The sequence below is a fragment of the Mixophyes fleayi genome, chromosome 6, assembly GCF_038048845.1.
Source record: "Mixophyes fleayi isolate aMixFle1 chromosome 6, aMixFle1.hap1, whole genome shotgun sequence".
NCBI lineage: Eukaryota > Metazoa > Chordata > Amphibia > Anura > Limnodynastidae > Mixophyes > Mixophyes fleayi.
This window is the reverse complement of record NC_134407.1, coordinates 13,825,634-13,881,173: the sequence shown is the minus strand read 5'-3', so window position 1 is coordinate 13,881,173 and position 55,540 is coordinate 13,825,634. Positions and strand designations below refer to the sequence as shown.

The following is a 55,540-nucleotide window of genomic DNA, read 5'->3' as shown; positions in this document are numbered from 1 at the left end:
ACATGTAATCTAATTACAATCACATAAAAATACAACACGTTATTAAGATTTTTGAGAATTTGATTTGAAATTTCAATTTGCATCGGTACACTTGATATTTGTTTCTACAGATACCAACTTGGGCTGTACAGCAATAGGAAGTATAACTTTAGATAATCTGTCAGAAGATCTTAACAAATTAAAAATTTCATAAATTCAATAAAAAAATGTTTTAAAAGTCTGTTTGTTTAACAATAATCGCTTCTTTTACAGAAATTTGGTACAGCCAAGATATGTAAACATTTCTATGGGGTTTTGGGAAAATCATACCAATAATGTCAGTGCCGACCTCAGTGGTCTAATAGATTGCACCAGCACTTTGTGTAAGAAAGTTGAAGGATAGGTTAAAAAAAAGAGACGCTGGCTCATTCTGCACTGGGATCAATGAACCGTCATTGATAATGTCTGAGACTTTCTATAAGAAGGTAATGACAGACTTAGTTTTATGAATGAAACAGGAAATATCTCAAGTTAATGATTTCCATGTAGAACTTATTTTTTTTTTATAGGGTAAAAATAGGACTGCAATATTGAGTCTGGGGGGATTTTCACAATTGAAACAGATTGGCGGTTGCCTACTCTGGATTAATTTCAAATATAAGTGCAGGATCGCAGGAGATCCAAAAAAGGTTAAACTTGATGGACTGGTGTCTTTTTTCAACCTCATCAACTATGTTACTATGAATCAGTGAGACCCAAGCTGTTTTCTGTAATTGTGATAGCAATTTGAAGGGATCTGTTCCTGCATCCACCTGCTCCAATGCTTCAATTAGAGAATATTAATACTCTTTGGATAGAATTACGGCTCCCATGAGCCAGTTTGTAGCTCTTATATAATTTCCATAAACTGTCCTTTTAGCACAGTCTACTGAGGTATAATCAGTAGGTACATAATGGCACTATGTTGACTTACAAATTCTTACATTGTTGTTATTCTAGAAATAGAACAATCTGGTCTCATTGTATACGTAGCCTGAAACTATCCTGCTATCTGTATAGAAATCAATTTTGTCAAAATTGATATCGTATATCTCAAGAGTTTGTCTTGGCATAGTGTCTTCAGGCAGTAGTACCAGCTTTATCCTGCCCATAACAAACCCAATATGTAACTGATATCTGATGTCCACACATTTGAGGTAGAAGCTTTTGCTCAGACTGAGGCAGCAGGGGGTTATAAAGTTGTACACAATATGAAAGGAAGACCCCACATTGTGAATATAGAAGAGAAACGCGTTAAGCGGAAGTTTGCATCAAAGTATTACAGTACAGCTAAAGTTTCTCCGAACTTTAAATCGCCTAAACGACACAAGAATTTACATCTGGAGACAGGGTATTATGTAGAACATGGACAACTCTATAACTTGACCGTTGAAAATGATCTCCATCTGAATGAACTGCAAGTGGTGAGATATATTCAGACCTTTGATGTAGATTTGAGGCTGAGACCTAAGTTTTATTGCTTCATTCCAGACTGCGCAATATATGCTGTTTCTATACATAAGCCCTGGATAGGAGTTTCAGTTCCAATTTAATGTAATGACACAGGTTTGAAGCTGTGACATAATGGTCAGATCCATAGACTGGATCACCTACTTCAGGCCTGTCCAACCTGCGGCCCTCCAGATGTTGTGAAACTACAAGTCCCAGCATGCCCTTCCAGCTATCAACAGGTTGTCTACTGGCAAAGCATGCTGGGGTTTGTAGTTTCACAACACCTGGAGGGCCGCAGGTTGGACAGGCCTGACCTACTTCATTATAGACTGTGCTATATCTGGTATTGTTCTACATATGCCCTAGATCAGGGGTAGGCAACCTGCGGCTCTCCAGGTGTTGTGAAACTACAAGTCCCTGCATGCTTTGCCAGTAGATAACCAGCAGATAGGTGGCAAGGCATGCTGGGACTTGTAGTTTCCCAAACACCTGGAGAGCCGCAGGTTGCCTACCCCTGCCCTAGATGGAACTATCAGTTTCTATTTAAACTATTAGGTGTATCAGCTATTGATGGATTTATGTGTGGATTTATATTAGGTGTAACTGTCATGAACATAGAGAACTTACAGTTATAAGGGTTAACCCATAACATAATTGTGGGGAATACGGCCTAAATCATAACTGCAGTGTAAATATGGTAGATCAAATGAATACATTGAGAAATTGAGCTACTAAAGTGTAAAATGTGAAGTCAGAAAGTCTGTTGTGTGTGTATTTGGTGACTCTGCACCAGGGGCGGATCTAGACTTTATGTTAAGGGGGGGCGATTTTGCATAATCACGCCCCTCCTTTGCTCTGATTGGCTGGCCCGTGTTAAACCCCGCCTTCCGCCCACGATTGTCCCCGCCCCCTCCCGTTGGGATTGCCGGCTGGGACCACTCTGGCTGGCCCACATTTAGCCCCGCCCCCCGCTCGCGCTTAGCCCCGCCCCTCCCGTTTTGATCGGAGGCTGGGACCTAGCTTTTTGCTGCTAGGGGGGGGCGAATGCCCCGATCGCCCCCCCCCCTGGATCCTCCACTGCTTTGCACATCCCAGTGTTTAAAGTTGATACAAGTGACACTGCTATCTTCGAAAGTCCATGTGGTGAGATATATCCTGGCTTGGGATGCAGTTTTTGCTTGCTGGTCTGGGCTTTGCTAGCCTGTGGGTAGCCAGAAGCCTTGTGTGCCAGTATGGGACAATATAGTGGGGTCTTTTTGCCTGTATTCAATAGGTGGTGGCAAACCTGACGTGTGGGGGGGTGTGAGTGCGGTATGGGAGCGATTCAGTAGGTCTATAACCTGTGTGATAGGTAGAGAGAAACTGCGGGCTGGAATTGTGTGTAACCTCATACAGCAAACATACAAAGTCACGGTAGCTGGGAGCGTGTTCGTGAGAGTAACTATATATGTTAATAGTGAGGCTTTTATGCCCCAGCTATTTATGTTTTAATTGATTAGTTTGCTTTTTTATTAACTCAAATAAGATTAATCATTTTTATTTTTAATGTACAGTAGATTTCTGCGATGTGGGGTTTATGATGTGCTTACAATTTTTTAAATCAGTATGTTACCAGCAATCTAGTGCTGTTCATCCACCTATTATAACTTCTCTACTGAAACTATTTTATGTAGTCTGAGATTAGTGTAGACAAGAATGTTATGAGCCCATTTGCAGGCTGGTGGATGCCTTATTGCAAAGCAATGATTTTAGACTATTATCCATATAAAAGCCCTTTTCCACAAAATATTAAATATTGGACCCACCTTCGGACCCAAATCTTCATGCAGTATTCTGTGATGCCCTTCTAGGGGGACTTGCTGAACCAGAAATAGATACGCTAGCTGTGAAGACAATACAATCTTTCTAGAAACGTTTAAACACCACTAAGGTTTTCTTTTTTATTATTGAGGTACAGGTACTCCTCACTTAACAACCTACCCATTTAATGACCACTCGGAGTTAAGACCAGGTTCTCCCTGGGTCCTCATTGTTATAATTGCTGCTGTTTGTAGAGCTTTACTGTACACATGTTTATTTTCTGTTATGCAGTGTTATGTAATGTAAAGTAAACTCACAAAATACAGTTTTCTTTAGTCTATTTCTTCATTCAGAATCAATAAAAATTATTCCAATACATGTAGGTGCATATAACAGTACTGTACTCACTTAGCGACCAATTCGCTTAACGACCTAGTCGTAGGAACGGAACTCGGTCGTTAAGTAAGGAGTACCTGTATTATTGAGGAACATCATTTGGGTAAAAAAACATCATGCATGGAGACGAACACAATCCTACAGCCCTCTTGTAATTTGACCTGGCTTCTTCTGGTGATATGCACAAAATATCAATAAGTTTTAGCATTCTTCCCTTCCTTTTACGGTATAGCCACTTTCACATAGCCAATTCTGAAATACCTAGTCTGTGTAGGAAAATATATTATCTAACATTTCCTGGTGTCTTTGGACCTTTGTTTGAGCAAAAATAAGCGCTTTATTTGAAGTTAGACAAGCGACGCCTATGATGCTTGAAAAGGAAATGCAGCTGATGTGTCATCTATAACTAGTTTCTGATCCATTACTTTTAAAAACTAAATATCTTCAATGGATGCAGCCAACTGATTGCCCTCTTTCGTGCTTTGAAAATCTGCCATCAGATACTGTCACAGAGCACTAATATCACTATAAGGATCAGTGAAAGGATTGGGTTGAAGGGTGAAATTCTGCAACCCCTTTATGAAGAAACAATTGGAGCCTCATTGAATAAGGGAAGGATGTCAATTTTCCAATGTATCAGTAAGCAGAGTATTAACAGTCACTGGTTTGTGTAGACTCCTAAGCAGTCTCAACTACAACAACCCATCCTAGATCAAGCCGATCAGTGTATGGGGAATTGTGAGGGTCTGTCACGAATGCACTCACCGCGCTAATGACTGCAAGGGGTTAAACATTCAGTACTCAATTTTACACTCACCTCTAACACAGGTTACAGATCTAGCTGAATAACACCCCAAAGCAGTTTTCTCACATACATACACACTGCCACACACTACCCTCTCCGCTAACCAAACACTTTGCACCTTAGCATTCAAATGGTTGATATAGACAAGCTAATTTTCTTAAAAGCCTTATGGATTTGCTAGAGTAACAAGGACAAACTTATTACATATTAGATTTAATATAAGTAAAGGTACAGGACTTTGGATATGATAAAAACATATAAGAAATGAAACACAAAATAAGTGCTATAATTCTTAAAAAAACTAAAAAGATAAACATGATAGATTATGCATAGTATAATCCTTATGCTGGGGAATGGCATAAGTGGACAACTATTCAATTTGATTGATTCCCCAAAAGATTGACCCCTAAGCATAGGGTGTTTAAACATACATGCTAACTGTCCAGGAACGTCCGGGAGACTCCCAAATTCCGGAGAACTGGCAATTCCTACGCATCCAGATTAGAGCCGACTTATATGGGCGGGGGAGGGGCTTTGCGAATCACGTATTTTTGGCCCTGCCCACAGTGACGCAATGCCGGGTCTTTTTCCCACTGTACAAAGACCCAAAACAGGCATGACGTCACTAGTGGCGGGGCAAAAATACCGTGATTCGTGAAGCCCCATCCCCTCCGCCCATACACCCCTCCTACCCTCCAGGAATTACCAGATGTGGCCAACCTAAATTTGGCAAGTATGGGCCTGATTCATTAAGGATCTTAAATGAAGAGGTATCTTATTTCAGTCTCCTGGACAAAACCATGTTACAATGCAAGGGGTGCAAACTAGTTTTCTGTTTTGCACATAAGTTAAATGCTGACTGTTTTTTCATGTAGCACACAAATATTAACTTTAAGTTTCAGTGTACAAATAAGCTATCAAATATTTGTGTGCTACATGAAAAAACAGTCAGTATTTAACTTATGTGCAAAACAGAAAACTAGTTTGCACCCCTTGCAATGTAACATGGTTTTGTCCGGGAGACTGAAATAAGATACCTCTTCATTTAAGATCCTTAATGAATCAGGCCCTATGTGTTTAAGGTGTGTTTATGGTCTTCTCTGCCTTAGACCCTTTGTATTATGTCACTGAGAGTCGGCTATTCCTATGCTAATGAAGTTCATTAAATTTTTCTACCAAACACAATTCACCAGGAATTACCTCTGAATTTTGTAGCCAGGAAGTCTGCTTTAGCTGATAACCCTATTTCCCACATCACATTACTCATTGATAACATTAACACCTGGCTCTAGTGCCCTCTCTACATATTACTTCCGAGATGTACAGTGTTATATTTTTGGCGGCAGTGGCTATAGGTAGTTCTAATGTTCTCCTTTTGTGATCCTTAGGACTGTGGTTATTATTTTTTGCCTCTCTAAAGTGCCTACTGACTGTTTTTTTTGTTGATCTGTAACATGCATGTGCTAAGCGGACTTCTTAAAACCATCTGTGTCCTTTGATGCATTTAATTTACTTTCCCTAAAGCAGAGTTTCCCAAACCCATTCCTCAAGTACCTCTAACAATGCATTTTTTCTAAGTGACAAGGGAAATAATTATACCACCTGTCGATCTGTTACAATGTGTCAGTCAGTAATGATTACACCTGTTCTCCAGAAAGGAGATATGGAAATCTGCACTGTTAGGGGTACTTGAGGACTGGGTTTGGGAATCACTGCCTTAAAGAAATATATTTGAGGATAAATCATTTATCAAGAGTCACACGATTATTTTAACTTTTGACTGGTTCTCCACATTGACAGGACCGTGTACCTTTTTTAAACCTTCTTGCATCCTTTAATACCACAGGAGTATTATTTAAGATTCTGCACGGATACGATGAGTCACTGTTTTAATATTATTGTGATGATGCATTCTGTCTGGTGTAGGGATCAATTTAAGGAATCTATTTGCACCTGATTAATGTTAGTATAATCCACAATGTCTGATGATCTCTGGATTAAAGTTGGCAATTTAAACAAGCCAAAAACTGAGCTTGCTAGATCTAATACTTCTGTTATCAATGATAACGTATTATCTCACAGCTTTTTCTTTCCAACCAATAGAATAGAGTTTAACAAGACAGTCAATAGAGCAAGACCAGTAGCTGAGGCCTTATCCATAGTTCATTGAGGTGTCACTTCAGGTGGGGTGGAATCTGGTCCATAGAGCTGGTCCTGGGCTCCAGTCTGTCGAGAAATGTAAGGCCTTGTGGGTCGCCCTCAGCCTTGGCAAATTGGAGATCCATTAATTAATCTATTAATTCTCTCACCTTCTGCTATCCTTTCTGAAGGATCTTTGGGAATTCCTCCGTTCCTTTAAGCAGTACATTCTCAAAGAGCTCAGATGATCTCTAACACTCATCAAGCCTTTCCATAAGCCTGGTTAGCCTTATACTTGGGTAGTTGATCTTGTCTCTACTCCACTTTGCATGTCTGCAGGCCCACTTACAAGCCATTTGACTATGAGGTTTGTCTATTCACTTAATGTTGGTTCTAAAATAATCAATTGCATATTGGAAGGAAGATTGCCAAGCTTGATAGCCCTTGGGAAGTTGTTATCATTTGAAACTCATTTAGTGACAAGCTCATGCTGAGTAATAAATCTTTGCAAATTCTGCATGTGCCAGATATCTGGAAGGATCAGCTTTTGTCACACTGCCACACTGGAGGGTTTAGGAGTATCTGTAAAGGTGTATTTCAGGGCAGTTGGCAGCATTTTCTTTGTGCCCATAACATGTACCAACTGCAGGGTAATTTGCAGACATTATACAAAAGGAGAAAAACAAAGGTCTGATACTAGAGGCCCTAACACTGTGTAACCAGTACTGAGACAAGTATTTAATGATTATATCATAAAACCAACACGTTCTTAATGATACTTAAAACTTTAATTATATCTATTTGTAAAATAATATGATAAGGAGCTTTCCTCCGCAAAATATAATAAAATAATAAGAATGTGATCAAAGATTGAAAGTCAGAGTTAATAGAATTGAAATAGAGAGGAAAAAGAAACAAACACCCCCCTCCTTATTAAGTCCTCATTGTTCTCTGTATTATTAGAATATTAAACGTATAAATTCTATCTCATAATCACTTGGTTATTCCCTATTTCCACTCCTCAATGAGGTCAGAGTGGAGTTTATATTAAAAGGAATTATAATTACTTCTCATATATATGTTTAAAATATTATTACATTTGGAAGGGAAATTCATATACATTTTTTTTTTTTTTACGTATTCTTTATTTATACATTGCAAAAAATAATCAACAGCCATTAACAATAATAGTTTGCATGAAACATACGTAACAAGGCAGCAATATTAGAAAGTTTTCAATGTGTATAGATTAATTTTGTTCGTATGTCACCACTGATATGTACCCTTAATAAGGGCGCCTGTAGTAGCAGTTTGCAGACACAGAAGTTGCCATTTAGGATTATGTTTGCAGTATTGTGGTCACCACCTTGTGTTTGTGACACGGGATATGCTTGGTTTGCTGTTAATGTTAAGCTCTATTCCTGGCATTGCATGGATATCATTGAGCGGTCCAGTGAGTCTCAGTTGATTACTTGACTGGACTGATTTTACCACTCTGCCGAACATTCAAAGAATTCAGGCTACACTGGAGGCAACTGGGTGTCCTACCAAAAACTAGAAAGTTGTAGGCGGGTTCCTACCCAGAACTAGAAAAGGTATAACTACAAATGTGCCCACCGACTGCCTGTGTGTAAAAAAAAAAATTCTATCTATCATTATTTAAATTGTTGATAAAGAATTATCAGTAACGTGAAAGTAGGGTAGAACTATAGTGTTAAAAAGAAATACCAGTACAGTCATATGAAATTAGCCCATGACCACATGTTATATGTGTATATCTGTTGTTGTTAGCCTTGAGATGTGCTGTGACGCAGTCCTCAAAAACCAGAGTAACAAAAAACAAGATGGGCTGTTCCAGTTGCTGTCTAATGACCACAGGAGGGGGTGACCAGACCTTGTCAGCATTCAAGTTAAGTGATGTAAGTGTTTTATGTTCTAACTTAAGATATTTGAAAAATGCTTCAGTGTATATTACGGTGCTAAATGTAATGATGTGTATATGAGCAGATACTCTGTATTATACTGTATTACAATGTATCCACCTCAAACATGTCTCCTTCCTTCATCCTATGGAGTCGATTAATGGACAACATTATATTTATTTGGAAAGAGAAAACAGCATCATTGGGAAAATTCTTGAAATATCAATAGCAATAGGAACCTGCAATTTAACCACTACAAACAGTATCCATGTTTCCTAGACCTTGAGATCATAATTGAAAAGAGCCTTCAGACCCAAAAGCACTTTTACCTGGTGGACTGCTACAGCTACATTAGCTATTGTTGTGCTCCAACAAATAGATTATACAAACTCTACTGACTTTCATGTTTTACCATTTTAGTTAACTATTCCATTCTAAAGGGTCAATTCAGCTGCATATTTCTCCCAAACATAGCTTGCAACTTATGGGCCCAACAGCTGGTTGCCTAAGATATTAGCCCCATATGACCCTATTATAGACTACCAGTGAGCAAAGGTTTTTATTTTCTGGTATTAAAGCTCTGATATTCTGTAAATCTACAGGTTTATCATTACTGACCATTGAATTTGCTTCATGAATGTTTGTGACCAAGTGAAATGTTCATCTAGTCTGGTTAGACCACACAGGAAGAAGGAGCAGGACGTTCAATCATATCATATATACCACATACTGTGTGTTCTATATAGTCACTGTACCACAGTATCGTAGTCATTACCTCGCACTGCTAAATACATGGATACTCCGGGTAAGTTGTATTTTTGTATTTTTCCACTATTGTATAAATAATGCATAAGAATGTCCCATAGTAATCAGGGCAAGGAAAATGTGAAAGTTCAGTTTACTCATTTAATGAAGACCATGTAATGTCATGTTTCCAAGCTCTGCAAGACTTTACATTTTCCTGGCTTATTTTAACACAAGAACATAGTTTGAATGTCAGAGTATATATTCAATGTGTTTTGCATTTTCCTTGCATTATCTGTTTATAAGTAAGGTGATTAAACTTCGGTGAGAGGGGGAAAAAAGTTTGTAATCTATGAATTAGACTAGATGTTTGGTGCTCTGAGACTGCACCTTAAGTGCAAAACCATCTAACATTTTTAATTTTCAGGGCATTTGTTCTGATTGCTACATAGTTTATCTCAGTAAGTAGGGAAGCAGATCCTCCACCTTCCACCGGGTTAAAATCCTGAAGTACCCACTTAATATAATATTGCAGTCACCTGGCTTAGGCTAATTTATCAATGGTTAAAAACCACCTTTCTCATTAATGAATCAACCCAGCACAGGAAAGCAAAGTATATACTTTTTTTTTCTTAGTGGTAAGTTTCAGTAAGTTGTGACTTTTTTTTATACTGTTACTGATTTTTAACTACTTATTTATCTGGACAGTGTTAGGAAATACCAAGATACCAAAATTTTAACGAGGTTGTGTAGAAAACATTTGAGCATTTATTCCAGTATAAGGAGCAGACAGGAAAATAACAAGTTTTGAGGTAATGTAGGGATGAGTAATTGCCACAATGAAATGCAGGAATCATGAAATAACATACCAGTCTTTTGTTGTACATTGAAATAAACAATATCTCTAATACTGGTGCAGGTTACACAGTCTGTGGCAATAGTCGAATTAAGGCGGTATAGGGCGGCATGACATGCCGGTATAGGGCAGTATGACATGCTGGTATAGGGCGGTATGACATGCGGTATAGGGCGGCATGTCATGCCTTTATAGGGCGCATGTCATGGCTGTATAGGGCGGTATGTCATGCCGGAATAGGGCGGTATGTCATGCCGATATAGGGCGGTATGACATGCCGGTATAGGGCGGCATGTCATGCCTTTATAGGGCGCATGTCATGGCTGTATAGGGCGGTATGTCATGCCGGAATAGGGCGGTATGTCATGCCGGTATAGGGCGGTATGACATGCCGGTATAGGGCGGCATGTCATGCCTTTATAGGGCGCATGTCATGGCTGTATAGAGCGGTATGTCATGCCGGAATAGGGCGGTATGTCATGCCGGTATAGGGCGGTATGTCATGCTGATATAGGGCGGTATGACATACCGGCACTTTTCCCAACTGCTCATGTGTTCTTTAGACAGGTGCAATAAGGAACTGCAGGTAAAGCTTACTGCTCCTTTTCCACATCTTGCGCTATAAGGAAGAATGAACAGACCAAAATGGATATCCTGACAAATTTTCTACATCTAACATCGGCATTTGCAGTGAGAAGTGGTGATACGGGCACACGCTGCTACACACAACTCCTGCAAGGTCCCATCTTAATCTTGCAACAGGGTCCCCCCTGCACTAACCCGTTCTACACTTGCTGTATTGTACCCCTGAACACTAATGCTTTGTATATTGGCTCTTCAACCAGACTTCCGTTGGGATCCCACTACTGCGGGGGCTGACCGTGATATCTTTCACCACAAGCCTATGATCTGGCTATTGCCTTGGGCCTCCTCCCAGAAGTTTGCCTTGCCCATGCTCTGTCCTCTCCATACCAGTAGTGCATCTCTGTGTCTTACACTCATCTGCTTGAGCAGATGGATTCCTCTATCTAGATTGACTCTCATGTGACTCCCCAGCCTACTGAGAGCATAGACGCCCAGCATCCTGGGCGCTGTATATTCTACATCTTTCTGGCTCACCACCAGTCTGATGCTCAGGAGACCTAATGATAACAGAGAGACCGCTGTGACTTGTCTCTCACTCCATGCTAATGGTGAGCACCCGGATTTTACTACTAGAACACTTATGCCCCAAGCCATATATATTCCTGAACGGTTAGGCCATGCCATATGGCTGATCCTTCTCATTACACACTCCAACCTATGAGAGCATACCTTCAGGTATTCAACCTTTAAACCTGGACTTCCTACCCCTATCTTGGTCTTGCCTGAAGCTTGACATCACCTCTTCAATTTACCCTCATTCCACTTTGGCTGCTGTTCAAGGGGACATTCTCCCTTCCCCACCACCACCTCTTTGATCAACCCTCCTGCACTCTAATGTAAAACTACCCCCAGATGCATATTAGAATTTTATTAAAAATATATAGATGTATAATCCCAAAGCTTCTGGGTCCTAGTGGGTCCTCTGAACTCCAGCTGTTTAGTTACATTTTTCCATACCCACACTTCTAAAGCTAAGAACTTACTTCCGCCCACAGCTGGGACACAGGAATGAGCCGGGAACACATGTGTAAAGGGGAGGGCTGGCAAATTTTAGCCCAGGGGGCAAGAGTTGACTCAGCAGCCTATTTTCAATGGACAAAAAATGCAGGAGGCCCAGTGACCCAGCCCAAGGTATCCCACTATGCGACCGGCCCGGGGGGCAAATGCCCCCCTGCCCCCCAGCTTTGCCTGCGCCTGCGTGTGTAGGCAGCAATATGAATCACCAATCACATTGCTGCTGGGCTCTGTCCCAGCAATGACACTTGTCACATATGTAGTAAATGCATCTTGTGTTCAGTTAGCTAAATAAGCAGAATCCTCCCCTGGAATGACAGATGGGCAGAGTCCACATTTTAAATGGACTACAATTTTCATGTATAATATCATTTATTAAAAAAATGTTAATTTTCAGCTTCAAGTAGTTTATTAGTACTTAGACACCATCATATTAATACTCTGTAGTATGATGCTTATATTATATTAATTAATTCTAGTTGAAGTAAGCTCTAAAAATGTCTATATAAGTAATGTCATGTCTGCAAGTTGCATTGTGGCAGAGGGATATTAATAATAGCAATCTAGGATGTATAGTGAAAGGCAGATGTGCTGGTGCTTCAATTATCTGGAGGACAAATATAGTAATTTGCAGGCGTAGATTGGCCGTGGAAAATACTCTGAAAGTGTAGGTGTGGCCAAATTGCCATTAAGTGAAAGCATGGAGTGGGAGTGGCTAGACCTCAAGGGGTGTGGCTATTAGTTGGGGCAGTGTAAGACCAACCTCCAATCATTTCCCCTTCAAACTCAATGCTGTTAGGTGCATGTGGCTCCATTTCCACAGACAAAGCAGCATGAAAAGGGATATAACTCATACAGTATAGTATAGATGCCCAAGTATTGTCGACAATCTATATTGTATACAATTTATTTGTCTGAAAAGGAAAGTGGTGTTTTTTAACACATTATTACACAACTACAACAACATTATACAAGTGAATATCAATCTGGGAAACAACTGCTTGTAAACATAGATAACATTTTTTTTGTAAGGACTAACGTGCAGTTTAGAAGACAGACATCTCCCTGAATATTCATAGTGAAGAAGCCTGTGCTGGAAAATCCTATAATTCCTGATCCTTGCATTCATTTCTGGCACCGCTATGACTCACTGGTGAAGAGTTGTGAAAAATACTATAAATGCTGGTGCCCATTTATTACACAATTGTGGAATTACACATCCCCACACCTGTCCTATCACTGTAATAGCGCTATAACAGTTCATTTATTTATATCTCTCCCAGATAAAACTCTCCAGACAAAACTCTGGATCCCTTCCTGGAAGTTTGTCATTATCACTGTTCTTATTGGAGCCAATATCATCTTCATTCGCATCATTGAAATGCTTGGTAAGTGATGTGATGGTCACAATCACCAGTGTCTGGTCATCTTCCTTATTCTGTATTGTTTCCAGCTCCGCCACATGTTAGTTCACGATGAAGTTCAATCTTTAATCGTTGATGCTTGTAAAAGGATGATGGAAATAACGGCGCAGCTCTGTGTGACATCTGGAGGTAGGTACATTATCATCTGAGACATAACTCCTGGGGGTAAATGTATCAATCTGCGGGTTTGAAAAACTGGGTTTGAAAAGCCTATAGCAACCAATCAGATTTTAGTTATCATTTATGCAAAATGACAGCTAGAATATGATTGGTTGCTACAGGCAACATCTCCACTTTTTCAAACCCGCAGCTTAATACATTTACCCCCTGGTAGTAATCCAGCCAATCCACATCCTGTGGGAGGTACATGGGTATTTTATCAAAATTATAAAGTGGAATTTCATATCAGTAATGAGCTCACATCAAGCTCTGAAGTAAATTATATAATTAATGTCATCAATTAAAAAGATATGACAAAACAAGACCAGGGGGCAAATGTATCAAGCTAAGAGTTTTCCAGCGGGAGATGTTGCCTATAGCAACCAATCAGACTCTAGATATCATTTTGTAGAATTTACTAAATAAATGATAGCTAGAATCTGATTGTTTTTTTTCGGAAAACTCTCAGCTTGATACATTTACCCCCAAATGTGAAGATGCCTTATACAGTTATAGCTAATGTAAAACTTGTAATCTAAACATTTGAACTGGCGCTATCCTAAAAACCACATGTGACCCTCAGTACATCTCCCAGATAGAACATTCTGACTCATCACTCATTTGAGCTATAACCACAACATACATTTTCCACCAAAATATTCATTTCCTGACTAACTGCATTTGTATCACCTCCATAGAGTCAGACTGACCTTCTAAATTAGATCCTCTAATGTGCACACAACGTGTCTTCTTTTTTAATGAATCATTTAGTCTGCAATAATACTAGAGTACATTTTTAATGTACTAATTCTTCCTTTATTTAACCTGGTGACCTCATGGCTCAAACCCTCATGTACTCGTGCAAAAAATGAAGATCTTCCAGTACCATAGTGTTATACATCTTTCTAAGAATCAAAAAGTTACATGGATAAGCAACTTTGGTCAGCGAAACACCTTGGGCAAAGTCAAAGAAACACCTACTACAGCTATATTTAATCCTCCACTACTACCTGTACAATCTTATGCAGTAGATCCCTTGCCAGGGAGGCGAAGAGCTGCCCGTGTAAGGAGAACTTAGGCTTTAACACACTGACAGTGGGAGCTATTACTGATGAGCTGTAGACAGTGCCGGATTAAGGGAATGGAGGCCCCTGGGCAAAGGGGGCCTCCATTCCCCCATGAGGGACACCCCCCCTCCCCCCCCGTGATCCGAGCTGCCCGCACCCCCCCCCCCACCCGGCACTTACCTCCTTCCCCGGCACGCTGTATGCTCTTTACTGAGGAGATCTCGTGAGAGTGAGACTCACGAGATCTCCTCAGTAAGGAGACTACAGCGCGCCGGGGAAGTACTGCAGTGAAAGTGCTCAGCAGCACTGATCGGGCTAGGGGTGCCCCCGCCCCTGACCGATCAATACTGCTGCTGTGCACTTTCAAGGGCCCCCTGGATGCCATAGGCCCCTGGGCTGTAGCCCAGTTAGCCCTATGGTTAATCCGGCCCTGGCTGTAGAAGATCTGTTGGGTGATATACTGTGATTACCGGTGAGCGTAACAGTTAAAGTGCTTCTTGTATGACATAAAAACTCTTTATTACATATATAATTAGTAAACTATAGTGTGAACATCATCTATATGGTATGTGCAAACAATGCTTGCTGTCATTGAAGAAAGTACAATACATTTTAACTGTTCTAGGATGCAATGTCTGAGCAAAGGTCCAAATGTAATACACAGTTTGCTAAACTGATTGAGAGAGGAGAATATAAGAGCGGGGCGGGAGAGGGGTAGAATGATATGAATCTGTCCCTGACTTTGTCCACTCTACTATACTATACACTCTACTACCACCTGCATAGAATCAGCTTTTATCTGTCTATACAAATTATACAAGGAAAGCAGGTGTCTGATATGGTTTAGTGCAAATGTTACACCTACATGCAAAGTTAGTAAATGAGCCATCTGTCTCTTTCAGTGTATAAGGATCATTATCAGCATCAAGATATAAATGCTATGTACTGTAGCACAGAGATAAAGAAGCAGCTCTGTGTGAGCCCCAGCGAGACACAAGAAGGTAAGTGTATTATCATCTTATAGATAACTCGTGGAAATCCATCATCATTTATTTATATAGCGCCACTAATTCCGCAGCGCTGTACAGAGAACTCACTCACATCAGTCCCTGCCCCAATAGAGCTACAGTCTAAATTCCCTAACACACACCCACAGACAGACTAGGGTCAATTTGATAGCAGCTAATTAACCTACTAGTATGTGTTTGAATTGTGGGAGGAAACTGGAGTACCCGGAGGAAACCTATGCAAACACATGGAGAACATACAAACTCCTAGGACCGGCGCCACCATTAGGCAGCTGCCTAGGGCGCCGGCCTCTGGGGGGCGCCACTGTGGCCGAACAATCAATAATAATGTCTCAGTATTATTATTTAAGTTATTGCAAGCGGTCCGATCGCCGCAGGCGCAATGCCTGCCTGTGTCCTGTCTATTCTGCAGACCTTAGGTCTTAATTTCAAAACTGCCCGGCACGAGCGCCTGGCTCCTGGTCCTGGGAGCCTTGTGACCTCACAGCGCTGTCAGTGAAGAGGAGCCGACCAGTACAGGCAGTGGAAGAAGACAAGAGACTGAAGAAGGAAGCGAAGAAGCAGAGAAAAGAAGGTAAGTAAATTAAAAGAGAGAAAATAGGGGTAGCAGAGGCTACAGAATACGGGGTTGAGGGAAGAGGAGTCTAAAAAAAATATTTTGACATTTACAACACTGCATTGCTCGTATATCTGATGGCAGACACACTCTGTCTTGGGTCAGTGACAAATTTATTCCTGATAAAAGAACTGTGTTTTATAATTACCATGAATAGGTCACTGTGACCCAAGTTTGTGAGTCTGATCTAAGCTGACTGGTTGGCGGTGACAGCCGGTTATATTGTTTTTTACTCTAGAAGACAAATGTCTTCATAAAAGTTTATGTGAGTGCAGCAGGCAATATACCTGCCCCTCTCAGACTCCTCAGCCTGAAGACATCCTAAAGGGCTCTTATACAAATAATAATAATAATAAAAAAAATCCTTCCCCTAAGGCAGCTAAATATAAATGACAAATTGTTTTAGCTAATATGAAATAGTTCCATATGGGGGTAGGAGGAGGGGAGGCTATAGAAAACGGGGTGTTGGTATAAGGGACTACAGAAAACAGAGGGGGGAGGAGACTGAAAAAACTGGAGGGAGATGTGGCTGGAGAAAATTGGGGGAGAGGCGGGAGGGGGGAATTTACACTCAGAAATCCCCATGAATATGACTATGGGAGCTCTCCTGAATGTCACTGTAGACTTTGAAGAACACTGCTACCCCTCCTCTTTATTTTCTACCTATGACGCTGCCAAACTGCACTAGAAACTGCCAAGAACTGTGCTACCCCTTCTGTGTCCCTCTGTGGAAATGGCTCTGGATCGCCGCGGAGGGCGATACTTATAGAATCCAAAACTTGCAAGACAGTATCGAGCCGGCTCAGCTCGGTACTCGGATCTGCTAGGCTCGGGTGGGTTCGGTTCTCGGGAGAACCGAGCCTGAGCATCTCTACTTAAAACAGTATGGTGTACAATAAGCCATCAAGTATTTGTGTGCTACATGAAAAATCAGACAGAATTTAACTTATGTGCAAAATCAAAAACTAATTTGCACCCCTTGAATTGTAACATGGTTCTGTCCAGGAGACTACTTACTCAATTTTTTTACTTAACTTTCCTTAATGAATCAGGCCCAGTATCACATATTGGTATAATGTATCACATAAAGAGGCTCTAAAGCACCAGCTTTTATTGTTTGCAGTTTTACTTTGATAGGAGTAGGGAATATTAGACAACATATCATATAAGGTTGTTCAACATTCTGAACATATCCACATGTGTATGTACAAACTTTGCTTTATAGCAACTGAAATGTCTAAATACATTTAACCCTAAGTGCTCTTTAGGTACTAGTAACTAATCTCCGCAACATAACAATCAATTTCATACCCTGGACAAATACGGATATTTTGAGCGATGATTCAATTCTTTTCCACCTTTACCTTGTAATTTGTACAGCAACGCTCAGTACATGAGGTACTATCTACCCGGCTGTGCTGCAGTACCTCACCAAAGACCTCTGGTTTTCACTGTCATTTGGTTCCTTGTCACCAATGCTCTAGAGCTAGATTTCCAATTCTGGATTCTGTCCTGGAATATCGGTAGATGTGGCTAATCTGGTGCTCTCCCCTCGCTGTGGTCGATTTGCGTCTTGTTCCCAGGAATCTTCCCAGGCTAACCCACAGCGTTACCTCCTGTTTCACTCAACTGCATGGGAAAGAGTAACAACAAAGCATAGTAAGAACAAACAGCATAAACATTACCCATCATAACTTACAACATTATTTGCAACAAAAGATATAAACATTAGGAATGTTTGGTGGGACACAGTTAATATAGATTTTAATTATTATTATTATTATTATTATTATGATTATGTATTTATACTGTATAGTGCCAGTACATTCTGTATCATTTTACAACTGGGATCAAACAGAATAATTAAACAAGACTGGATTTTAACATACATGCAGAGAGGTAAGAGGTCCCTGTTCACAAGGTGACAACCTATAGGAAATAGACTGCATAATGGTCAGTCAGATTGCAATGGAAAAAAGTGCGTAGTTTGGTTTAGCGATCAGTAGGTTGTTTGAATATAGAATAACAGCCCTTTCCCTAGCGCTCTGAAAGGGGTGGTGAAATCAAATGTTGTCTCTCTCTCTTCAGTGCCTTCACCCAGAGCTGGATTAAGGCTTCGGGGGGCCCGGGGCACTTAAGACAGGGGGGCCCCTAAGATCTAAAATTAAGGGCTATAGTGACACATCCTGCATTACATCACCTACAGCCTACAGTATGACACTTACAGCTCTCCCAGAGGGCTCGCTTAGGTTGTCTGCATAAGATAAATCATTGCTTCCACAAACTAAAATACTGTACATTAAAACAATCATCAAAACACCACATTAAAATGGGTATTGACACCACACATTAAAACTAGCAATGATATCACACATTAAAAATACCATTGATAACGTACACTAAAACTAGCAATGATACCGCAAATTAAAATACCATTGATAATGCATCATTGGGCATGGCCAGGCCACTCTCCTACAGGCAAAAAACCTGCATTGTTGTGTACACCATTGAACAGTCACCAAAAATTGGGATTGTCCCACTAGAATAACAATATTTCACAGACTTTGCTGCTCTCTCCTACCTGTTCTTCTCACTTTCTCCACCTGTGCTGCAGGTTTCTTTAGTTGCTGCTTGTCTGGATCCTGGAATGTTAGGGGCCCTATTTGAAAAAAAAAAAATGGGTACATTTAGAAAATTACAGCCACCCCCGGCATTATTATTATTAATTTTTATTTATAGGGCGCCACTAGGTATCCGTAGCGCCGTACAGGGACAGACAGAAACACGATACAGGGTGAGACAGCACAGTACAGTTAACAGAAATCACAGTAACTCTGAAGCTCAATGAACAGCTAGATTAGAGGTGATTAAATCAGTACCACCCATGATTAATGATTAGGCCTTCCTCCAGCCCCAACATTAAAATAATAGTATTCACATTTAATAAATAAACCTATTTCCCTCCCTACAAACAGCCCCAGCAATAAATTAATAGTATTTACATTTCAGAAATATACCTATTTCTCGCAACCGTCACTACCATTAAATAATTCATAGGCACATTTAATAAAGGGACCTCATTCTTCCCAAACTCACCCCCACATTCAGTAGCGCCCAAACCACCCCATCTTAAATTAATTGTCCCCACTATTGTGCCTCTCTCTCCCCCCTTTTTCCTCATGATGTTTTTCTCCCCCTTTTTTCCTTACTGTGCCTCTCTTCTCGCCCTTTTTTCTCCATACTGTGCCTCTCTTCTCGCCCATTTTTCCTTACTGTGCCTCTCTTCTCTCCCTTTTTTTTTCCTTACTGTGCCTCTCTTCTCCCCCTTTTTTCCTTACTGTGCCTCTCTTCTCCCCCTTTTTTCCTTACTGTGCCTCTCTTCTCCCCCTTTTTTCCTTACTGTGCCTCTCTTCTCTCCCTTTTTTCCTTACTGTGCCTCTCTTCTCCCCCTTGTTCCTCCATACTGTGCCTCTCTTCTCTCCCTTTTTTCCTTACTGTGGCTCTCTTCTCCCCCTTGTTCCTCCATACTGTGCCTCTCTTCTCTCCCTTTTTTCCTTACTGTGCCTCTCTTCTCCCCCTTGTTCCTCCATACTGTGCCTCTCTTCTCCCCCTTTTTTCCTTACTGTGCCTCTCTTCTCCCCCTTGTTCCTCCATACTGTGCCTCTCTTCTCTCCCTTTTTTCCTTACTGTGCCTCTCTTCTCCCCCTTGTTCCTCCATACTGTGCCTCTCTTCTCTCCCTTTTTTCCTTACTGTGCCTCTCTTCTCCCCCTTGTTCCTCCATACTGTGCCTCTCTTCTCCCCCTTTTTTTCCTTACTGTGCCTCTCTTCTCCCTCTTGTTCCTCCATACTGTGCCTCTCTTCTCCCACTTTTTTTCCTTACTGTGCCTTTCTTCTTCCCCTTTTTTTTTTACTTACCTTTCTTTTAGCTTCTTTCATCTCTTCTGTCTTCTTCTTTCTTTCCTGGTCCTCTGCGCGCTGCTCCTCACTGAATGACAGGCGTGCCTTGATGACGTCACGCCTGTCATTCAGTGTTAACAGTGGAGGGAGGAGGGACGCCAGCGCCGCAGTAAGGTGAGTATATCTTTTTTTTTGTTTTTCTTTCTTTTACTATCCTGCTCCCCCCACCAACGAAGGGAGCCCCGGACACGCCAGCCCGCAACCCCCCCCCCCCCACCGCCGCCACCGGGGGGGCGCCATCGAAAAAAAAAAAAAAAAGAGTATAAAAAAAAAAATCAAAGGTTAGGAGCGCGGCGGCGGGGGGCCCTCGGAGAGAGGGGGGCCCGGGGCACGTGCCCCCTGTGCCCCCCCCTTAATCCGGCTATGCCTTCACCCGAGTCTTATATACAGTATGGTGGGATCCGGACTGTGATTGACTCCACCAGGGGTTGACTCAGGAAGCCCCTTGTACTGACCACAAAAACTCTTTGAATAATAATGGCCCACACACTGTGTTTACAAACAATCAACTGGGTGTTAATTTTGAGGAAAATAAATGGGTTAGACAGATTTACATATGGGGAGATTCCTCGCGGAATAAGTGGAACAACGGGTAAGATAATAATCAAAAGCAGCAACTAAAGTGAATAGTAATACCGAACAAACAAGATGGCCACCACACGTGCATTCACTGGTGCCCAAAATTACAGTGTAAAAATACAGATATCAAGTATATGTGTGCTACATAGAAAAACAGCAGATATTTAACTTATGTGATGAATAAAAAACTAATTTGCACCCCTTGAATTGTAACATGGTTTGTCCCGGAGAACATTTACTCCTTTTTTTTAGCCTTACATGGAGATTCGAAAATGTGAATTTCCACAGAAGCAGAATCTCTGGTGGGAATGAGGTCTGCATCTTAGTGATCTTTCTAGGATTGTGACACCATTTCTGTGCATCTCTGCAAATTAAGGTGCACTGGTGTGCCTACGTCATACTTCGGCAAACGTCTGCTCCTACCCAAATGCGATCATCTTATTCTGCAAACCTGTGAGCTCCAGCAGAAATCTTGGTGCACAGCGGCCCGAAAGCTACAATTGCACTGCTGAGTGGCTGTTTGATGTTAGATGTGCTCTAAATGCTTTACATTATACGAGATTTGACAATAGCTAATTGTAATCAATGCTTTTTATACTGAGAATCTGCCTTGTTCCAGTGGAGTTAAATAGACATTTATTAGACAAAATAATGTGTTTATTACTCAGTCTTTTTCTCCTCCTATAAAAGCATTGCAAAGGTCCCACAGGCAACATAGAGCTGCCGTGCTTATTCAGTGATCAGTGATCCCTATGTCGAGTCCTGTTAGCGCTGTGTAATAATTAAATGCAGCTCATCTTAGATAGAAATGCTGATGCTCATCCGTAATAGCGCTTGAAGGTTTATCTACTGAACAAAATTAATATTGAAAGATAAATAGTATACAGGTGAAGCTGTGGCATAAAAACCAGAGCAAACATTTTTAAACCTGTCTTACAGGGTGTATACTGTGTCCGTATAACTGGCTGCTGTATGGAGACACCTGTTATTACTATTCAGATGTTACACAAAGGACGTGGAATCAGAGCCAGGACCACTGTGAGATGATGGGAGCCCATCTACTGGTCATAGAGGACCAGGAACCACAGGTATTGTCTGTTGTCTACTTTATTCAGTGTAGGAACTGCTTAGATCCAATATCGTATTACATTTCTATAGACCATTAATCATTTGTTATGATTGATGCTGTCACTTTGCTGCAGGTATTTATACACCAAATTCTCACAGAAGAGACAGATGACATGTTTTGGATCGGACTGTACCACGAGGGAGATGGATGGAGATGGGTGAACGGCAGCCACTATAACACCAGCCTGTAAGTGGCTCTTATGTTAAACAGTCTTATTTTAATATTGATCTATAATCCAGATCATGGACCTGAACATCTGTGTGCGTCAGCATTACTTGTAGATCATCATCTTAGAATTACTGTTTTCTAGCTGTGATATCTCATTTTGTCTTATGTTTTTCTACCCAGGTTCCAGCTGGAGGTGAATTCAGGAAACTGTGCATTGATGAATAAACATAGTTATAGGACTAATATCTGTAATTCTAGATATAGATTTATATGCCAAAAGACATCTGTAAAGATCTGACATTATTATTTTAAGATAATTTACTGATGTATCATTTAAGACTAAATATTAATATTTAACAGTTGATTTATGTTTCATTAGAGGTAAAAGCAAAATGAAACCACATATTATTTGTAAACCTTATCTTTGAAACCGGTTGTGAAAGGGTGTCCATTGTGGTGGTATATCTATGGGTCCTAATAGTCTGGCAAATGTATGGATGACCATTTAATAACGTAATTTATGACTATTACCATCAACAAACTCCTCACATAGGTAGTTCCGATTTAACCTAAGAAATATAATTCTTATTTTCCCTTAAATCCAAAGGACCAGTTTACATAATAACATACTTATATCTTCAAGAAAAACTGCACACAAATTGTAGCTTAATTAAAATGTCTTGTATTATTAGTTAACACTCTAATTATAATATATATATAAAATAAAACAGTAGATTGTGTATATTATACAAACTCAACAGATTTTGTTGTTCTATTAACATGGTCTTCTCACCTCTTTGTCTGTTTTACTCAGTTTGTTTATTTGTTTACTGTGTTTGTCCCCAATTGTTAAGCGCTACGGAATATGTTGGCGCTATATAAATAAATGATGATGATGATGTGTGGTATAGCATAGATTTCCATACAATACATTACATTCATTGTCTGTTTCATAAATATACACGTCATTGTGTGTGTGCGAGTCAACTTTACCTATTATTCCAGGTGGGAGACTGTATTGTGTGATTGTGTGTGTGGGGAGGGGGAGCTGTAGGGGGAAGAGAGAGATAGATCCTTAGGCAAGACTCCATTTTAAGCATTAAAACACATTTCATGCATTTCACAACATCTTACATGGAAACTTCTAGCATCACAGCAAAGACATCACACAGGAGCCATTTTGTCTAATCATGATCATCGCATTAGTTTACACTGTCAGCCTTTTTGCGAACATGGTAACTTATAGATCATTATCCATTTTTTCTACCACCTTGCTGCCATATTAACTAAATAAATTTCTCCAGAAATATACTGCATTTTTTTTTAAAGTTTCCCATTACAGACAAACTTCAGTCATTCTACACATCATAGGAACTCTGACTCACATTTTAAACCAAAGACAAACAAACTCTACCATTTATCTCGCATATAAACGCATATAATCCTATTTCACTGTGTCTCATAAATCGAATGTACAGCACAGTCCCACAACTGCACAGCACTGCAGGAGCTAACACATTGTCAGCCATCTTACCACTACATACAGCCACACAGCTCAATCACAGTAACAACTCAAATGTATACAATTTATATTTATGACATACAATCCATCTGCAACACAGTCACATATCAATCACATAATCTCTGTTATCAAAACCAACACAGTCTATACATAGTACACTAATAATATCACATACAAACCGCTAAACACCAACACAGTCTATGCATAACTGTACAACACACATCCCTACACATCCCTATCAGTGTAACACAAAACTATGGAACATATTACATACAGTCACATATTAATCTTCAATCTCCATCAAACTACAACATAAACCAAATACAATCCAGATTGAACCACCTTCCATTCAATCTCCATTATAGCATTCATTTTCACATACTGACCATCTGCAAAGCAACACTAAACAATATATACCAATATCAATCCATTCAATTTCCATTAAAAATTAAATTTTTCCTACTAGCTAGCCTTTAATATAAATGGCCTTATAGGCCTCTTACATCCGCTAACCTCCATTCCATTCTAGTTTCCAGCAGTTGGGTCATGGGGTGGGATATGGTATAATGACGCTGATTAGTCCGACAACACTACCCTGACATCTTGACACTGAAGGGCTCCTTCCCAATGAGGATTGATGACGACTGATGTGGAAAGCAACTGGAAGCCATCCTGATGAATGAAGAACCCGGTGCGACTTCATGACGTCACTTACATCCGCGACGCTGTTATCGCTGCTGTTAAGGGAGTAATGTAAGTATGCTCCCATGTACAATGTACTTCACAAAGCGTTGTACATTTGCCACAGTTGTCATCGATCCTCGTCGGGAATGAGCCGTTCAGTGTCAAGATGTCGGGGTAAGAGTTGTCGGTGTAGTCCGCATCGATAGGCTGACTACCACCGGGGCCATGTGTCTTACCAGGGTGAAGGCAGGAAGCAAAAAGACCTTTTCTACCGTGTGTAGCACAATATCAAAACCTTTTTCCTGGGTAGAGTTGCCTTCTAGAGGAAGTTGTCACAGCATTTCATATGCTAATCTGAGCAGCTACTCAGTCCCATACCAAGAGGTGTGGGAGGAGAGTTATGTGCATAGTCACTTCTCTGATTCAAGCAGAATCTGATATATTATATTAGAAAATGGAATATCCTTATCACTGGTATCTCACAAACTTTGTTGTTATTATTTCCATGTAAAAATTGCGTTTTGGTTATTTTGAACTCAGATTATTGCAATGAAGAACCTTTGCGAATTCTGGGTAATAGTACCATTTACATTCATTTACATTAATGGCAAAAATTTCCTTACTAGCTCTGCTTTTTAGAAATTTATAGTACTTTTAAAACTTAGAAACAAATATTAGCTCCCCAAAGAGGAATTAAATTTCTTACTTACAGATGAACCTAGGTCAGCAGTGTTATGTTTTTGTTTTTGAAACCAAAATTTACCAAGAGGTTTACCAATCCATGGGTGCATCCCTTATCCCAGAGATTGGTCTGTTACCTGGCAGTTTATCTATTTATAGTTGTTATTTTTACAGAAACAAGTAATCCAATAGCAAAAACATATTAAAGCTACTGTACATGTTATTAATATTTTGGAAAAATTGTATTTGAAATTTCACTTTGCATCAGTACACTCAATGTTACTTCCTTCTATAGATACCAACTTGGGTTGTACAGCAGTAGAACTTCCCTTATATCTGTGGTTAATTTGTCAGAAGATCTTAACAATTTAAGAATTTCAGAAATTCAGTTTAGTTTTTTTCAAATTACTATTCATTTAACAATGATTGTTTTTATACACTAAGTTGGTACAGCCATGGGCACAAAGTGTGCACCACGTTATGCAAACCTATCTATGGGCTTTAGGGAAAATAATACCATCAATCGCAAATTGCATCTCAGTGCAGACCCGATCCTCTGGAAATTATTTATCTATAATAGTGGTTTCACTTTTATTGTCAACCATAAAGGATTCACTGAAGTCAAGACATAACCCATCTGGTATCATAAGGTGCCACTAATATAATTCTCTAAAGATTGTAATATAATGACTTAAGATACTGCTGAGATTAGAGGTGTAGTCTCATTCTCCCCATCTGTCGTGTCTCCCAATGTGTGCCTCTGTCCACTTTGCGTGTGTATCTTTGTCTCCTCAATGTGCAGATCCCACTGGTAGCTGCTCATTGCATTTTATACAGAAATTAACTGTATATATCCATCTACTGTATCCTGAATAAAGCAGAGTCATTTTATAGCATCCCCCAAATGTCAAATTTATTGTACAGCTGCAATGTCCAGTATATAGTATAGTCTTCCGGTGTATACAGTCCCCCATTGACCAGTATATATTACTCGCACCCCATTGCCCTTTATATAGTACAGACACCTTCTTGTCAATGCCCAGTATGTACTACAGCCGCGGCAACCATCATACCTACAAAGAAACACAGAATAGAAAAAAAACCAACATCAATATAAACAGACTTACCTACAAAGCAACGCTCACATTTCCAGGTCATGGGATCCTCCATATGAAAGACCAAGAGTCATTGTTACCTTGATGGGGGCAGTGACCTGCGGCCAATCAGCGATAGCACCGTATGTATCAGCCACTGATCGCAGTGAACTTCCTACTAACTGTGCCTGCTCTGAGACGATGGGAAAACGATGTGGTTAAAACATAAAATTAACCTGAGCAGGCCCAACCGTCACCAGGAGTGGGTGGGCGGGATCTTATGAAGAATAATGAGACCGTCTAGACAGCCAGAGGGGACCTATATAGAAATTGAAGACCCTCCCACTTAACTACTATTGGTCGGCCTGGAAAAGGGAATATTAACTCATTGCAGGTAAGTATAACATTACAGACACACACATGTCTGCGTTTAAATGCTTTCTTCTATAGGAACTCTCTTGTCATAGTGACATTATGACAAGAAAAGAATACATAGTGAGGACCATAATTATTATTCATACGTTAACTAGAGCTTTACCAAGTATCACTCAGGAGCGAACTAATAAAGAAAAGAGTAATAACCAAATAAATTGCCTCCATATACTGTATATTAGACCTCTGGTTATCATACTGCAGAAGATATTCCAGCTACCGGAGAAGTTCTGATAATTAGCCGGCGGATTTACAGTTACAACTGTTATCCTACTCACATTTCACCAAAGTTACATGCAAAATTACATGTATCTAGTAGGATGAACATATATATATATATATATATATATATATATATATATTGTATTGAAATAATAATTGCATTTTTTTTTCTCTGACAAACATGAGCTGAAACAAAATAAAGTTTTCACTTACATGAAGAACAATGGTTTCTCTCTGTTTGTGCCTCAAGCTAATTCTCACTGTCCTGTAAGTCTGTGTAGAGAGGATATGATTGGTAAGAATAAAAAGGAGTGAATGTAACAGGGAGTAAAGTGGAAGGTAGAAACACAGCAGGTGGATGGACAGGATATTGATGGTGGTGAGAGACAGACGACAACAAGGGAGAGGACGAGAAAAATAGAAGGAGAGAGAAACAGAGAGCAAATGAGGTTAATTAATAAGATTAAGTTAAGAGGACTAAAGGATGAGGCTGTTGGTGGACTGTTCTCTCCTACCTGATATTTCAGCTTTCACAACCTGCTGCTGATTTCTTGTCCAGATCCTGGAATGTTTATGCATATTTGGAAAATGTATAGATACATGAAATATGGAAATCCGAGCAATAAATGTATACAGTACATGACATAGATCACACATTGTTATTATTACGTTTTATTTATTCCTTTTGAGAAAAAAAAAACAGCCCAAAAATTACCTCGGCACACCGACACAAATCATCCCAAAATGTCCCACCATGCCCTTCATATGGTCCAAAACTCTGCCACCTGCAACTAAGACCTCCCACCTGCTCCAAAATAGCATCACATGCCCTCAGACTCCAAAAAGCCCCCAGTTTCCCACCTGCCACACCTTTCTTAATGTGAGTCCTCAGCTTCTCCATAAACCACAATACAGAGAGCATTTTAATGACCACTACACAATACATCTACTTTTTAGTTACCAATAAACACACAAGCACAAAAGTGAAGATGGTGAAGATATTATACACACGGGCTTCTCAGTCTGTATTTTATATAGTTTTCATGCAACATGCCGGCAGGGGATAAACCAGCCCCACTTTTCCCTTAATCAGTCCTGACTGATTATCTAATCAATCACAGGAAGCATTTGGGTTCATAATTTCACTTTAAGACAATTATTTCAGTGATGGGGAGAGTGTGTTCTTCACTTTATGATCTGCCAGGTGATCATAATATATTTATATAGTGCCAACAGTTCTGCAGCGCTTTACGGAGAATATTTATCACTCACATCAGTCACTGCCCTGTTGGAGCTTACAGTTTAAATCCGCTAAAACACACACACACACACACATATACAGACTAGGTTTCATTTTGTCAGCACCCAATTAACCTACCAGTATATTTTTGGAGTGTGGGAGGAAACCCAAGCAAACATGGGGAGAGCATACATACTCTACACAGATGAAGCCCTGGTCAAGATTTGAAATTGTGACCCCCAGTGCTGTGGGGCGGAAGTATTACCATTGTGCCACCATGCTACACACAGTCTTGGTCCATTGACAACTCCAAGCCAAAATCCGCTCCATGAGGCAGTCCACCAGATCCTCGGCTGCAGTCTTTCAAATATGACAGATAGAGCCCATGCCCTGGGCCACCAAAACACTGTAAGTAGGATAGAAGTGAGAATTTACCCAAACAAGAGAAGGTTTGAGGAGTGTAGATGACAGAGGCAGGAATGCTAGTGTTGGATAACATGTTGTGCATACGGCTAACTGAGAAAGTGGTGGGCGTGTGAAGTCAAATGAAAAACTACAAAAAAGCTAAAAATCAAGCCAACAGTCAGGAAAGTCTTTTCTGAATTTGTGTGTAGGCTGCAGGTCAGTATTTTTAGTTTTGAGGATAATGTAACTATGCTTAGATAAGTAGTAATTTATTGGAGATAATTTTATGGGAATATGTAGAGAAAATTCCTCGAGGCTAGACAAACTCAAAACTGTTAACGTGATTCTCCTAAATGAGGGAGAATCGCCTGGTATAACAAGGAAACTGGAACTGCTTTAAAAAAAAAAAAAGTTGGCAGAAAAGAGAAATACACATACAACATGTGGCTACGTGCTAATTTCCTCTGACTGTACTAGTATCTCTTTTTAACATAGTTCCCCCTTGCTTTTCACGTTACTGGTAATTCTTTACAGCGAAAATAAGTTAAGGCCTTAGACAGTAGATGGCAGTAGAGCTGCAATTTACATAATGACATGCAGTGGTCTAAGTGTATCTTTAGAAGTGGCTGAATGGAAATTTAGAAGTAACAGTATGGAAAATGTAATGGGAATATAAATGAATGGAATTTAATAGGTTTTTATTTTTATTGTCTTCGAACTGTTGCCTAAATTTGATGGACTATGTCATATTTTTCAATAAGATTTTTTCATCCTAAATTCCAGTTGTGAACAGTTATTTAAATACTGACTGAACAGTTCTACTGACATTTGGAATATTTTTGGATTGCTATGTAGAATTGTTTTTGGACAATGCATTCTAACCACACTATTTATTATGGGACTCTGTTGTCCTGATTATTTGAACAAGTAATTATTACAGAACTTTTATGAATTATGTATGAGATTTCTGTTGCCATCTGTATTTGCATATATAAGGGTTACTAATTAATTGAAACGAGCAAAGTATTAGTGCTGAGGAGTTGGGATTTATCAATTACTGCTTTTGAATTTTCCACAATCAAGGAATATATATTTTATTGCATGATTTGCTTATGTTTTTATATATATCTTTTTCATAAATTGTTTTATTCTTAATAAATATGAGAATTAATAACATTTCACCATATCCAGCGCTCTTCTATATTTTTGTTAGACTGCACAGAAGTATAGCTACCACTTGCTTATGCTTAATGTCCTCATCCATTGACATTAGTTGCGCAACAGCCTCATTATTTCCTTTCCAAAATCTCTCCTGGTATAGTTTCCTCAGCAGAAATAGCTTATTGTTTGACTGGACTTTTCATGCAGCTTCTGTAATGCATCCTGTCTTTGCAGTAATCCAATATTTCATGTGAATTAGCTGGTCATCCAGCTAATAAACTTATGGTTTCCTTGCAAATTGTTATTCCTCTGTTGAATCACTCTGTGTGTCTCTACACTGGTTGCCTGTTTTCTACCGAATCCAATATAAAATACTTTTACTAACCTACAAGGCCATCAACAAAGCTGCACCAACATACATCTCCTCTCTTGTCTCAAAATATCTCCCAACTCGGCAACTCCGTTCTGCACAAGATCTGCGTCTCTCATCCACCCTCATTACATCCTCCCATTCCCGGTTACAAGACTATTTTCGAGCTGCACCCACTCTATGTAATTCTCTCCCTCGCACAATAAGACTCTCCTCTGGTCTACAAACTTTCAAGCATTCTCTGAAAACCCAACTTTTCAGACACGCTTATAATATTCCTCAACCACCCTCTTAACCTCACTACATTACCCTATTACTACCCGTTACACAATTTCACACAAGACAACTACCCCCTGACCAACATTGTTGTGTGACAGGTTAATTTAGCTTATGAGTCACTTTTACCTTTGAGGTCTGGCTGGCCTGAAATGCAAAATGTAGACTTAGCCTAAGCCTCATGTGTCAGACTCCCATTGTCTCATAGATTGTAAGCTTGTGAGCAGGGCCATCTCACCTCTTTGTCTGTTTTACCCAGTTTGTTTATTAGTTTACTATGTTTGTCCCCAATTGTAAAGAGCTACGGAAAATGTTGGCGCTATATAAATAAATGATAATGATGATGATGGTTGCTTGTGACTCTCTGTTTATCTTATTCTTGGATGATGTCATCATACCTAGCTAGACTTTTTTGGTTTTATTGCACAAGGTGTTGCCAGAACGGTCGATGCATGCACTCTGCAACAAACACAATAATGAGGACTCCATTGTGGCTGACCACGCCCTCCCCCAGCAATGTCATAATTGCAGAGGGCATGTAGTAGTGAGTACTCCTGCAAGTCTGTCCCATATTAAGTGGTGGTCATTTTGTAGGAGACTCGCTCCTTCACGTCTAAAGCTGGTGTTATGATCCAACAAATAAATTATACAAACTCTACTAACTTTTATGTTTTATAATTTTAGTTATTATTTCCATTCCAAAGAGTAATTTCAGCTGCTAATTTCTCTAAACACCTGTCTTGCTCCCTATGGGCAGAACCGTTTGGTACCTACTCACTGGTAGTGTAAGATCCTATCATAGACTGTCAGTGAGCAGAGTTTCTTCTTTTCTGATATTAAAAGCTCTGATATTCTGTAAATCTACAGGTTTATCATTACTGACCATTAAGTTTGCTTCAAGAATGTTTGTGACCAAGTGAAATGGCATCTAGTCTGGTTAGACCACACAGGAAGAAGGAGCAGGACGTTCAATCATATCATATATACCACATACTGTATGTTCTATATAGTCACTGTACCACAGTATCATAGTCATTACCTCGCACTGCTAAATACATGGATACTCCGGGTAAGTTATATTTTTGCATTTTTTCACTATTGTATAAATGATGCAGAAAAATGTAACATAGTAATCAGCTCAAAGACAGCACAATGTAAATTGGAAAATGTGAAAGTTCTGATATAATCCAATAAAAGTGCAAAATGCTGACAATTTTATGAAGACCATGTAATATCACCGGGTTGCAAGCTGTACAATGTTTTACATTTTCCTGACAATTTTTTTGATAAGTGCATATTTTATCTATAGGACATAGCTTGAATTTCAGAGTATATTTATATATTATATATAAACCCTTACATTATCTGTTTTTACATAAGGTGATTAAACTTTGCTGAGAGAGTGGGGAAAAATTTTGTAATCATCTATAAATAATTTCAGCTGCTGCTGAGACTGCACCTTAAGTGTAAACCACGTAAGGTATTTAATTTTCCTGGCATTTGTTCTGATAGCTACATAGTAAATAGTAAAGCAGACCCTCCACCTGTCACCTTCCACCTGGTACAAATTGCTCTGTTCCTGAACTTCCTACTTAAGCTACTATTGCAGTCACCTGGGCTGGGGTAATTGAAGGAGGGTTAGAAAACCACCTCATCAGCGAATCAACCCAGCCCAGGTGATTGCTTAAGTAGGAAGTTTAAGAGCAGAGCAATTTGTACTGGGTGGAAGGGATCTGGTTGGAGGGTCTGCGAACGTATATACTTTTTTCTTCTTTGTGGGAAGTTTCTGTAAAAGGCTGTGACTTAGTTTTATATTCTTAGTGATTTTAACTACTTGTTATTTACCTGAGCACTGTTAGGAAATCACAGAAATAACGAGGTTGTGTCGTAGTAGAAAACATTATGGAGTTTATTCCAATATAAAGAGCAGACAGGGAAAGCACAAGCTTTGAGGTAATGTAGGGATGAGTAATTGCCACAATGTAATGCAGGAATCATTGTTGTACACTGAAATAAACATTACATCTGAAGTAATACTGGTGCAGGTTATTCAGTCTGAGGCAATGCCAGGAATAAACAATGTATCTGAAGGAATGAGTTATAATCATATAGAGGATTAAGGATCTTTAGTTGCCGGTAACCACTAATGACGTCCTATAACACCCGACACTAGTATTACCGCTGTTAAGAGGGTATGGAAGAAGGCGGCGAGTGTACAACGTACAAGTGTTTGTAAAACACAACTTCTACATGCGCCACCTTCTTCCATACCCTCTTAACAGCGGTAATACTAGTGTCGGGTGTTATTGGACGTCATTTACGGTTACCGGCATCTGGCTTACTCGCTATTATTAAACGTCAGTTTTTTCACAGTAGGCATTATGGTTATATCGGGAATGTAATGTTCGGACTCTTTGTATCGGGCATAATACTGTCGGGGTTTGCATCAGCGTTATACAGTACCCAACCCGGCCACAATATGAGACTCCTCTCTCATTGCTGCCGGGCTCTGTCCCAGCAAAGACACCCATCTCAGATGTAGTACATTTATCTTGTATTCAGATAACTGAATAAGTGGAATCTGCCCCTTTAATGACAGGCCAGCAGAGTCCAAGTTCTACATGACATCTAAATAATTATCAAGTACCAATATTATTTAATTTTTTAAATTATTTTAAAATGTTACTTTTCAGTTTTAAGTAGTCTATTAATACTTTATCACTACTATATTAAAACTCTGTAGTAAAACACTTATATTGTATTTATTAATTGTAATTGAATAATACTCTGAAAGTGTATTTTTTAGTAACGTCATGTACGCAAGTAGCATTGTGACAGAGGGATATTACCACTAGCAACCAGGGAAGTGTAGTGAAGGGAATATGTGCTGTGGTTAAATTATTAGGAGGAAAAATATAGTAATTTGCAGGGGCAGATTGGGTCCTGGTGTTGTAGGTGTGGTCAGTGTGACATTAGATGGAAACAGGGAGTGGGTGTGACCAAAGCACAAGGGTTGTGGCTATTACTTAGAACAGTCTAAGGTTGCTTCAAACACAATGCCAGTGCGGCTCACACCACTGTTATTACACAACAGCAAGATGTGTACATTGCCTAATACAAGCGAATATCAGTTTGGGAAATAACTGCTTATAAACATAGATTTTATTTTATTTTGTAACGACTTACATGCAGTTTAGAAGACAGACAACTCTTTGAATTTTAATTGTGAAGGAGCCTGTGCTGTAAAATCCTATGATTCCTGTTCCATGCATTCAAATCTGGCACCGCTATGACCCACTTGTGAAATATACTAGAAACACCGATGCACATTTATAACACAATCCTGAAATTACACCTGTCCTGTCATTGTAATAGCGCTAACCATTGTTTTATATATATATCTCCCAGATAAAGCTCTCCAGACAAAACTCTGGGTCCCTTCCTGGAAGTTTGTCATTATCACTGTTCTTATTGGAGCCAATATCATCTTCGTTCGCATCATTGAAGTGCTTGGTAAGTGGTATCGTGGTCACAATCACCAGTGTATGGTCACCCTGCTTACTTTGTACTATACTCAATTCTGCCACGTATAAGTTGATGATGAAGCTCAATCATTAACTGTTGATAACTGTACAAGGATGATGGAAATAGTGGAGAAGCTCTGTGTGACATCTGGAGGTAGGTACCATCTGAGACATAACTCCTGGAATTAATCCAGCCAATCCACATACTGTGGTAGGTACATGGGTTTTTATCAAAATTCTAAAGTGGAATTTCATATTAGTAAGGAACTCGCATCAAGTTCTATTGTAAATTATACAACTAAAGGGTTCAATTAATAAGATATGACAGAACAAGAACAAATGTGAATATACCTTCTAAAGTTATCGGTAAATTAAAGAATGTAATTTACACAATTGATCTGGTACAATCCTAAAAATATTATGAGACCCTCAGAGCATCTCCCAGAGAACATTCTGACTCATCCAATACATTTTCCACCAATAGAAACATTTCCTGACTCACCGCAACAGTAAAACCTGCATATGGAGTCGTACAGATCTTCTGCATTAGATACTCTAATGCAGACAGAACTTGCCTTCCCTTTTAATTTACACATTTGGAGTCTGAAATTATGCAATAATACCCAACTGCATTTTTGAAGTAATAAATCTCTAGCTCTGTCTGAGACCTCATCACTCAAACCTTCCAGTTACAATTATCTTGCTAATAAAGAGAACATTTTCCATTGCCATAGCTATACACTTTTATAAAATGGAAAAAAAAAAAAGATAATCAGAAAGACATCCACAAATGTCTAGCAGTCCCTTGTTGGCTCTTCCCCCCCCAAGAATATCCTGGGGCCTTCAAGTACATTCTAGCTCCAAAATGCCAATTTTTGACGGGCTTTTGTAACTTATTGCACTGTATAACTGTCTCTGCATGCTTCTAGTGTAGTCTGTGGTTCTAGTGAGCAGCCTGGGACTGTGGCTTACAGTTTGTCCACCCCAAAATGGCAGACACAATTTTCAATGAACTTCCCAGAGGCAGGCTCAGATATGTAGTTTTCTGAATGAATGCATCCAGTAATATACCTGTGATTTGTTGGGTTTTACATATGTCTTAAGTTAAACATAAGAGTGAAGGGACATGAGGACTGATTATTATAAATGTGGCATTTTTATGTGGTTGAAGTTTTTTATTTTTATTATTGGTCCACCTATTAATGTGCTTCCCTGGGATATGTGCTCCCCATGACAGAGATAGGGTTCATAGGCAGCACAGTGGCTGGCACTTCTGCCTCACAGCACTGGGGCCATGAGTTCGATTCCCGACCATGGCCTTATCTGTGTGGAGTTTGTATATTCTCCCTGTGTTTGCGTGGGTTTCCTCCAGGTGCTCCGGTTTCCTCCCACACTTCAAAAACATACTGGTAGGTTAATTAGCTGCTATCAAAAATTGACCCTAGTCTCCGTCTGTCTGTCTCCCTCTCTGTCTGTGTGTGTGAGTGTGTGTCTATATTAGGAAATTTAGACTGTAAGCTCCAATGTGGCAGGGACTGATGTGAGTGAGTTCTCTGTAGAGCGCTGCGGAATTAGTGGCGCTATATAAATAAATAAATGATGATGATAGGATGAAACGTAATTTTTTTTTAGCTCTGAGCTGGTCAGTGTTTGTACAAAGTGAAAATGGCTGTGCGCTCTTCAGAAATACCTCTAAAAGTGCACTTTTCACCTTTCTATCTCATTTTAATAAATCCGGGTTTCAAATCATTTTTTTTATAATAGCGTACAGTAATTAGTGCATTTAGCAAGGAACGCCTTCTCTTCCCACCGCTCAGAAGGTCTAAACTTTTGCTTCTGTGCAAATGCCATCTTGCCATTTTCTGTTCAGGAAACCCATAATCTTCTGTGCCAGCTGAAGATAAATTACAGGATGTTGCAGTGGGCCTCGCAGTTTTTTAATTAGTTTTTAATTAATTAAATTTCATTTTAATGTGGTATGCTTTTGTCATCTGCTTTGTATTGTCTGAAATCGTATTTGCAGCAACTGACTAGGTAATAATCTCACCACAGCCACACAAGAATTTGAGCTGCCAGTGTCTAAACTTTTTCACATTTTTTCCATTGCACATCAAGCAGTTTATGTCTATCTAGTGCAAATTATACAATAAAAGTCATATTTTAGTGCAATTGTTACACCTATATGCACAGCTAGTATTTGGCCCTTTCCTCTCTTTCAGTATATCAGTGTCAGTATCAGGATGTAAATGTTATGAACTATAGGACAGAGATAAAGAAGCAGCTCTGTGTGAGCCCCAACAAGACACCATCAGGTAAGTGTATTATAATCTGAAAGATAACGCATGGAATCCAGACCAACTGATAGATAGAATATCATTATATGTGCATTGTGCCAGTAATACTGCAGGGAAATTGTGATCAAAGAATTGTAACCCATTAACCACTCTACCAGGTAAAGCAGAGACACGGGTCTCTGTGTGTACAACACCTGGGCAGGTATGTGTCCGGGGTGTAATGTGTTTATTGTAGTTACACTCTTTGTGGCCAATGTCAGTGCCCCCACCTGAACTAGTCCTGAGTAATCTTGCTTCAGGTAACAGATATGTTCTTCACCCGCAGGGGACAACCTAGGAGAACCTTTGCCTCTCTCACTCATCAAAAAATCAGCAGTAGATATGAAATTGTATAAACCAAAATGGTGTCAGAATTTTTTGGGTATAAAAGAGGTAAATTGTGAGAATGGGTTCTAATGCCAATGAGATAAGGTGACAGGTCAAACAAAAATAACAAGCGGTCTGAAAGGTGATAGCAACATGCAATGATGATTGGATAATGCTAAAACAAGATAATTGTAACTATATAGTAATTTTATATACACAAATAGTTTCAAAATTGATGTTGAGGTTATTGCTGTCCTTGGTGCACTTAGAATATCACAATGTGCCATTACAGACTAGTGGGCCCATCTCCAGCCACTTAGTTCTTTAGGCTCTAGGAACTAAAATCAGCAACATAACCATCCATTTCCTCCCATGGATATATATATATAGATAGTTTGAAGGACGATCAGTTACTTTCCCACCTTTAACTTATAATGTGTACAGCAGCGTTCAGTACGGGCGATAAATGAATTTGTTTTACTCTCAACCAACTGTACTGCAGTATGTAGCCAAAGACCTTCAATTTTCACTGTCATTTGGTTCCTTGTCACTGACACTCTAGAGCTAGATTTCCAATTCTGGATGTTGTACGGCAATTTCGCTAGAAGTGGCTAATCTGTCTTGCTCCGCTGCTGTCCCAGGCTGAAGACTGCAATATATATCTGTGTCTCCCACACCCACAGCTGTGTATGCAGAGAAATATAATTTTTCCAGCAGTTAATCATTGGGGAATGCCTAATGATCTAAAGAACAGCACAGGGATATTCCTGCCCCATATTTGCTGGTACTACAAGCTGGCAGAGAGAAAGGAGGGCCTTGATCATAAGCTGACAATCTATAGAAATTAGACTACATAATGGTCAGCCAGATTTCAAAGACAAATAGTGTTTAGTCACACAGCAAGTTTAGTTTGGGGGTCAGTAGTTTGTTTGGTTATAGAAAGTTTATGTGAACTGTGTAGAAGTCTAGTAATTGGATACAAATGGCTAAGGATGATAAAATAATGGGTTGGAATTTGATGAGCTTGCCTGTAAGGATGAGTTACCAGGGAATGCTTGTAAAGGTTTAGAGGGAATTCTTTTTGGACCAGGTAAGGAATTCCACAGCTTGATAATGAGTTTGTATGTTAGAAGAAGTAAAGTCGATGCTTTTTTATTAAAATTAGTCTAAACGCTTTATTCAAAATACATTTTAGGGGAGAAATCCTGGTCAGGTGAGGACCAGTTAGAAGGGATTTGCAATAATCATTGTTGAAGATTATGAGTGCATGAACTACAGTGCAGTGTTTTCAGTACGATACACGCAGTGATGGTGGACAAAGAGGCGATTAAATGAATTAAACAGGTGCTTAGGTTTAGCTGACTACATGGAGATAAAAGTATGGAAGTAGATTTGTTTGGCAGTATTCATAGTAATTTGGTAGGAGGAGCAGCTAACAGTACATTTGAGAACGTCTTGAGAAGTATGAATCTTTCACCAATGATCTATTCTGTATGAGTGTTTGAAGGCAGCATATTTCCTTTGTGTGCCGTGGCTGAGATCGTGGTCAATGCTCAAAGAAAGAGCTGGAACCTCTAGATAAAGGGCTTTTGTTTGGTGTGAATATGATGCAAGACCGCCAGGTCAGGGCAGGAGAATGTAGAATCTGGGGGAAGAAGTTGCAGAGAGTTGTAACGTCATAGGAAATAGTAAATATTGCATATAAAGGGATGTAATGGGATATCTTATCTTGAGAATGTATACATGTCTCGGAGCAGATTTTTTTCTTCCCAAGATCAAACTTACAAAAACAGGAGGCCCAAAATGTGCATATAAGCACTATAAAAGATAGGATAAGCACTGGATATGCCCATTAGGGGATTATGGATGGTGCCCTGTGAAGGGGTAGAATGAGAAATCATTTGTTTAATGAACTTCAAGGATGGAGGAGGGAGAGGAGCACAGAGAATACATGCATTCCAATCATATCCAGTAAGAAGGAGACTTTATTGGTTGAAAGTTAAGTTGAAATGTGTGGTAAGAAGAAATACTAATATTTCCAATAGCTGCAATTGCTAGGCCAGTCCTCAGCTATAAATTAAAAATCATGAAGAGCACTAATTGTATACTACTATGACAGATGAGTTTCATTTAACGTATATTTGAAAATTATGGGGGTTTTATACTCTTTTTGGTGTAATGGGCATGGGCTTTGCATGGGTAACTTGTCACTTCAGGGGTTCCAATTGTGTTCATCTGGTCTCCTCTGTTTCTTGTGCCCATCCCTGTGCTGAGCAGCCTGGTGCTGTTTTTTCTATAAAAGAGTCCCCTCCAAACTCATGGTCTCCATGTTATAGTAGAAAGCAGCCATGCTGTGTAGCACTGGTTGAGGATTTTGGGAGGGAGACATGTTGCTTATTTAAAATGTGTATGTTGCATTTCGCAATGTTAAGTGTAAAGTTTATATACAATGTTATTGCTTAAAACTAAGATTCTGCTTTGCTCCAGTGGAGTTAAATAGACATTTAATAGACCAATAATAATATATTACTCTGCCTTTTTCTCCTCCTAAAAAGCATTGCAATCAATTTAAAAGGAGAGGAGTGCATGACAAGGACTATATAGCTGATCAATGATTCCTGTGGACAGTTCTGTATAATAACGTAATGCAGATCATCTTGGACATAATTGCTGATACTCAAGTATAGTAGTGCTTGGAGGGTTATTTGCTGAGCAAAATTAATATTGAAAGAAAAACAGTATACTAAAGCTGCACAATAAAAACCAGAGCAAATATTTTTAAACCTGTCTTACAGGATGTATACTGTGTCCTTATAACTGGCTGTTATATGAAGACATCTGTTATTACTATTCAGATGCTACACAAAGGACATGGAATCAGAGCCAGGACCACTGTGAGATGATGGGAGCCCATCTACTGGTCATAGAGGACCAGGGACAGCAGGTACGGTCTGTTGTCTACTTTATTCAGAGTGAAACCAGCTTAGATCCAATATCCTATTACATTTCTATAGACCATGAATCATTTGTTATGATTGATGCTGTCACTTTGTTACAGGGATTTATACACCAAATTCTCACACAACAGACAGGTGACATGTTTTGGATCGGTCTGTACCATCAGGGAGATGGATGGAGATGGGTGAATGGCCAGCACCATAACACCAACCTGTAAGTGGCTTTGAGTTAAACACAATCTTGCTACAATATTGATCTATAATCCAGATCATGGACCTGACCATCTGTGTGTATCAGTATTATTGTAGATTATCATCTTATAAAAATTGTTTTCTTGTCAATACCTTAAACCCATTGTAATGTGGTATCTGCTATTGTCTTATTTTTTCTACCCAGGTTCCAGCTGGAGGTGAACTCAGAAAACTGTGCATTGATGAATAATGTTGGTTATCACACTGGTATCTGTAATTCTACTTATAGATTTATATGTCAGAGAGAAGCTGTAAAGATCTGACATTATTATTTTAAGACAATGTACTGATGTATCATTTAAGATTAAAAATAACTTGACACCTTGATAACCTTATCTGTGAAACAAACATGTCACAAACTTTATTTCCTTTTAAAAATGGAGTTGTGGTTATTATGAAATCAGATTATTGCAATTGAGAATCTTTGAGAATTCTGGATAATTTTACCATTTACATTAAGGGTAAAAAATGTCCGTATTAGCACTTATATTTATGAACTTAAAGTACGTTTGTAAAATGCAAAAAAATATTGGCTCACCAAACAAGAATTGAAATTCTTACTTACAGATGAAACGAGATCAGCCATGTGCTGTGTTTCTATAACCAAAATTTACCAGAAGGTTTACCAATCTTATGAGTAGTATATTACAATTGAAGTGTGCACAATAAAGCCTCCAAACGTGAAAAAAAAGAACTGTTACTGAAATATTCAAAGACAAACTTAAATGAATGACTACAAAATAAAATATATTATGTAACTATTTAATATTCCTACAAGTTTTACCATAACCCAAAGGCATAAAATAAATGAATATTATTGCAAAAAGTCCATTTTGGTCCTGTGTGAAAAAGTCTTCAATATCAATATTGTGAAGAAAAAAAACATATGTCATATCAGACCGTTGTGAATGAATTTTCATCAAATTAATTTAAGTAATTCAAATCAGATCAGTGAGGGTTACTACAGGTTTGAAAGCAGGATGTCGAATTCTAATCATTCAGGTGATGTGTCCTTGATTTTCTCATATACACTATATGGACAAATGTATTCAGACACTTGACCATTACACCAACAGGGACTGTAGTGACATTATATTCAAATGCATATACTTTAATATGGGGTTGGTCCCCCTTTTTCAGCGAAAACAGCTTCCACTCTTCTTGGAAGGCTTTTCACAAAATGTTGGAGTGTTTCTGTGGGAATTTGTGCCCATTCATTCTGTAGAGTATTTATGAGGTCAGGCACTGATGTTGGACGAGAAGGCCTGGCTCACAATCTCCGCTCCAGTTCATAGCATAGCATTGTCCAAAATGACTTGATATGCTGATTTGATATGCTGAAGCATTAAGATTGCCCTTCACTGGTGATAAGGGGCCTAGCCCAAACCCTGAAAAACAACCCATTATCCCTCCTCCTCCAAATTTCACAAGAGGAGGCTTAATGCAGTCAGGTAAAGTTCTGCCAGCATCCGCCAAAACCCAGACTCAACCATTTGACTGACAGACAAGCAGTCCATCATCATCATCATCAACATTTATTTATATAGCGCCAGCAAATTCTGTAGCGCTTTACAATTGGCGTCCAGTGTCGGTATGACCACTCCATCCGATGCTTGGCATTTGTCTTGGTGATGTGAGGCTTGCATGCAGCTGCTCGTAGGGTGGAATCATAAAGACAATTGCCATATTGTTCAGATGTGACCAAAAGGCTATCTTGTTTCAACATCTTAGCTCAGTCAGTTTTGAAGTTAGGCTTCAGCATGATTAATTAACCATACCTTTCATCAATGCCGTAACTAGACATTTTAGTGCCCTGGGCGAGACAGGGCACCGGCGCCCCCCATCTAAGTTGGAGAGTCAATAGTCGAGTGGGCGTGGTCAACCTACTGTGGGGGCGTGGCTAGCTCTTTACAAGTTCTAGACCGCACTGAAACCCCCTCCCTCCCCATTCTTCACGGTCTGGCTTTATAAGGATCTTTATGTAATAAGCCTCCATAGAATCAAAGTACTTTAAATGCAGCTGTCACATGCTAGCTGTATAAAAAATGAATTGGTTTTTGAAATAGAACTCACTGAAACAAATTAAAACATAATTGTAACGGTACCATCTGTATCACACGTCCCCTTCATCCCACTGTGCCCTCCATCACAGTTTCTCCTTTATCACACCGTGCCATGGAGCCATCTTTATCAAATTGTGCCCCCTTATCACCATCACACGAAATGAATAATATATATTTATATATATATATATATATATATATATATATACACACACACACACACACACACACACGTACACACGCACACACATACAATATAAAGAGCCTCCTAGTGTCCGCCATACAACACAAAGAGCATTCCTGTGACCGCCATACTATACAGAGAGCATTCCTGTGACCGCCATACTATACAGAGAGCATTCCTGTGACCTTCATACTATACAGAGAGCATTCCTATGACCGCCATACTATACAGAGAGCATTCCTGTGACCGCCATACTATACAGAGAGCATTCCTGTGACCTCCATACTATACAGAGAGCATTCCTGTGACCACCATACTATACAGAGAGCATTCCTGTGACCGCCATACTATACAGAGAGCATTCCTGTGACCTTCATACCATACAGAGAGCATTCCTGTGACCGCCATACTATACAGAGAGCATTCCTGTGACCACCATACTATACAGAGAGCATTCCTGTGACCGCCATACCATACAGAGAGCATTCCTGTGACCTTCATACAATACAGAGAGCATTCCTGTGACCGCCATACTATACAGAGAGCATTCCTGTGACCTCCATACTATACAGAGAGCATTCCTGTGACCGCCATACTATACAGAGAGCATTCATGTGACCGCCATACTATACAGAGAGCATTCCTATGACCACCATACTATACAGAGAGCATTCCTATGACCACCATACTATACAGAGAGCATTCCTATGAGAGCATTCCTATAACATCATATCCTGATGACAGCATAAAAATTATACAGAAGAGATATTCACCCACCTGTTTGGGATTTGGTGGCTGTGAGACAGGGAAGAGGTTAGGGCTCCCCTTACTGCAGGTCAGTGTGTGAAATATTCTGTGTTTATGGTGGAGGGAAAGGGGGCAGGTATCAGATACATGGAATTAGGGGGTGGTCTATATAAGATATAAGGAAGACGAAGGATACCTGCAGTAGTGATGGAGAGGGTGCAGAGGTTACAGCTGTATTTCGGGGGTCCAGGAGTCAGAATTGACAGGTGTCAGGGATCAGGAGGAAGGGAAACATATCTGGATAGAAACAGAGGGAACTGATATGCAGGGCAAGGAAAGGTCAATGATGGGGGTTCTGTACGGTACAGTGCACCGAGAGTTGGGAGGGGCACTGAAGTCATAGTTATCAGGAGCAGAGGTGAGAGTGTTGGTGGAACGCAGGGTTGTCAGGAGGAGCTGGGGATGCTGGGAGGGGCATGTGATTTAACAGACCAGTGCTTAGGGAGAGAACAACTAACGGAGCTGACAGATCCCCTCCCCCTCACTTACTTAAGGTCTGTTCTCAGCTTCCCGCAGTGTTGGCTCTTCTGCACTGACAACATGGTGACATCATCAGTGATGCTGCAGTGACAGGAGCCGGCGTTTTTTTTCATAGTACTTTCATGGACCAGCCACCACACTAGCCCCTCCCCCCCCTCGTGGGGGGGGGGGGGTGCCGCGAGTCGGGGGAGGGGCCACACTTTTTTTTTTTTCCTTTAGATTTTTTTTTTTTCTTATGTGCCCCAGAGGGGAAGGTAGCGGATGGCTGCTGTGTCCCCTCGGGCTTGCGCCCTGGGCGACGGCACCGCCCGCACCACCCTAGTTACGGCTCTGCCTTTTATTATTAATGCAGTGGTCAGGGTCTATTAATTCTGCATAGTTTACCTGTCCTTTAGAAACCAAATATGGAGACGTAAATTATCAGGTCAAGTCAACATTGTATTGTGTAGATGGAAGATAGCTATTGTTTATATTTCTGCAGCCCAAGGCTGGTTAGAGTACAGGTTTTTCATCCGATTATCGGGCCAATCACATGATAAACTAGCATTCAGTCCGATATCGAATTAGTGTGTATGCTTCAACAATGAACGATTATCCTTCCAAAGCACATTGTATCGTTTGATTTGATTTTATAAACGGACTAAACATCTCGGTTGATGATGGAATGATGTCTCTTCAATTATGCAGTGTGTATGCACTCACGCCCAGCAGTGTAGGCAGATCTGTATGGAGTGTGCAGAGTCACAATCTTTTCAGCCGATAGTTATGACAGATGAAGACCACAGATCTAATGGTAAATTGTGTAAAACGTTTATAGTGTGTACACAGGAATCGGAATGCTGATTGGGATTTTCAAGCTTTGGTAAAATCGTTAACAATATCGCATCGGGATAAATTTTCTGTAGTGTGTACCCAGCCTAACCAGATTCCCCTATGCAAGATAACTCCCTGTCACATTTTAACACTAAACTAAGAAATCACTGTTATTATATCATGTTATATTATGCCAGTATATATAGTTAGATGATATTGTAAGAGTCTAATGCCCTGTTATATCATTGCTATTTCAGTACAGGATTTAAATGATGAGAGACAGTGATGGACTGTAATGCTATGAACTCAGCTTTATCTTTATGTAAATCATGTGAGAGTGGAGAGTTTTGTGTATTTAAAACCCAGACATTGTGCTCCTAGGTATAACCACTAGATTTAATAATTTCAGACAAGGCATTGTTTATAATATTCTGGGCCACATGAGATACTATAGTATAGAGGAAATCTGAACATATGCACTTATCTCATACTTGCCAACTCTCCCGGAATGTCCGGGAGACTCCCGCATTTTGTGAGAGTCTCCCGGACTCCCGGGCGAGTGTGGCAATCTCCCGAATTCTGCCCACTTCACTAGGAAGTGCCCCACTTCCTAGTGAAGTGGGCAGAATTAGATCCCAAACGCCGCGATTCCCGGTGAATCGCGGCGTTTGGCCCCGCCCCCGCTGTCAAATGACGCAATTTGCGTCATGACGTCACAGGGGGCGGGGCCGAAATGACGCGATTTCGGCCACCCCGCCCCTTCACGCCCCCCTCCACTGGCTGGCTCCCGGAAGGGAGCTGAAGAAAGTAGGTAAGTATGACTTATCTTTAAACATCATTTAAAAAAAAACATTTTACAACTGTTCATGAAAGTAGCATTCATTAGTAGTTTTTAAAGCACTCAACTTCAATAAGGGTGTGTATAATATATATATATATATATATATATATATATATATCTATCATATAAAAGAGATGAGCGGTTCGGATTTAGAGAAATCCGACAGATCCGAGATATGGGGTTTTGCGCACAATTTCTGAACTCACAATGAGGCAAAATGTAAGTTCTGGGAAAATATCGATGCAAAACTCGCAAGGGCTTTGGATTGATATCTTCCATATACAGCCCTCCCGCGTTTTCTCATGTGCCATTTTAGCCAGCATCTGGGAAGGATAATAGCTGCAGTGCTCTGCTCTGAAAATAGCGTTCAGGGTGAAAGAGGGATAGAGAAAACAATAGAATAGTTGTGATTATTATAAAGCAGTTCTGTAGAGCTCAGTCAGCTAGAATAGTTTGCTGATCAGTTGGTTTTATTTTCAATCTGTCAGACAGTTTAGACGGAGTATTGGCTACTGTTTGTCATTAATGCATATTTATAGTATAGTATAGACTGAGTTAGATATCATTTTGAATGAAGTAGTATATACTGTATAATGTTCAAGTAGAGTACAAAATCTGCCGGACATGTTACGCAGATTGCAACAGAGCTCGGAGGTGAAATACCAAATGGTGACGTGTCACTATTTAGGTACTATTTCTATCACATCATTATCTACAAGTAACCCTTTGCTGTCCTCGATACATTGGTATACACTGTAGTCATAAATGGTAAGTTTACCACCTTTGCAAAATATGCACACTCTTTACATTATGGTGTACTTGTAGAATCAACTGTCAAATATTGTAGCATTACAATAGCACCATATCATGTTAAAAGTTCTCCCTAATTTGTATGTTTAGTTACTCATTACTATTTTTTTTTACTTTCTTGTTGCTCTTTATAGGATTTGCTAGACTATTCCATCTATAAAGAATAGGGGATTTCATCATACTTTATATTAGAGATGGGCAGGCTCGGTTTCCTTAAAACCAAACCCACCCGAACTTTTGGTTTCCGAGTACCGAGCCGACTTGGCTTGGTACTCTCTCGCCTATTCGGATTCCAAAATGAGGCTAAATGTCATCGGATCTTGCGAGTTTTGGAATCAATAAATACCTGCCTCCACGGCGATATAGCGCCATTTGAGAGAGGGACAGAGAAGGGTTAGGTCAGAGTATAGAGCAGGCAAAGTAATAGAATAGAAATAGTAGGGTGGTAGCAGTGTTAGAGAAAGCTCCATTGCTGAAATCCTAATATATAGCAAATTTACCAGTCATTGCACTGTTTTTTTGGAATTTGCACTACAAAGTGTAAGGTCTAATATACACCCAAAGAGAAGAGGTGCTTTGGTCATTTTTATCTTGCAGGCTTTTTTTCTGAATTTGCACTACAAAGTGTAGGGTCTAATATACACCCAAAGATGAGTGCTCAATTGCTAAGAGTCGCTGATGAAGAGGAAGACAAGCAGTCTTGTCTGTAGAATTTGCAGGCAAATTCTACTGCGTTATATAGATAACACCCAAAGAGAAGAGCTCCATTGCTCCATTGCTAATTGTAATTTCTGAAATAGAAATTATAGGCCTGACTAGCTTGGTCTAAATCTGCAGTTACATTTTATTGTACCATACCTCATACAGAAACAGGAGTGGTGGAATTGTTCTTGTCACTCTCCATTCTCAGTCATGATGATACTCATCCTTCTACCACATGTACTAAAGTCTATGTTCAAGTGCATACTGTTTTTAAGTCAGGGAAACAAAAATATAAATACAAATCTTGTACCTTTTTAAAGAAAACAAAACTCTCTAAAAAAGGTGAACGTTTACTGTAGAAAAACATAAAATTGCCAACATGCCATTATACCCAAAATATTACCAGGCATACCAGCATCAGGTAGCTCCCTTCTCTTAGCTAGATTTCAGCCCCTGCTGCAATCTACACTGTCATCATAATCACCCTCATCATTGTGTACATCTTCCGCAAACAATAGTAATTCATCCCCGCTGGAATCCACCATCATAGAAGTCTGTTTACTTTGATGCAATTGCTGATAATAGCCTTCCTCATGTAATTTGTAGTTCATTTTATGGCAGAGCTGTCACTATTTTTGGGCAATTCTTTTAGAGCAGAGCAAATATCAAAATGTTGTGCTGACTCATCTGCATCTTGTGAAAGCTAAGATTTTTCCGAGAAGCAGTTGCCAGAGAAACTGATGGAGTAGACGTCATTACAAGATGTTGATAGCTCTTGGATCCTGGTGAAGCGAATTAAGTACTTAATCTACATTTACAATATAGTTAGCAGATTTACTTTTTATTTCATCCGTAAAATTTCTCTAGCTGCTTCTCAAAAAGTATAAGTAATGCAATCATTTGACTCAAGCTAACGGTGTCTGCACTCTCTTCACAGGTGACTACTTTGCTGGACTAAAGTACATTCCCCTCAAATGCGAGTCTTCTTGCAGCTGCTGCATTCCCCTACATGCTGTTGCAGAATCCCGAAAATTACCCTAACTTTCTCGGGACATATACAGCATCTCCTGCATGTCATTGTCATTTTTTAAAAGTTCTGTAACACCAAGTTGATTGTGTGAGCAAAACAAGAAATGTGATGGAATTCCCCCCCGCTGCAATGCTCTAACAATATTGTGTCAGAACTCACATATCCTCAGGAGAATCCAAGCAGGATTAGCCATGTTGCAAGGACATCCCTTACTTTTTGTAACAGATTGTCAGCTGTGTGCCTCTTAGTGAAGCCACTGATACACGGAGTAACCTACTTCAGAAAAATGCGATGTACTTGGGTACATGCTGCTCCAATCTCCTACATGCTGTTGGAGAATGGCGGTAAAGTCCATAAATGTTTCCAGCCACAGACAGCATCTCTTGTCATCATCCTCATCAGCAGCAGCTAATTATATAGCGCCAGTAATTGTGCTGCGCTCTACAGAGCAGATGAGAGCTAAGAAGAAACCATTATAAGTTATGTTAGTTAAGTAGATAGTTATAAGATATAGTTATAAGTTATGTTAGCTCACATCAGTCCCTACCCCATTTAACTTTGCCTTGATTACAGGTGTTTTTTTATTTACTACTTTAAAAACACTATGCACCTTAGTCTTTAACATTGGCTTTAGCAGATGACGTACAGGCATTCCTATCATCAGGACTGGTGCCAGCAGCTGCTTGGTGCTCCTGGTCTGTTCTCGATTGATGTGAATCCATATCGATGGCACAGTACAATGTCACTACACTTTAAAGAACACTGCCAGGCCTATTAACAATGCTATGACACAATACAATTTGAGTGGAGACTTTGAAAAATAAATTCATGGCCGATTACTTCTGTTGAAGCACTGAACACAGGCAACTATTTTGGGGGTGAGCTATAGCACAGTCTTTTGGGCAAAAGTATATGAAAATAATATTGTGACCTGTGAGGTGCTAAAATTTGACTGGAAATCACTGGAAATTAGTGTTATTGAGGTTAATAATAATTAGAGATGGTCACTGACCCCTGTGTTTTGGTTTTGTATTCGGTTTTTGATCTGGATTACCGTTGTGTTTTGGTTTTGCAAAACCACCATTGCGTGTTTTGGTTTTGGTTTTGGTTTTGTTTTGCTATTTTGTTGGAAAATCAATGTTTTTGGGCCTAAAATAACCAAATTTAGTGCTCCACGTGTTTCTTGGATAAGTAATGTAATTGTAAAGCTAATAAATTATCAAAAAAACAGTTTAATTCCTGGTAGGTAGGCCTTCATTAATTCTACACACAAACCATAATTTTCTCCACATTTTTTGGAGGTAACCTACTACGGCGATCACTGACTACGTTCCCTGCTGTACTGAATACTTGTTCAGTGTACACACTGGAGGGTGGGCAGCTTAGGTATTGCAAAGCAAGTTTGTATATGGGTTTCTAAATGGCCTGCTTTTCCTCCCAGTAAGGAAAGGGACTGTCTGACATTTCCATATCAATTACCTCTTGAAAATAATTATCCACCATCCTTGGCATGTTTATACTCGTATTGGATGGAGTTATGGGCAAGGTGACAAATTTTTTAGAAAAATCCTTCAAACCAGCCCAGATGTTAAATTGTTCTGATCTGCCCCCTGCGTCTTCCCTGCTTCTTTTTGGGAAATTTAATTTTTTACAAGCAGCAGCAGCTTGAGAAAGTGAAGGAGGAGACGTAGTCAAGCCGAGGCCCATTTCAGCGGCCAACTTGCTGAGCAATAGCTTATTGCAACAGTTCACATCTCGCTCATTTACAAGTAAAGACTCAATGTAGGTCTTAAACCTTGGATCAAGCACAGTGGCCGAAACTTACTGATCCGAGTTCAAGATCTTAAAAACTCGAGGATCATTGTGAAGCGAATGACAAGTGAGGCTTTTAGGATGAACGCACTTAATGGGCGACAGGGTTTGTAGCAAGCTGAACACTTACCTGAAGGGGTTAACATAGGGTTGGGCCCGACCAATGGTAGCTCCTGTGGGAGGGACCTTGATTGATATAGTAGGCTGTACTTCCTGGTGTGCCTCATTCCACAGCATGAGATCCCACCCACACACTCCTCGCTTTGAGTATTTTTGGGCTAATGTTGCGGTAGGAAGGCACTGCGTTCAGTGGCTGATTTGTGGGCGCACAGGTAGTTGGTCATAGGTCACTGTCCCCTTGGAGGCACCAGTAACTCCCTTTTTGGTCCTTTGGTGAGGAGGGTCCCTGTTTGGCTCGGTGAGGGGGGGCAGCGTGAGTTTTAAAGGGGCAGTCACTCTGATGCCAACTCAGCGCAAGTTATGATGGGATTTGTTCCCCGTGGTTGTGGACTTAAGGCGGTTTGCGCCAGTCCACTTGTGATCTAGTGTTATCAGCTTGAGAGCTGTTTCGCAGTGCCCTGTCTCCGCCACCATAGGTTTAGTTAAAATAAATTCATAATTAAAGTTATGGCATTTTTTAATAACTTATACATGTCTCCGTGTGTTTATTTGCATGCAAAAATGTTTAGAGTTTAAGGTTGATGTGAAGTTTATGGGAACATACACAGTGAGCCCTTTATGAAGTACTTGATCGACAAGGCCAACATACTTTGCTGAATTGCTTGCTTTCAGCTCCTCCTTCATTTTCTCAAGCTGCTTTTCCAATAGTCTAATTAAAGGAATGACTTGGCTCAAACTAGCAGAGTCTACACTCACCTCACACGTCACAACGTCAAATAGTTTCAGCACCTTGCACAGCACTGAAAGGACTCCCCACTGTGCAAGAGTGAAATACATCCCCCCTCCTTTCCCAATGTCATAGCTTGTGCAATATGCTTGGATGGCTTTGCGCTGTTCCTCCATCCTCTGAAGCATGTACAGGGTGGAATTCCACCTAGTTACCACCTCTTGCTTAAGTTGGTTGTAGTTGAATAGAAAAAAAGCAGCTTGCATAGCCTGTGGAATTAGAAAGTAAAAATGAATGGACCACGGTAGTTTGGTGGCTATCTATGCCCCCCCCCCCCGCCCCCCACTTGTAGTTAAATAGAAAAAAAGGAGCCTACATAGACTGTGGAATTAGAAAGTAAAAATAAATGGACCACGGTAGTTTGGTATCTGTCTGCATCAGACCCCCTCTCCACTAGGAGTAAAATAGAAAACAATTCAGCCGTTATAGACTCTAGACTATAAATAGAAATTGAGAAAGGCAATTTGGTATCTGTCTGCATCATAATCATCAACATCATCATTAGTGCCCTCGTCGCCTACACAAATCTCCCCCTCATCCTCTTCTAATTCAAAAGTGGCATCCTCAATTGGTGTATCACCGGCTACACTCGGGCTGTTCAGGCACACATCAGCAGAACTGCTGAAAGGGCCCTTCTATATGGGTACACTAACAGAATGCTCAGGATTAGACATCCCACTGTCCTCCACAGGGATTGGTGTCATTTCTGATTCAGAGCAAACATTATCCTCCAATGGCTTACTGTTATCTTGCAGCTCGGCTTTGACGCGTAACAGTAGTTGTGCGCCATTTGTAGGCTCGGTAACATTTTTGGATCTGCCACTAATAGAGAAAGGCGAAGGCCTCATTCTCTCTTTGCCACTATGTGTGTAGAATGGCATGTTGGCAATTTTTTTTTATCGGCAGTTAACTTTTCCTCAGTTACACTTCGTTTTCGCTTCAACACTGTAAATTTTTTTGGGGTGTGTGTTTTTTTGGCTGATTTCAAAAGACGGTGTAGTTTGACATCGCCTTTCCCAGATTACGTACTGGGAACACTACCATCAGGACTGGTGACAGAACCTGGTTGCTCATTTTGCTCATATGTGGACTGCTTTGAATCCATTCTGAGCCCAAAGCACTTGTAGTGCTACAAATTGTTTTTGACACTGCTGCAATATAGTACTTTTTTCACAGCCAGATAAATTTTAGCTAAAGAATGGGGGACACCCCAAAAGCAAATGGAAGTGCTAAATATATAAATATATTTCTTATTAATGTGCTGCAATATAGTTCTTTTTTCACAGCCAGATAAATTTCTGCAAAACAATGGTGGACACCCCAATAGCAAATGGAAGTGCTAAATATATAAATACAATCAAATATTGGGGTGATCCGCGCAATCTATCCAATTGCAGCCCTTCAACTCACAGTGCACAACCCCCTAAACGTGCCTAGTATACATATTATCTAAACAAAAATGTGAGACGAAAATGGCGCTATTGATAAACAATCCAAATACTTATAAAAATATAATTAAATGTTCATATATTTTCAATCTTTGATGAATTTCATATGCTTGATGTGTTCACTCCTCTTTATCCGGTGCAATCCTCTGTATGCGCTCATCAGATGGATATGTAAAAAAAATATAAAACAAACATAGTGTATTATGAGAACACCTTGTGAAGAGGAAGTTTTCCTGAATCCCTTAAGGGTATACACTTACTAGAACAAACTGTGAATGAAGCACAAATGGCAAAAATGACATCATTCTCCCTATATGCCCTTGTGATCGGAAAATGTTATATAAACACCTCGTGTGAAAAAACCAACAACTTTTCCTTTTACCCCTTAAGGGTGTACACTCACTAGAGCCAACTGTCAATCAAGCGTATCACGGAATATCTTTATCTTCTTTTTCAATCTTGATACGGAACACCAGATTCCACTCGCCCGTTATAGAAATAGGGAGAAAAAACAATGCTCCATAGTGTAAAATCCTCAGACAATTTATTATAAACATATAAAAACGAGGCCGTCATATACAAAAAACTCCCCGCACATAATCCTAGTAATACATGAGCTCCTACACCGAGGATGGGTGGCCTCTTACCCCTTTCCGAAAACCAATGAGCGTGATGATATATCACTCAGCACAGAGTGTCCCGGGCAGCACCCCTGCAATAGCTGACTTCTGAAGGAGCAGAGTCCTCACACCATCGGAATCCCCGTTGGAGTGTCTGATGTCACTCACTTAGGCAGTGAGGCAGTGAGTGACGTCAGATGCTCCAATGGGGATTCCTATGGTGTGAGGACTCTGCTCCTTCGGTACTCAGATAGGCAAAGTTCGGATTGGTTCGGTTCTCGGGGAACCGAGCCCGCCCATCTCTAATAATAATGTAGGTACAAAATAATAGCTAAATTATTTGATTTTCGCCCAACAAGTGGCATTTTGTCAAAGAAAGCAAAACAAAACCAAAACCAAACCAAAACACGTGAGGGCGGTTTTGGCAAAACCAAAACCCGAAGGTAATCCAGATGCAAAACCAAAACACGGGGGTCAGTGAGCATCTCTACTTTATATGTAAGTACCTTTTGGGCTTTGCTTTGAATGTAATGCTTAAAGTAAATGGACCGACCAGAAAACAGGGAAACCATTTTTTTTTTCACAAAAATGTGTATTAATGCAAGCAAAATTTATTGCAAATCCAGAAAGCAAAGTGGCAATTTTTTTTTATGGGTCCGCTTGCCTCCTGGGCTGATATTAGGAGTGGTGTGGGGACAGAGGATGGAGAGGCAATGGAGGGCAAAGTGGAAACACAGGATGGGGGGTAACAGAAGGTGGAAGGGCAGTGAGGCATCAGAGGGCAGTGGAGCAACAGAGGGCAGTGGGCTGGAGATGGCACACTTGGGGAGGATAGTGAGGGTAATCTTGGGGAGGATACCTTGGGTAAACCTGGGGAGGATAAGGATGAATTTGGAAAAGGGGCAGAAGTGATGAAATGTGGCATAGGGGAAGGAGAGGAAGCATGTGCCTTAGGGGAAGGAGTGGTAGCATGTGGCATTGGGGCAAGAGGGTTGCTGGTGACATATTGTGCTATGGAGTCGGTGAGACGTACTGGAATAGTGTCAATATGTTGGAAAGTGTGAATGAGTTAGGTTAGGGATGTGTTTATTTCATGGATGGTGTTTTATAGTATTTAATAGATCGATAAATTTTATGGAACAAATGTTGTATGATGGAAGGCTGCCTTCTGCTTCCACTTCCATCTGTGTATCTTCCACATCACTGGCCTCTTCCACCAGGTCCTCTTCTTCTTAGACTGTATCGGCATTTTCAGCTAACATAGAGGATGAAGTAAAAAAAGAAACTTAAACATTTGTATTTGACTCAATAACATCCACGTTTTTGCATAATATTAGTAGATCCCAGAACATTTTTTTTTTAATTATTATTTTTTAAAATGAAAGTCAATGTGTATATGTGGGGTCATCTTTTATAGAAAATGTTCAAAATTATTGTACCATATAAATTTAACAACCAGCATATCTGTGTCTTGATTGCTATTTTACCTAGGCATCTTTTTGATCTACTCTGAAAGTGCTCAGTAATCTTGAAGACCATATCCAGATTCTACAATAGACTGGCATTGTTGCAGTAAAAGTGCCAAGGATTTAGGCGTTTTCTTTGCATTCAAATATATTTTTGATGGGAAAACAGTTATTGTTGATGGGTGCATTTATATTTATGAAAACAAACGATTAGTCATTGGTATTTTTTATGCATGTATTGTGATCGGAAATTTACCTTTTGGGATATTGTTGTGGTTGAAGGGGAGTATCTCCGGTGTAACTTCTACCTACCCCCTGCATCAACTGATCTTCTACCTACCCCCTGCATCAACTGATCATCTATTCAGGCAAATGCCATGGTCTCCGGGGGACTGAGGCTCAACACAGCTGGGGGACCACCTCCTATACAAGTGGAGTAGCCGAAGCCTTGACTTGGTTCCTGGTTGCTGTGGCTCAGCCATTATTGAAAACAGGGAGAAAAGGCAGTCATTAGTAAAAAGCATTTAAGGGCCTATAAACTGTCTCACATATGTCCTTGTACTCACCAATAAAACACAATGGAGGGTCGATTGTACAATCAAGAGACGATAGAAAATCATAGAAAAAGTTGTTACAGTTTAGAAGCTCTGAACTACTAAATCGCAAAATGGCAGGGCTGAATGATTGCCTTTCAAACTGTTATATAGAGTATGCAGCTGTGTTCTCCTCTACGGCCTGTGTGTGTGAACGACTAAGTGTTGCACACCCCTAATTGCCTGGATACAGATGATTATTGAGAATGACTGAAAGAATTGAATTGAATTGACAGAAAGTCAGCCATTTTAGATATGGTGTAGAAGGAATCGGCGACTGAGGTGTCTACGTGCCTCTTGTTTGCAAGTTTCATTCCTTGCAAACATGAGATTAGCAATGTTCCCCTGTCCAAAGCTCAGACCATAACAAACGAACAAAAACATAATACCTACAAGACTGTCAAGATGTGTCTGTGATGCAAGTGAGGCCGCAGACACAGCATTGTACAACTACAATGATGGTGGAGCGTTTTGTGGAGAAGGCAACAAGAGCTTCTCTAAGACTTGAAGGGTGAAATTTCAGTGCATAAATTCACAATTACTAAATTACCATTTTTTTTATATATTTCAAGTTAACACTTTTGGTATTGTAGATTTCACATTACAACCTAACATTATCTGGATGTTTCTATGTATGTGTGACAAAAAGATAACCTTTTATAAATAAACTAATGTGTCATATTTCTTCCAAAAGAACGCCTAAGCCTATGCAAGGGCCGCCACCTACGCCAGGAAAATCCACAGGCAAAGGTGGAAGCCCAGGTCGATGACAGGGAGGAGGCCCAGGAGGATGAAAGGGAGGATGTCCAGGAGGAGGCCCAGGAGAAGGCGGTTCTTACCCCACCCCTACCAAGCCCTTTCCCCACTCTCAGAGGAATCCTGGGAGGAATCACAGATGATAGAGGAGGAGACCTAGGATAGTGACAGGTTTATTATATCCACAACGAGTTTGCATTCGGACAGCTTAACCTGGAACAAGATGTGTACGATGATGTTCTGCTCAGTCATAACTCTTTTGTTGGACAGTCGCTTTGAGGTAAGTACCATTTGTACTCGGTGTTGCATTTGTTACTTTGTAACAGGGATGAAAGTCCTGCTGCACCACGACAATAACCGCTGGGCAGGTGATGGTTTACCATCCCATGGTGTATTTCTTAGGTTAACCAATGATGCAAAGAAATTGGTGTTATCACTTTTGCTTTTTTCCAGCAGGTGTTTGGCTGAGCGGACAGATCTTTCTGCTAGCCCATTGGATTGAGGATAGTGGGGGGCTGCTGATAGTGTTGAAAGTCTCAGGTATTTGCAAACTATTTGAACTTTCAAATCATGAATTGCATGGCATTGTCTGTGATGAGTTGTTATGGGATGCCATGTATATCAAAGTGTTTCTTCAGTTTGGCAATAACAGTAGTGCTGGTAGGTACTCGAACTCAAACCACAATGAATAAAAGACCACGAAAACTAGATGTTCCTTTCCTCTCCATTCATGAACGTCTGCAGCAGTGACGGAAGTCAGGAATCTTGTGTAGGTGTAGTGGTTCCTTTGGTTGATGTGCTTTGAGAGC

At 40.0% G+C, this 55,540-nt stretch overlaps 3 protein-coding genes across 6 annotated transcripts in view; all 3 read left to right on the top strand.

The window, feature by feature from the left end:
• The window catches only part of LOC142160196 (killer cell lectin-like receptor subfamily B member 1B allele B), a 7,450-nt gene extending 7,315 nt beyond the window's left edge, over positions 1-135 (top strand). For all 3 annotated transcript variants that reach the window (XM_075215141.1, XM_075215140.1, XM_075215139.1), the window contains exon 6: positions 1-135. This exon is cut by the window's left edge and continues 627 nt beyond it. The gene's annotated coding sequence lies outside the window, so the exon portion shown is untranslated.
• Positions 136-9,141: 9,006 nt separating this feature from the next.
• On the top strand, positions 9,142-22,611 carry LOC142160195 (killer cell lectin-like receptor subfamily B member 1B allele C). The gene is made up of 5 exons (XM_075215138.1): positions 9,142-9,337; positions 13,075-13,179; positions 21,562-21,710; positions 21,825-21,937; positions 22,100-22,611. Exons 1-5 carry the CDS (start codon positions 9,325-9,327, stop codon positions 22,215-22,217), a joined length of 498 nt encoding a protein of 165 aa, XP_075071239.1. The 5' UTR covers positions 9,142-9,324; the 3' UTR covers positions 22,218-22,611.
• An 8,240-nt stretch (positions 22,612-30,851) lies between these two features.
• Positions 30,852-40,184, top strand: LOC142160194 (killer cell lectin-like receptor subfamily F member 2). 2 transcript variants are annotated; one of them, XM_075215137.1, is made up of 6 exons: positions 30,852-31,075; positions 33,415-33,512; positions 35,764-35,842; positions 38,986-39,134; positions 39,249-39,361; positions 39,545-40,184. In XM_075215137.1, exons 1-6 carry the CDS (start codon positions 31,063-31,065, stop codon positions 39,660-39,662), a joined length of 570 nt encoding a protein of 189 aa, XP_075071238.1. In that variant the 5' UTR covers positions 30,852-31,062; the 3' UTR covers positions 39,663-40,184. The 2 variants fall into 2 exon arrangements, with proteins under 2 accessions (XP_075071238.1, XP_075071237.1); XM_075215136.1 differs by having other exon boundaries at positions 33,415-33,519; positions 35,750-35,842.
• The last annotated feature ends 15,356 nt before the right edge of the window (positions 40,185-55,540 follow it).

Bases quoted from the DNA above. Each gene is read 5' to 3' on its own strand.
- LOC142160194 (XM_075215136.1), top strand. The intron at 39,135-39,248 runs GTACGGTCTGTT...ACTTTGTTACAG, and splicing joins TAGAGGACCAGGGACAGCAG to GGATTTATACACCAAATTCT. The intron at 39,362-39,544 runs GTAAGTGGCTTT...TTTTCTACCCAG, and splicing joins CAGCACCATAACACCAACCT to GTTCCAGCTGGAGGTGAACT.
- LOC142160195 (XM_075215138.1), top strand. The intron at 13,180-21,561 runs GTAAGTGATGTG...CCTGTCTTACAG, and splicing joins TCGCATCATTGAAATGCTTG to GGTGTATACTGTGTCCGTAT. The intron at 21,711-21,824 runs GTATTGTCTGTT...ACTTTGCTGCAG, and splicing joins TAGAGGACCAGGAACCACAG to GTATTTATACACCAAATTCT.